The sequence below is a fragment of the Haliaeetus leucocephalus genome, unplaced genomic scaffold, assembly GCF_000737465.1.
Source record: "Haliaeetus leucocephalus isolate CR32 unplaced genomic scaffold, Haliaeetus_leucocephalus-4.0 Scaffold143, whole genome shotgun sequence".
Taxonomy (NCBI): domain Eukaryota; kingdom Metazoa; phylum Chordata; class Aves; order Accipitriformes; family Accipitridae; genus Haliaeetus; species Haliaeetus leucocephalus.
Genome location: NW_010972579.1, coordinates 1,317,658 through 1,387,737, shown reverse-complemented (window position 1 = coordinate 1,387,737; position 70,080 = coordinate 1,317,658). Strand labels below are relative to the sequence as shown.

Below are 70,080 nucleotides of genomic sequence, written 5' to 3'. Positions count from 1 at the left end.
GTTACCTGACAGGTCTCCCAGCAGCATATGTGGTGGGGGATATAAGCTGTATTTTCCCTCTCTGCCCTAATCAGAACTGTTCTGTGTGTGCCCTTCCTAAACAAGGAGCAGGGACCTGAGCATGAATTAGCAGATTAAATATCACTTTTTGGTGTTGTGGTGGGTTTTTTTTTTTTTTTTATGAAGCATCTTTTATAGCTATGCTGGGGTTAGGTTTCATATAACCCTTGTTTATTTTCTTTGCCAGATGGAGTTTATGGAGGAGGTAAGGGATGTTATATCAATAGGGGAGTGGCTATTGACACTTGCTGCTATGAAGTGCCTTTATGTGCTTTCAAATGGCAGGATTATGCTCTGGATGGCTCGGTGCCTGAATTGTCTCATGCTCTATTAACAGCCTAGATATGGAGGCGTGAACTGATCTTGGGGGTCTGACATGAAAGAGGACTGAGTATTGAATGTGCAAGTTGCACCCACTCTGGCTTTTTCTTTGCCTTTTTTTTTTTTTAATTGAAGAAACATACTTCTACAGATATTATGAAATTCAGCCCACTGGGATTCACATCTTTCTTCCAACATACCTGGGAAGGACTTGCACAGCACAGCAGACTGACGCATCCCTTGCTAAGAGTTAGGCTGCTTAATTCAGGAGGTTGGCATGAAAACATTGAGACTTGTTTTTAGCAGTTGTGTTATAATTTCTCATCATTGTCATTCAACTATTTCTCATTCAGCTCCCAGTGTCTAGACTTGAAAGGTGCACATGTCCAAGCTTCATGCCAAACCAGTCAAATGAGAAGCACACTTAAAAAAGAAGTAACGCCTCATTTCAGGTCAGTAAAGGATGTGATGTTTCAGAAATAACACTGATCTCGTGAGAGTCCTGTTTAAGTTTCCCATCTCGGGCAGCAGCTCTGATAAACACAGTCCTAAGGCAGGTTTTGTGCCAATGACTCTCAGCATCCAAGATTTGTGCCCAGCAGAAACTCAGTGTTTAGCCCTACTCCACCTGGTCCCTCTTTTCTGCCTGCCATCCTGCCAGCTGCTCATATTCTGAAGACAGTGGATGTCTTCTGTATATATCCATGGATTTTTGCCTTCCCCAACAAGTATGAACATGCTAAAGATCAAGTGAATGTGGTAGGCACTTCCTGTCAATAATTAGAAATGAAAGCAAGCACTAAACAAGTAAGTCTGAGTTATTCTCATGAAAAACTGAAACTCAAATAGGGATTTCAGAAACCAGCCTCCTGCCTTTAATTTCATATTTCGCCCTCTTTTTTCTTTTTTTTTTTTCTTTGAAAAAAGGAAAATATATGTCTAGTGTCTAGGACCTGGGAACCACTCCTACCCCACACTTCTCACTGTCGTTAATGTCTCTCCTCATGCCATGGTAATACCTGTGTCAGAAAGGGGCCGAATCTGGTGGAGAGTCTGGGCACTGGGGATCCTCCCCACCCTTTCTGCAGGAGCTGTACTCCTGCTCTGGGAAGGGAGGTTAACTGAGGAGGAGACGTTTCCCTGTAGGCCTCAAAATCTGCCTTTGAGCAGAGCTGGGTTTGTAGCCACAAACCAAAGGAAACCTCCCAAGCCGCAAAAACAAATGCAAGCATAAAGCCCAGACAATTTTAATGGTGGTGGTTATTAAAGGTTTTGCTGCACCTTGGACCTGTTAACTTGTACTGCTCAGGGGCAATGCAACATGCTTGGAATAACCAACCTTATGTGAGCAGATTGCTTCTTTTCACCTCTGGCCATCCGCTCCTACTCTGATGTTCCAGCATGTGTGTTCATAAAAGGATATAGTTAACAGCACTGCTGCAACTTTAAGCCTCTGCCAAAGCTGGAACCTGTGCTGGTCAGAGAAGAAGCAGACCCATATTGGTGCCTGCTATTGGTTCTGATTCTGCTCATTGAAGAAAATTAAGCAGAACCTCCTCCCCATAATGATGACCTGCTGTATGACATAGAGGCCATTCCCCATGGGACGAGGCATTGGAAGATTACTCACTACTTCACAGATATTTCCATGGAGTGGACATCATCAATAACCTTGTCATTATATGATTGTAAGAGACTGAATTTTTATCTTGAACCATTTGCCTCAAAGATTGTTAGGTGTGAGGGACTGGGCTGTCATCTCAAGGAACTGTGAACTGCTTATCTTGAGCCCTTTGTCTCTAAGATGGCCTGTTTAAGCAGGACACTCCTCTGTCCATAAGGATGATTACCAGACCACTGAGGCATCCAGGGGAGGAAATGGGGCTGGAGCTGATAAGATACAGGTTTCTGGTGTTGATCACGCAAAGGTCCTGTGATAGTCGAAACCTGCAGCGCATGACATCATCGAAATATGCCCTATAAAAACCCATAGAGACAAGCTGTGGTGCCCTTTTTCACCAATTGAAGATTGAGGACCAACGGGACACTGCTGGATCCGTGGTGGAGACCGTCCTTGCAACTCCCACCACTGACTGCTTGCCTGAGGACCAACGGGAGGCCTCTGGATCCGTGGTGGTGACTATGCTAGCAATCCTATCCCTACTGCTTGCTTAATTTCTACCTTTTCTTCCATTCTATCCTATCGCCACCATTTTCCACTTTTGATACTTTTGATAATAAAAGCTCTTTTGACTATATGGCATCTGACCTCATTTGTGTCTTAATCTCGCTCTTGGGATCATATTGAAACCTTCCCCAACATTGGATCAGGACAATGATTCACTGTCAGATCTTGGGGCCTGCATTTTAGCTGCTCCTTTGGCCAGAGTCATCATTCATTTACTCCTTGATAGAACAGCAGCAGATTTTCTTATTCCCATTGCCCCCTGTAGCCAGGACCCACTCGGCTAAGGAAAGTTGGAAATGGGGGAGCTTTAAGGTAATTCAGAAGCACACGATGTCTTTGCCCTACTTCTGCTGCAGATCGCAAAGTGAGAGGACAGTAACAGAGATCCTGTGTGCTACAGGCTTTCTTTGGTCTTGCCTTCGGTTGGATCCCTGTCCAAGAAAAGCCCATTTGAAGACTGGTGCCCCAAATCTTTCCCATCTCATCACGAGCATTGGTGACCTGGACTTCCCACTGTCCATCCCAGATGTGTCCTAGTGAGTCACAGCAGTGAGCAAGCCAATGCCACAGAGTCCTCCAGCTATTTCTGCTGGAGGGGAGATGAGCTGATGGGTTCTGCCTGTCCTTTCAAACTAGAGCCAGAGAGATGGAAGGGGAGGGAAACGGGAAAAAAGAGGAGGAAGCAGAGACACAAAGACCGATGGTTTGATAGAAAAGGAAAATAGTACTCCCCAGTCTAATATCTGCCCTTTATTCTGCATTACAATACATTGAGACTTCCAGACTGGTTGCCGGAATCAAGGCTGAAATTAGTTTTCAGCCATTAATTCATAACTGTTATGTTTAAAAAGAAAAAAAAAAAAGAGGGAGAGAGAAGGTGGAGGAAACAAAAGTAAATACAAAAAGAGAAATGTTAACATGTGTGGCGCAGAATGTATACAGCAGACAAAGCTCTGCTTGTTCTTCGACAATGGCTTTGAAAAGCAGGTGTCATAGCAGCTGTACAAGGTTAAAGCACAGGGACCATTATGTACAAAATGAGTGAGTCTTTATCCAGAGTCTGCTTCAGCTCTTAAGAATGTGCTTCCTATTGTGCCAGTGTTTGCTGGAAGGACTCCATCTATACAATGGAGAAATTTTTCATTCTCACCTTCCCCCAACCTCCATTCCACCATCCAAATCTACAGTTATGGATATAATACAGACCTCTGGCATTCAAGGTCCTCATTGCCCTATACTTCTGAAACAAAAGGTATTGTGCTGCACCATGAAAGCCTGCCTGCAGCAGAATAAAGCTGTTCAGCAGTGGACCCTGAGAGAGTATTTGTGAGGTGCTCTCCAAAGTTAAAATCCTGGTGAAAACAAAACACTTCCAATTAAAAATGTTCTCTCATTTTGTTTTGTGTTTTTGATTTCCTTTTCTCTCTCTCCCTCTCTTGGAGATGTTCAGAGAGATGCTCATATAAAAAGGCAAGTGACCTGTCCTTGCTTTCATTCTCAAAGGGAGAAGATGGAAAGAGAAGCAGGAATGCACAGCTTGGGAGACAAGCAGTATTATTAAAAAAAAAAAAAAAAAAAAAGTTAGAAACCAGGCTGGGAGGTATCTTCTTCCCAGTAGGCAGTGGGATAGGCTGATGTGCTCTGAAATACAAGATAAGAGGCTCAGCAGCTACTTTTTTTTTTTTTTTTTGTAATAACAAGCACAGGGTGTGATAGGAGAACTATCCCATTCCCAGCTTTTCCATACGCTCCCCCATAACACATCCAGTATGCCTCAGGTCTCTCCTAGAGGGATGAGGACAGACAGTCCCTATGTTAAGTAATTTGTCCCCTGGGCATGTCTTTTAGACGTAGCAGTGTAACAGGGTGTAGGGAAGGCATGGAGCTGGTAGCTGTTCCTATTGCCTGCCCTTAACTCAGACCAGCCTTGCTGAAAATGAGCCATCAGAATATGGGCAACCAAACACACACCGAAGCCACAAAAGAGGTCAGTGAGCACTTTTCTGTCACCACCAGGAGATGCTGCTGGGACAAACCCAAGCCCTTATTTCAAAAATATTGTCCCTCTTGAGCTATCAGTCCCTTCTTTCTGTGGAATGTGTTCTCATGCTTCTGGCATGGTCCTTACTGGCTTGCACACCTTTTCTGGGCACTGGAAGCATCAGTGTGTAGCTAAGGAGGCATTGCAAGGCTTGACTCTGCCATGTGTGTTTGAAATGAGTTAGACACTGAAAGGTTAACAAGCTGGCAGGGGAGTTGATTTCCCCAGGACGATTCTTCACCCACCTGCACCACACATACGGTGTGGTGAGGTGCTAGAGGTGGAAACTGCTTGATGTAAAGCAGAGGTGTGCGCAAGGGTTATTCAAAGGCCTAAGATCTGTATCCTTCATGGCTCAGATTGCCCAGGTTGATCAGTGTATGTTGTCTATGGGATTGGAAAGAGATAGTAAAATGGCGGGGGGGAACAGTTCGGGCTTGATTTTTTCCTGTGTCTGGCTATTTTCTGTATTGAGTTTTGCATTTAGTGGGTATCTGGTGGGGGTGTGGAGCCAGTTGAGGGAAACTTTGATTCAGTACTTGCTGCAACTCTGTGTAAGCAATGACTCTGTGTAAGCAATGTGTCTTTGAAATCACTGCCTAGCTTATTACTGATACCAGCATCTAGCAAGTCTTTGCATCCATATTGCAGCGATGGCTGAAGTGGAACCAAGTTTGATAAGGAGAAGGAATTAAGACACAGGATCCCAGTCCTTGGACTCCAGCAGATGACAAAGGCTGGAGTTGTTCTTCCATCCTTGGGCACTTGGGTGGTAGCTCAGATGCCAGCTGGGAGTCCCCAGGCAAGCATCTTCCTCTGGGCTTCTTTCCAGTGCACCCCCCCCCTCCCTGGTGACATCCCCTGCAGCAGGTATGTGTTATTCATCAGGACCAGCTCAAACTCTATGAGCTGTTCTCACTTCTGCTTTCAGTGCTGATTGGAGTGTGCATGATCAGGTGCAGGTGTTACACACTGGTTATTGAGCTTTGTGCATGTACAGTATTGGGTAGCATCTATCTGAATGTGAATTACTGTTATCTGCTATACTATATATGAGGGTCTGAAGCTATAAATTAAAGGCAACAAGGGAAAGGGCAATGAGATAGGGGAAGTGAGGGTGATTCACAAGTCAATGACAACTACTTTCTACAAGATCCCCAAAGTAATACACACAGTGTTTCTATATCCACCAGTGCAAGGCCCTGAGGATAAGAGCACTTGGGATGCCAGGGTAAAGACATCACCACAGCAGCCTCTAGGTGTGTAGGTGAGCAGTTACAGCACTGCAAGTCAAAGGCAAACATCAAAACTACATATGGGAGAGGCTTTGAGTGCTACACAGGTTACAGCACCCTGCACCACCTCCTGCCTTCTCTCACCTTCTTCTCCCTCTTACAGTGGGGAGGGGCTAAAGCCAGGTCTGTATCTCTGGATGTCTTATATCTGTGTCTCATCAGTAGCATATTGCTCTTTGGTCTGCATTTGCACAGCTATCCAACCTAGTGTTGTAACTTCTCAAAGTAGTGCCTGACTTTTGGCTTTATGCTGAATATGCTTCAGAGCTGATTTTAGCACAAATCAACTTGTCCCGATGCTTTTCCATGAAATGCATTAAAAAAAATAATCTAGTGAAAAGCCTTGTTTCCAAATTGTTAGAAGCACTTGAGCCTCTAGCTGTATGCTCCTGAATGCATTTTATTTATGCTGCACTGCAATCACCCGGGTGCTTATTAAATACTGCATTTAGGAAACAGTTGCTTTCACTGCACCTTTATGCCATGTCCTTCAGAATATCAGGTCTATTCCCAGTTTGATTTTCCTCTGGCACCAGTATTAGCATCACCCTTTGTAGGGCTGAGACAGGTCTCTCTGGGAGCTGCTCGCACTGTGATCCTTGAGGAGCTAATCCCAGCTGACACCTTGCAAATCACAGCTGGACCATTTCCCCACTGCTCTTGCTTCGCCCCAGAGCACAAGCCCAAGAATGAATTAACGGCAGGCATGGGAGGAGGATGGGCATCGTGGCTTGGCCCCAGACATGGAGGTCTTCTGAGTGTGAGAACCAACATTTTGGCAACCAAGATAGAGGGACAACAACTGCATTGTCAGCTCTTTCTTCAGGACACACTTCCCCCTCCCATCATTCCGCTTTTGAGGTGAATGAATGTCTTCCAGAACTAAACCATGGTGGCAAATGGCTCACAGTTTTTCTTCCTCTTGCAAAATAGCCGCTGGGCAGTATCACCTTTCTCATAAGAGACTTAGCGGATTACGCAGTTCTTGTGTGGCTTCAAGGCAAAGGGAGAAATGGAGCTACAAAAGCAAGCTGATGTAAAGAAATGAGCTAATGAAGTGAGATCACAAAGTGTGCAACCCCAGCCGGTTGTATCTTTCTCTCCAGTTACCTTGGTAACTGTGTAGTGATATGATGTTGCTTGGTTTTGTATCCTGCAAGTGAAAGAAGCTCAAAGTACCCACCACTGGCAAAAATATTAGTAAGATATCATATTCATCTACAAAACATAACAATTAAGTTACGGACTCACTAGATACTGTATTGAAGGGGGAAATGTATCTCCCCCAAAGCCTGGATAAAATTACTTCTATTTTTCTATGAGCCAGCAATTTAGTGCACCTTTTGATGGGATTTCTTAGGGCCAAATCAAAGGGATCACAACAGGACCACTTTTTTCAGTGACATGGTTAGCTGAATCTCTACATCCTTTCAGTCTTAGCTCTTTCTGCTGATGATAATGTTGGTTAAAGAGAGATATGGACTCCTGTTCAATAGAAACAGACTTCAACTATGTTTGGATGGGGATGGATTTTCTTAATGGGGAATTGAAAAAAACCACAAGCTCACAGTGGTGTAGAAACCTCTGTGACAGATGATAGATATTGATTCGCATCAATAGTAGTGAGTCTGGGCAGGTTTGGGTCCACCAGCTGCTTTTCATGCTGTTGGCAAGGGGCTGCTATGGACTTACTAGTGGGAGCTTTAGCGGTAGAAGGGGATGGCTGCCATGAGCTCTTTCTTTCCCCCAATTGTCATATATTGAGGCATTTCTTCTCTGTAAGGGTGACAGGGAGTGCTACTGTATCCCACTTACTTTCCCCACCACTCCTCCAGCTCTATGGCTATTCAACACCATTAGGTAAGATAGTTTAGGGTGGTCAGCGTGGGGGAACGGACCTTTATCTGGCCACCCTACCTGACCAGCCACCAGCTCTTGCTTCTATATCCCCCCTTTCCAACCTCATTTGTGGCCCCTGACCCTGAGGTCTGGGGTAATGGTGTCATACAGGCACAGTATCTCTAGGGCACGGTGCTGTTCATATGGCCTGGAGAAACCCAAGGTCTGCTTCAGGCTTCCTTGGTTTCCTTGGTCTCTTTACAAAACCTGCAGCAAACTATTAAAATGAAAGGCTCCAAGTACATCAAGGACTTGAACAGGAAAAGGAGATGGGAAAAACAGTTCAAAGGGAGACAATTCATCTGGAAGGAGAGGAAGAAGTACTCCTCCACTGAGGGGGGGAAAAATGCCTGGAAAATTTATTTAATACTGAATGTCATCTCCTTTCAAGCCTCTGCATCTGCAGGCATTGAAACAGCATGAGAAAAGTTAGGCTGGGAGTGTTGTCAGCTCTGGATGCAAAATCTTATTGGCCAGAATTTTGTAGGTAAACCCGGACCCTCTCTGGGGGAAATGTGAATTACATCTTTGCACTGGCCTGTTTTCCCATGTTGTTTTCTGTGCAGTTCTGTAAAGCCCTGGGAATGTGACCTGGACACTTGGATGCTCAGAGCTGGAGGGAGGTGGTTGGATTTAAGAGCAGATGTCTTGGAGAAGAGCAGGGCTGGACACAGAGCGTTGTCTCCTTGTGCATCCAGGTAAAGTGTCAGAGGCCCCAGCAGGGCTGGCGAAGGTCTTTAACCAAAAAGACCAAATCTGGCCTCAGAAAAAGCACATGGCTTGCCTTTGCCAATACTGTAAAACAGCTAAACTAGAAAGACATCAAATCAACTCTCTGGCTGGATATTAGTCTAGAGGCTGATAATGGGAGATCTGTATGTATGCATAATTTATGTCTTAGTTCACTGGCTGAACACTGACAGTCAATCAGGCTCACCAAAACATGGAAAATTTAAGAAAAAAAAAAAAAAAGGATTCCTGGGGCTACCAACCTTACTTGCCTGCATAAACATCTAGTATTTGCCTTTTAAAGGAAAAATTGTAACCATATTATTATGGAGACAACAGGTAGGAAGATTAGGGCAGAGGCAGTAGCACAGATCTGAAGTTTGCAAAGTCCCTCCACTCACTGCTCAGACCCAGCCATTCCTGCACGGTGAAGCACACAGAAAGGAGGAAATGCAGATCAGACATTGATAAGAGTGCTGTGGCCGAAAGCTGGTCCCTGCCTTCAAGAAGAGAGTCAGAGGATGACAGATGGATGGACAGGTAGGAAGAACGGGAGGGTGGTTTTCTTTTCCAGTGCCCCTGAGCAGGCTTGCAGGCGCCCGGCTGTGCGTTCAGGGCTGTACAGCCAACTGGCCGCTACTGACAGCGCAGCCCGACAAGTCAATAAAAAGGAGGGAAGATGAAGAAGAGCAACAACGCACCTGAAATGGGCTGGAAAGACTGAAAAGCCTAAGTATGTAAAGGTTGGCTAACCGGTGTCCTGGAGGCAGGGAGCAGCGAGGAGGAGGGAGGTGGACAAGGTGGATGAACAGCCCTTACATATGTATGTGTATATATATATATGTATATGTATATTTTTCACCTGTGTTCAGTGACTCTGCAATGTCTCAGATGAAGTAGCAGAGTTCTCTCATCAATTAACCCACCAGCCCTTCGCCCGATGCCCTCAAGGAGTGCCCGTGCCCCGCTGGGGGAAACCCGTGTGCTGGGGGGCACAGGACACGTGTGTGGGCACCGTTGTCCTCTATCTTTGTACCATCGGCTTGAAACACCAAAGCAGGTCTCTGGATAGAAAACTGCAGAAAATTCCTCCAGACAATAAAATGATTCAATTTACTGCCTATAATAGAGGAAGTCCATCATAGCAGGGAGAGAATTCAGGCCGGCACTGGATCGACGAGTTTCTGCTGCCATCCTGTGGCCACGGTCCGCATTACTCTGCCTGAGCCCGATGATACCTCTTCGAGAGCTTGATTTCTCGTTTGAGGAAGGTGGAAGCAGATGTCCCTCATGTACCCCCTGGGCAGCTGCCTGCACTTAGGGCAGTATGCGCTGGGGCTGCTCCTCTCCCCAGTGCTGCTGGCATCTCCCTGCCAGGTGCATGCAAACACTTGATGCTTTTCCCCTGCCAGCCTGACATTTTTTGCAAAAATATTTTGTTGTGAAAGTTTCCCCTGGGTTTAGATCTGCAGGGTTAATCTGTGCGTTCTTCTCCACCATAAAAAGTCCATTTTTTTCCAAGTTGAGTAGGTGCATTCCCATCACTCCTGCAACAGCAGAATCATGAAAACGCCAGAGACTGCACAACTCGCAACAAGACAAAGTAATTATAAATCTTTGTGTATTTAGGCCACAGCCTGCAGATTTCTTTTATTCATATCAATGGCCTATCAACACATTTAAAGCCAATACCAGCCAGGCACCCTATGCAGGGTCAGGGTACTCTCAGTGATGCAAGGACAAAGTGAGAGGCTCTGGTACATGCCACATGTTCAGGGTCTGCAGGTTCTCTTCCTGCAGCCTGTGCCTCATGGAGAAATTAGTCAAATGTTTGTGAGTTGCTTTGAGAACATAGAGCCCTGGAAATATCTTGATATGGCCAGTGACAATATTTATCGGCTTTTTTTCTTCAAAGTAATCCACGCACATTAAACTTTGTCATTGCTTTGGATGTGATCATTTTTAACAGTTTCACTACTTGCCACATCAGGAGGCAGCTTGAGAAGGTAATGTAGATGAAAAAGAGGACAAGGGGAGAAGCCCCCCCCACACTTAATAGGAACACCCAGGGGAGATTCTGGAGTTTTACCCTGGTTTCCCCAATGAAGAGGAAGAGATGGGAGAAAGGTAACTTGGAAGAGAGCAGGCTGGTGCTCTGCACGATACTTGAATTACCCGCCCAAGAGGGGAGGTTTGGCCAATACACGTGCAATAATTTGGCACTCCTATCTTTTTTCTGAAAAATCAACCCAGCACATGCATTAGACACCCCTATGACTCTGAAATTATGTGCTAGCTCCGTTTCAGTTCCTTTTCCAACAAAGTTTACCCAGAAAACTGAGTTGAAGAAGTTTTTAAAGAAAATATCAAGGCTTTTATTGCAAAAAAGAGAGTATCTGCTTTCCTTGAAAAAGCAAGAGACAGCAGCAAAGGATACAGACACGACAAGAGCGAGTAGAGAAAAAGTGTATTTTTCTAGAGTGAAAGTGCACTATTCTTTGTGACTTTCTTGTCTAGCTACATGTAACATCATATATCTGAATGCTTTTGAGTAGAAAAATTCATTAATTATGAATTTAAAATACAAATATACAACGCGAAGGATCTGCAGGCTCATCCCCCAATGGGCTGGAGGCTTCTTTTCCTTCCTTGCAAGGATGATCCCTTGTAGCACTGGTGCTTACCAGTGGCACAACCATGCCTTCAGAATTCCCAGACTGTGTAGAAAGCTGCCCTAGAGGGGGAAAATAAATCCTGGCTTTTAATAGCTATGCAGGCTATGGTGGAAGAGTTTATTTGTCACCCCTTGTCCCCAGTGGCCTATGCTGGAGCCTTGCAGGGACATCTGTCCTCATTCCTCACATGCTGCATCTTCCCTCTTTCATTCATCCTAAAACAAGAGACTCATGAAAACCCCTCCTTGTTTCTTTTGCTCTACTCAGAGCACTATAAAACAGGCTGAAAGGCACCTTGAAAGGTCTTCTGTCTGGTCCACACAGGCTTTCTTGGAAGCAAGAAGTAAATGCAAGAAAAAAAAATTTAAAAAGGATTATTTAGATGAGCATCCTAGGCATTTTCTGCCCACCAATGCAGAAGAGCACTGCTAAAGAAAATTTTGTCTTTCCAAAGAAACTGGAGAAAGACACAATTGTTCTCTTCAATGCCAGGTTTTAGGTCTTGAGAAAGCTGGGGCTGTATTATTTGCAAGCACAATTCCTGAATTTCCAGAGGGAATCTGTTGGTGTCAAAGCAATGAGAAGAAAACAAAGGCTTGGAGAAGAAAGACTTGAAATGGTGTTTGTGACAGATGCGCCTGAGCCTTTAGATTCTGGCCATAAAACCTGAAACAGGAATTTACCATCTGTTTGCGTTTTAGATGCTAAAAATCACCCTCCTCCCTCCCCCCAAAATTAATTGCTGCTGGTGGAATAGGTTTAATACCATTTTCCTATGTGTAAGAATGACGTGGTTGGCACACGCACTGATGGTATTTCAGTAAGTCACCCACTTGTGCCTGGGGGACCTAATGGCTGTGGCTGCAGCATCCTGGTGGGTGGGATGGAGCTGCAGGGCATCGTGCCTGCTCCCCTGCAATGCGACGTCAGAGCATACGAAGGTGATGCTTTTGGCTAAAAGGGAACACTGATCCGTGCTGGGGCTCTTGCAGATAGGCGAGAGAAGCTGGGTTGTGGTTATACTCACTCTGGTTTCCCTCCAGTTACCTTGGGTCACCTCCCAGGTAACCTCTCCACGCCTCCAGACATCTTGCTTTGGTGGACATCCAGGCTGCAAAGGGAGATTTGAGGATAGAGAGGATTTGCCGAGAAGGCTTACGATTGGGATTTGAGCCTGAGATACACAGATGGCTGGTGGGGGTGAAATGGAGCTTTTCTGGTGGTGATAATCAAGAGGGTGAAAAACACTGTGCTTTTGGCAAACTGCAGAGAAGCAGAACACCAGGACATAATGATGAGAACTGATACTACAAAACACTAAGTTGTGCCTTCTGCAAGCAGTGGAGAGAGCCGTTTTGCATCACTGAATGAGAGCATCATCCTTGCGATAATGTTCAGTGTTAGCTCTAACTCATGCTTTGGGTGTGGCAACTAGAACAAGCCCTTTCCAGTCTCCCTGCAGCCTCTGTGCAACCTGGTGCTTGCTCAGTTAAAGTGTGACATGGACTTCCAGAGTCAATTATGGAGACATCATTAATGACTTCTTAAATACATAGAAGCAAAAAAATTCATTGCTCTGTGGCCCAAAACAGTGTTTAAAGTTGTTCTGATTGGTCAGGTAAACGGAGTCTACCATTGCACATCAAATTTATATACTTTAATTTATGTAGTATGTAAATTATTCCTGTCTACCTCTCACAAGCAGAAAAAATTTTCATGGATTGCTTCCAGTATAGAAATAAATGAAGGTAGCAGGATTCAGTACACCATACTGCCTTGAAACGTGTGAGCAGCAGCATGTCATCACCTCTGAAGTCCTTATGCATGTCAAACATACTGACCTTTTAGGTAAGCACTCTTTAATTGAAGACTGTAGGGTCTGAGTGTGTCACAACATGCATATAAGATATAGCAGTTTTATTCTACTTTTAACCTCAGTTTCTGCCTTTCCTGGCTTTTAAGTACTTAAATATGCAACCTCAGCATTGTATCAGCACAAGAGAAAGGGTTGCGAGTTGTAAAAATAATAAAAAAAATTGATACACTGGAGAGGGCTGAAGTTGTGCAACAAACACAATACAAGATTAGAGAATATGATTCATCGAGTGAGATGAAGGGATAACTCCCATGCCACCTAGAAGAAAGATAACAAAAGTGGTACACATGATATTTGTATACAAATGCATGAGTGGAAACAGCACAAAGTGATCAAGAAATTATTTAAGGTGGGAAAAGAAGGCCTATTGATCCAAACCAGGAAAAGAATGGAAACCTAGGCTGGCTGTCAGCAAGAGCATTGATTTTTGGACAAGTACATTGTGAAAAGGCACTGTGTGCTCATAGGAGCTCGTCCCGGGGGGACCACTCCCACCTGCTTCATCGAGAATACCTGCACCGTTTGGTTCACACTGCTTTGCAGTACAAGTTTCTGTTATCACCCAAAGCCACCAAATCAAAGCTAAATACATCCATTAGTTTCAGCAGTACTCAGATTCTTCCTCGCAAAGCTCTGATCCAGGAGAATATCCACTGTTCAGGAATGTATTTAATTGCACAGTTAATTGCACATGTGCTTAGCTTGTATCAGTGCCAGTGAGACAAGACCTGCAGCCTAGTACTTGTTCTTCCTTGCTCACAGAAGTCTCTGCCTGAGGTCCCAGACTGAGTTCACTGGGTCATCTCCCTCCAGGGTCTTGATTTAAACAATGTGTTCCCAAACATCAATAAATCTAGAGAAGATGTATTGGCAAAGGCCCTGCCAGCTAGGTTCATAAAGGTGTCCAGATGCCAGTACAGGGTACTGCAGCCCCTGTAACAGGGGCTAATGTCATTCACTTTTCCTCTAGACCCACTCGAAGGTCCCAGCTCCTGTCCGCTGGTCTCGTCTCTCTGCTGCCTTTGACAATAACCTCGTGTGGGGACACTTCAATGAGGGTGAGTTTTAAGACTGAAAAGTCAATGGTAGAAAAAGCGAAGGCTGTAGAGGTAAGTTGAGGTTGGGTGGGAACAAGGGTTTCCTACATCTTCAAACACTACCTCTTGTGTTCCTGCTCCTTCAGGGTGTTTCCTTATCACAAAACAGGGAAACAACCAGCAATTAATTAGTTCTTCTGAACTCTTGAGTGGACAAAAGCTCTTCTGTCCATACATTTCCTCCTCTTCCTCCTGGGTACAGGCAAGATTGTAGTAGTGAAGTGGTTGTGTGAAGTTCACCCTTCCTGGGAAGCTCATCTTGCTTGAGCATGTACAAAGCAGTGTCATAGTTGAGCTAATGAGCTTGTGGAGGGAAAGTGTTCCTTGTTGCTCTTTGAAGACGCTGATAGTGTGAAGCCATGGCTGCTGCTCTGGCCTGCTGGGAAAAAAACCCCCACGCAGTGCAGCTCTGCTGTCTGTGCCCTCCCAGGCTACAAACCTTTTCTTATCCTGCTCCTCTGAGTCCCCTCCTCCAACGAACCCTCCCTGGCTAATTGCAAAATGTACTCTATATAAAGTTTCCTGGTGTGCCCAGCATTTCTGGGACAAATCTTACTATGCCATTCCATGTTAGAGGCCACCCAGTGATGGAGTGACTTCTTGGCGTGGCCTGGCTCTTTTGATAGTAGCTGCCTTTCTCACCTGATGACTAACACTACCGAGTCCAACTTGGCAATAAGTCATGGGCAAGTAACACCATTAGAGGTCTCTATCCTCATATAGGTAATGAAAAGCATAAATAATTTTTTTTGGCATGTGGCTAAAAAAAATCACAGAAAAATACATTTTAGTTGGACCAGTGTATTTCTGCTGAACCTCCTTTTTGCATCTTTTCCTTTCCTTTTCCTTTTCTCTTTTAAATCTGTTTATGTTCTTTTAAGTAAAGTTAGAAAGAGAAATGTCATTTTGAAATGAAAACTATAAAAAGTTTTCACTTTGCTAAATTTGCATAGGAAGTTCTTGGCTTCTGTCTCCCCAGACTAGTTTTTAAAACCAGACCTGGAAGAAACCTGTCCTGAGCTCATCTGCTGCCACAGTCACTCCAATTCTATGCTTTCCAGTGTGTTCACTCTTTGCAAAAATCCCAGACAAACCGAGTCTCCCCAGCTCCCCCACTCCAACACCCTTTCTATATAACACTTACAGTACTCCAGTGCCTAGCCCCGAAAATGGTTAACCCACCGTTTCACTTGGGCATACCTTGTTTCAGAGAAGCAGCTGAGGCCCATACCACTTTCTACTTTACCGCTTGTTTTTATTGACCTCTGGCAGGTACTGCAAGTGCTGTGCCTGGCAGTTTATCTCCTTCACCATGTAGGAGTTCAGTGAGGCTGGGAAGGAGGGATGCAAACCGAAGTGTTATTAGCACATTATTTGGCTCTTAAAGGGTAGAAAAGATGCAAGATTCTTTTGGCACAGTGGTACTTTTTTTTTTCCTCCAAAAAAAGGGGAGGAAAAAGGACTTTAATTGAAGCCTGCAATGTTGTATAAATGGAAGATCTAAGTTTTAATTGAAAAATAATTATAACCACTTAATCATTTTAAATGAGGGCTGTAATTGCAGTCAGTTCATAATAGCCAAATACAGACACTTAGATTCCCGCAATAAAGCAGGGATGGTACAGCTTGATTTGCTAATAGCTCTTCCACTTCTCTCCTCTTTTGTCTCAAAGATTAATTCAGGCAAGGGCTATTAGTGCCGTTAATTGGTTCTGCAATTTAGACCTTGTGCTTGTGAATGAGTGACTGATGCAGACCTATCAGCCAATAATGTGAACACTTTGTCAATGTGTTTCTCATTGTCCGGCTGCACATAACTCCCCCGGCAGTTCCTCTGCCACCCAACCCTGGCTCCCCAGAGGGATCAAGAAGAGTGGGTCTCCTCTGGGGTGAGGGATTCACTTAGCTTTAGATAGGTCACCTAGATGCCTTTGAAATTACGGCCGGCTTATGAATAAAATAATTAGGCAGTCAAGGCATCCTCCTTGGCAGGGACAAATCCCGTCTTCAGGAGAAATCTTCTCCACTGTGCTGGAAGAAGGAGGTTCAATGGGGTTGTGAAGTTGGTGAGGAGACATGTTAAATGGAGAGTGGGCATTGCTGGTGGGAAGGGGCTGCTGGCTCTGGGCAGGGTCCCGTGAGGGGTCCTCGTACTAGGGGCAGTAGTAATGACTTAAGTCAGTCTAAATCACCAAAGTCATAGAGAACACCACAAACTCTACTCTCAAGCAGGTATTATTTTTCACGGAAGAGGTCATGGCATTGGTGATGGGCAGTGGGAACAGCTGGTGGGCACAGCTGGTGGGACTTGGGCTAACAGGAGCAGCTGGTGGCATTCTGCCTGACGAGGCCCTCAGAAAAACACACAGAGAAGGCTTTGCCCTTGCCATATCTATTTTGTGGGACATAACTGCCTGACATGAGACTATGCTATTTAGGCTTTACCAGAAATAACTGTCATTTTGGGCCCAGCACGAGTGAAACTGCAGGTCTAAATTCATTGCTCTGTCTTCCTTTTCTGTTCTGTTTATTTTTAAACTGGTCTTCTCCCAGAGGTTTTTTTTCCAAGTTGTGTATAATTTATTGTTTCTTTCATTATATTAACTTATTGATATATTGCATTATACTAATGCAAAACTACAATATTTATGTACTCCACTATTTATTCATTTTTGAAGTTTATAATTTTTTCCATAGCTAATTTAAGGCCATTTCACAGAAAAAGCCAAACTCGCCACCACCACCATTTGCTGAAAATCCCACTTTGAGAGCAGCATTGGCAGATTAATTTTCTCCAGGGCTGTTTTATCAGCACAAGGAAGATTTCCTGGTTCTACTTCAGTCTGGAAGAAAGCAGAAGGAAGAAGCGGAGCCAGGCTGTTCCCTGGCCAGCATGGACGAGCAAAACCCAGCAAGTGATAGGTTGTCTCTTCCAAGGTCCGTCTAGGGGTATTATCCCCAAAAGAGGTAAGTTGGGGCTCTCTGTCTCTCCACATCTCTTAATGTGACACTTCACACAGCATAAAGGTCACTAACCCCTGTAGACAGGCAAACTCCAGGTCATCAGCCCATTATAACATCTTCCCCAACTTCAGCATCTCTTATCCTTCTTCCTAAGCTGTTTGGAAAATTCATGTGGGTTTGACACCCAGGGAGAGTATGAAAATGGGGTGTCCTGGGCTGACTGTTGCCTTACAGTCACCCCACTTCTGTCTGCAGGACCGCCAGATCTATTTGAGCTGGCGGGGAAAAAAGAAAAAAAATCAAACTGTTGCTAAGGTTTGGTGGTGCACACCAAGCACAAGAATGTTCATAGGCATGTATTTATGCTTTAATGGTATTTTGTAGCATCAGAAATACATTTACAACTATGCTTCTGTAGAGTTCAGCTCTGGTGGAGTTCTTTTTATCCCGGGAGGAGGTGCTGTGAGATCTTTGACCCTATGGAGATATTTTCAACTCCTGCTGATTTTTTCATACTGGAGGTGGAAGCTGTTCCAATGGGGTTTACACTGGCATTCTTTCCGTTTTTTAGAAATAAAAAAAAATTGGTTTTATAGCAGAAATTGAACAGACCTAGGGAAGAGGTTGGGATAAGCTTATTTTTTCTGTTTAAGATACTAAATTAAGTAACAAAAAATGAAGAAAAGCCACCTTTCACTCTCCTTTTTTTCCTTTTTTTTTTTCTTTTGGTTGTTTAAATCTGCTCACTTACAATGAACAAATCCTGCTGATTAAAAGCACCTGCATTTCATGCCAAACCTTATTCTGACACTGTTCACTGGAGGATGGACTAGTCCTTGCTCTGGGGAAAACCACTGTCTAGGAATAAGCTTTGACAGTAAACCTAAGTAGGGCAGGATGCATTTTATTTCAGTGCTGGGAAATCAAGGAGGAATTGCTCAGATGAGAGGTGCTGTGAAAGGTGGGCAGAGGAGAGGAAACAGCAAAGGCAAGAGCCCAAGATGGTGGTTGATCCTCCCAGGTGACCTGGGTGAGAGTCATGGATTGCACTTCAATGTGAGAAACAGTTGTTAAAGGTGCTGGTGAGTTTTTAACGAGGGAAATAAGTGGTACTCTCTTGTCAAGTTGGTAATTTTAGGTGGTTGAAGGAGTTCAGTCCTTGATTATTTTCACTGTGAAATGCTGTCAGTAGATAAAACTGTCCTTTTGGTTACAGTTATGAAATTTCTGTTTGTAAATGATACTACCCAGATACCAAGACTCTACTCTTCTGGCTGCTGTAAATTGGCACAGTCATTGAAATAAATGAAGTGATGGTTTGGCCAAGATCTGTTCCTTTGCATGTATATAGTGCTTCCCACCCCGGGATCGAGGTGTACCAAATGGAGATGCATTTTTCAAGCCTCCCAGGTTGAGTGGATGCAAGGCGAATTTATCCTTTTAGTTAACGTATTGAGAACAATCCCTGGTTGTCATGAGTCTTTCCTGTCACCAGGTGATCCCTGGTGTGAAAAACACAGGGAGTGTATTTGCACTCTAGTCTTAGGCTCTATATTTAGCTATGTGATACTGGGAAAGCTTTCTGTGATTAAGCTATGTTGACCGATACCAAAAGTAATTACAGCCTTGACATGCAGCAGGTGAGGTGTGTCACCAGAACTGGGTATTGTTATGTCCAAAAAAGGGTCTGGGAGAGAGAGTGAATTATGAAAGTGTACATGAATCACCAATACTGTTCTTTTGGGGAAAACAAGGAAAATGGGGTAATGTTATGTTTAAACCAGAGGACTGTTGGTGAGAGATATGGAGAGTTATCTTTTCCCTGTTTGGTGTTTACTTTCGGGCACTACTTTTCAGGAATGATGTGTAACAAACTTCAGTATTAGGCATAAAAATGTCAGAATTTATTTTTGAAACTCTGGGATAAATTATCTTGAGAGTGACATCTCCCTCATGGATGCTCTCTGATGGCAGGTCAGAGCTTTATGAGAAGGAGACTTGCTCTGCTGTGGGTATGGGAATGGACTGGATGACTTTCCAAAGTCCCTTTCAGCTTGCTCGGTTCTCTCAAAAAGATGCAGAAACAAAATAATCTGTAAGAGCCAACCACTTTGTTCACACAACAGGCTGGATCTTCCTCAGAAGCATCTTCACAGGGAAGTCTGTCTACACACAAGACCGAGCATCTGGGAGAGACCCAAAGGCCTTTGAGCAAGAGTGAATGTAGCCAAATGATAGCAGTCCACTTCTTCATGCTCCCTGATGACCTTCCACTTCCAACACCTAAACGTCACCCCACCGGGCTCCACTTCTGAAGGTCCCTTCCTGGACCCTTCACATCTTGTGTTTGAGTCTGGCAGTGCCGAAACAGGGTTCACCATCTCCTCCCTCCCATGGAGAGCAGGTCTCCAGCAGGATCCCCCTTTACTCTCCAACTGCAAACAGGTTGGCACCAGTGGAAAACTGGGCTAAAAAGGAAGTGGTGAGGGATGTAGCAGAACAAGCAAAAAGGACGTTACCCAACAAAGTGACTTTCTGCGGTAAGGTTAGGTCTCTTAGGTGCTCTTGTCTTACAGTAATACATAGCAACATGTCTGCCTTGCCCTCATTCTTTGTCCATCTAAACATGTCAAAATTCTTATTTGGATGAGGGGGATAAAGCAATAGTGAATGAGGATATACCTTCGCTTCTGTTTATTTTTTTTCCTTGGTCTGCCTGCCAGACTTGGTCCTCTCACAGCAAACTGCAGGTTCACACCATTCACTCTTCAGCAACTGCTGCCTTTCCTGTGGGCTCCCAGCCTGACTTTACCGAGCAGCAAGGTCCATCCAAACATCAGTGCACTGTCCTTTGCTATATGTTATCCTCTTTTATAAGCTACTTTTGCTTAAATTTTTTGGTTGAGCAAACATCCCTAGATAGAAGCATGCTAATAAATGCTTCTCCACTTGGCTCAAAAGCATCATCCCTGCCAGGAAAGGATTAGGCTGTCCATAATTTTTATCTGTTTCATCCAATTTCAGCATCTCTGTGCTTGGTCTCCTGGAGTACACAGTCATTTCTGCAGAAGATGTCCCCTAGCTGTTTCAGAGGGACCCGCTGGTACCTGTCTCCCTGCACCGGCTGCACCTCTGCCTGGAGGGAGAAGGTAAACAGGGAGCGAGGTGTTCACGCTGAGTGTAACAAACGGCTCTTGGTACCAAGCGAGGAAAATTATCTCACTGAAACAGATAAAGGGAAAGGCTAGGTTTGTATAACATGGACCAGACCTCTCCTGACTCCCGTCTGTGACGTAGGCTGTGCCTCCAGCTAAAAGTCCCTTCTGCCCTGGCTGCCTGCCCCAGACCCAGCTTGTGGAGGCTTGTGCGTGCCGAGGACCTGCCTACCGAGCTCTTGGTGCCATGTCTGTAACGATATGCCAGTCCATGGGCTTCGTGGTGTCCGCTTTAGGAATAGGAGGCATCATCGCGTCAACATGCATGGACCAGTGGAGCACCCAAGACCTGTACAATAACCCGGTGACGGCGGTGTTCAACTACCAGGGCCTCTGGCGCACATGTGTCCGGGAGAGCTCTGGCTTCACCGAATGCCGCGGCTACTTCACTATCCTGGGGCTGCCAGGTAGGGCTTGCTGGCTGCGAGAGCAAAGAGGTGGGAGGGCAGAGCCCCTGGCGCATGCCAGAAGCCGTGCATGAGTGGTGGTGATGGGTGATTTTCTGTGCAGAGTGGGGAACCCAAATTCTAGCCAAAAGGGACCTTGGGTGCTCACCCTGTTTGGATGACAGGTCCCTTGGAGGTATCTCAACCCAAAACCCCTCCCATGGCCAAGCTAAGGTTCAGCAAAACTCATTACAGCTGATTATGCATCAGGATCCTGTGGTGTTGCCCAGGCAATACACCTGGGGCAGTGGCCGCTCTGTGGGGTGATTAGTCCCCCGTGCCATTGGCAGCTTGGGTATACGCTCCTACCCCAGCTGCATGGCTGTGCGTGGCTTCCCACCAGAAACCACTAATATTCTTGGCATTGGAGAAGATCCTTTTCTAAGAGGATATGTCACAGTTCAGTTCACTGTATTTCTGTATGGGTTAACACCACCAGGCTGGATTTCTCCCTAATTCTCCTTTGGTTCCAGTTTTTTCTTCCACGGGTATCATTGCTGTCCTGTTTGTGCCCAGAGTATCTAGGGGTGCAAACAATTAGGTTACAACAGGATTATCTGGGTTTTCTTCTTGCCTTAATACAGTGAGAAAAAAGGCACTTAGACTATTATATCCATCTAGCCTCTGTGCTTTGACACAGCAAGAATAGAGGGAAGAAGCCAATTATATCAGCAAATCATTGCAGCACTTCTGCAAAATGGCATTTCCAAAACACACAGAAATAAGCATTGTGCACACAAAAAAACGCTTTCACAAGCAGCCTGTCTCTGTGCAAATCAAACCAGTATAACCCAATGCAGCTGTGGCCACAGACACCAGCAGGAGAGGTGTTTCATCCCCTGAGCTGTATTTCCATGTTGCTCATCCCTGGATCCTCATTCCCATCTGGCGTCTGATGTTAGTTGTGCTGCAGCATCCCTGTGCAGGTGCCAGCGATGCCTGTGAGCATCTTCCTCTTGCTGCAGCCGTGGCTTTGAATGCCCCTCTTTGTTCACACAGACTCTGGGGTGCAGACATGCATTTTCCTAGAAGGACATGGGCCTGATCCTGCCTGGGCATCCAGTTGTGCAGCCTCTAGCAAAAGCTGTGTGCTGGAGCAGGTACGAGTGAATGAAAGATGACATCCAAAGAAGGATGTTTGTGCAGGGCTTGTATTCACACACTGCTATTGAAGTCAGCAAAGCTGAGCAGTTTCACCAAAGGAAAATGTGTGCAGGACAGGTAGCAGGCTAATTGCTGATAGGTAAAGAGATTAAAGTTGCCATATGAGGAACAAATAGAGGTGTAAAAAGCAAATCTGCCCCAACCCCCCCCCCCCATATATCCATAAGACACTGCAGAACTTCTTCAGTTCTTCAGCTTTAAAAGCTTAAAATTACAGAAAATGTAACTCTACAGAAGAAGCAATTAAACTTTTCAAGTGTTCAGCTCTGGGAACTACTTTAATCTTTGAAGAAACCAGAATACTTGAGATTTGGGGTTTTTTGTTCTTTCAAAATACCTCCATCACTAATCTAAGCATTACAGCAAAAAACTAGCAAATTTTTTGCAATTCCCAAGCCTCTGGTCTGGTGTCTGTAGAGTGGGTATTAATTTCCTAAAATGGAAACACACAGCAATGTTGGGGGGGTGGCTCTCCTTCATTTAGGAGATGGGCTGTGGGAGATTGGTCTGTCCCTCCTCAGCTACATCTAGCAAGCTCTGTGGCTCCTTCCCAGTTACAGACAGAAACGAGCATCCTATCCTAAATGTCAGGGTTTCTAAGGAACTGGTCACCTGAGAGTGGGATTACCATGTGTGTTTGCTGGGTTTATTGCAGTTGCCTACAAAAAAAAAAGGATTAAAAAAAAAAGCCCAAAGAATAAAGCACAACCTTTAAAAAATAAAGGTGGGTGGGACCCTGAACCCACCAAAGTTGCCATCCTCATCCTCAGTGGTGTTGGAGAGTCAGTGCCTTCCCCCGCCAGCATGTAAGCATATGACTATGTACTTTTTGTCCTGACGAGATGCTTTTTGAGACTGGTGCCATCAGCGCTGCCCGACAAAGTGAGGTGGATTTTTTTTTTCCGTTCTTTTTAATGAACAGGGCTTGGACTTCTGAATTTACTCCCTTGCTCTCCCACCCTGTCCGCCCTCACTTTTCCCTCCTGTTATATTGTCTGCTTCCAGTCTCTGGAGAAGGTGGTGCAAAAACAAGTGCCCCACTGCTGTGCTTTATAGATTGGCTCCATCTCCTGAATTCATCTGCTCCTATGGGCATTTCTTCCTACCCACCACCAGCAAAAGGCAACTGTATCCCAGCCGGGGGGGGTGGGGTGGGGTGGGGAGTGGGGGGGGTTGAAAATGCTAAAAATCGAATTATCAATTTGCAAAGATATTATTTAAGTGGATCATGCCAGTGTTTATTTTAAGTGTGCTGCACCTTGATCTCCATTAAACCCCCCTTGCTAAACACACCGTAGTTAATGGTTTGTCAGCATTTCTATTATAAACCCCTATTTATTATTCTGACAATAGCAATTTATATTGGGAACAATAGTGCCGGAGTGAATAAAAATAATAAGACTCTAGCAAAGCAGCGAGGTGACCTGAGTACATCAATGAAGTTTTGGTTTCTGAGGATTTTTTTTTTCTCGATCCCTCGCTCCCATAGCAAAGATTAAACTTGTCTTGCCCATCATCTATCTTCAATTTAGTTGGGAATTTTAATTTCAAATAGATTGAGGAAAAATCAAGATAATAGATGAAAATAAGAAATAACACAGGTAGTTTATGGCTCTCACCCTCACTGCTCAGCTATAAACAGTCAGTCTCTGGTGAAATATGTCACTTGAGAACTAAGCCTGTTTGTTCTGATTTTGCTTTCCCTTATTATTTTTTGCTGCTTGCTTTGGTGTGTCAGCAGACCTTACTGTGATTGTCTGGAGGACACGATCTGAATTTGAACACACAAATAACAGACAAATAGCAATAGCTGGCAAGGCTGGTAGTTTCACCTAGTGCGGAAGTCACAAGGCTCTTTCTACTACAAGGAACATTTTTCAGTTGCTTACAAGTTTGCTAAACTACAATAACATGGGCAGTAATTTTCCTGTTGTCTGTCTTGGTCTTTTTTTTCCAGACCTCTTCAGCTAGACCAGTTCAGCCATTTTTGAAAGGACATTTTGTTCTCAAGTCAAAAACCTTTTTGACTGTTCCAGAAAGGCTGAGGCATCTCTCTGCTGTGGAACAAAAGGCTGGTGGCTGGAAATATAAGAATATTTTTGCTTTTCCAACATCAAACTTTGAAAGCCTGAGAGCACCCTGTTAAACTTCTCCGACTAGTAAAAGGGTATGTGTTGCTAGAGGGGTCAGAGTAAAAATAGCCCATGGGAGTGTAGTTGTGACTGGCCAGACTTCTACATAAAACAACTGCTTTCAGTATTGCTGGTGCGGGGTAGCAGAGATGTGTAGGTGTTCCCTGAGGAGAATTCATGTCTGGGAAGTCTTAATGTTGGCATCTCTGGACTTTCTTCTTTTATATCGATGTTCTGACAAGGTTTTCTTTTATTTCATACAACCAAGGCACATTTTGTGACATAACCCTTGTAAAACGCTTGCTCTAGGGATTTTGGAGACAGGGGATCCCACTGGCCAAGGAAACAAGATCTCTGCTCCATGCAACTGTTTTGTGCCCAAAGTTTGTAAGGATGGGGACTGCTAATTGCTGTGTCACAATCCTCCACTGGTGATGGCCACGGTAAAGTCTCTTCTAAGCTCTGCTTGCTACTTAAAATCCTTTAACCCAGTCAGTTCAGCTCCAAATTTTGAAATGTCTGCAGGTAACTGCTGTAACCTGCTTAAAGTCTTTTGACTGTTTCGTGCACAGAAGGCTTTAGGTGGCCCAGGTGGGCTGGAGACTTTATATAACCTACCAGGGGTACACATGAGGCAGTGGTGGGTTTGCACTCACCACAGGAGCTGAAGGAGGTGTGGGGATGGGGAAAAAGCTAATGTGAGACCCTTAGAGAGGTCTTGGGCACCCCAATCCCCTGTGACACTCAGGGCGTGGAGAGGTGGCAGAGAGCCCAGCCCAGATGTCAGGAAGCTAGATGCGTGCATCGCATCCTTGCTCCTGTCTTGTGCTTTTATGCCACAAAAAGATGAGACATGAAAAATAATTCTAAAGGATCTGGACTGAGGAGCAAGGCAGGAGAAATGGCAAAAGGCTGTGGAGATATGGAGCTGGGCTGCAGCTCATAGGCATGTAGGGAAGGATGCAGCTTCATGCACCCTGACTCTGCTGAGGGACCTGAAGACCAGTGGGGTAGAGTGGGTCTGAACTCGGATGGGGGTCTTCCATGAAGCCCTTTCCCCACTGAGTTTCAGAAAGGTCAGTCAGCCCTTCTATTGTTATGAGCTGGTGGACCACATGCTCCTGGAAGCTGTGGTCCTCTCAGCCATGGAGGGACAGAAAGAGAAGGGTGGGTTTGCTTTGTTTCGGTCTGAACAAGCTGGAATTGACTGGCAGGGTGTGAGCTATATTTGCAAATTTTAAAGTAAACATGAGCTGTAGGTGGCTTTTATGGGAGAGGCAGTGATAACATTCAGGAGTTGCAGTGGGCCCAGTGAACAGTTTTGAGATAATATAGAGTCAACGCCTGGATAGATAAAGCAAGTATGAGCTGAAATAAAGGTTGTAGAGGGGAGTGGCCACAAAGTACCCTTCCTTTTCCTAGTTTGGGTAAACTGCTGGAGATGTCCCGATAGTCGGAGTGGGAGCTCTGTTCTCTGCTCCTTGGTGAGGAAGCTTGGCCTTTGCAAGAGCTGCGTCCCCACCATGTCCCTTCCTTAGATACTGCTCAGCATCACCACGTGGCGTGGCAAGCCCTTTGGCCCAAGCATTCAACAATCTTGCTGGAGTCTGAGCAACAGGCATGTGCCTGGAGAGAGATCGCTGTCCTTCAACCACTCCTCGTTGTAGACTTCTCCTGGGATGGCTGGAGATGAGCATCAGGTTGTAGTAAAGATGCTTAGACGTACTCTACAGCTATCCTATCACCCAACCACTTTTCAGGTTGTGCTCTGAGCCAACAGTTCAGATAAAACTCCCAGGTGATCTTCTGTTATTGGGCTTGGTGCTGGGAAAATGGGGTGATGAGTTTTTTGCAAAGGGAAATATATTTTTCCCCTATCATGAGTGGCTCAGAAACAGCCATTAAAAATAAGCTTAAAATAAGAACCTTTCAGAAAGGCAGAGAAAATGGGCTAGGGGAAGGGCTGGGATGGAAACAAGTTTGTGTTTTTTCTCTAGAACTTTGCTTCAACCAACCACTGAGGAAAGTATTTGTGGGAGCTTTGAGTTCCCAGTGTTTACAAGTGTGATGCTAATCAGAGCATGAGAAATGGCAATCAGCTAATGCTGGGATGGCTGGATAGCACCTTAGGCAACATTCTTAGGGATGAGCAAATAGAACTCCCACCAAAACACAATAATCTTTCAAAGACAACAACATCTGGAGTGCTGAGCATGTTTGGGTGTGCGTTTGACTCTTAGCTAAGGACTGCAGCATGACCCTTGTTACTGAAGTTGGTTTCTCAGCTCCATTTTTGGAGGGAGGATGCATGAGATTTCAGGGGGGAATACATAACCCTCTGCTGGTTTATCCTCTTCAGAGACATGATTCAATCTGGCCCCCAAAATCAAAGACAGACTGGTTGACCCAAGGCTTTCTTGCCCGGAGACTGTTGATGATATTTTTTGATTGCTCCACTGTTGCTCTGGGGTTTCAATGCCCCTGAGTAAAACGGATGATGAGAAATGGTGTCCCCCATCAGCAGGAGAAAACTATAACCCCAAGGAAAGGTTAGCAAGGCAGCGCTGCCTGGGTGGCAGACTCCTGCTCAGGGCACAATTAGGGGCAATTCAGGGGATGGTCCTCTTTCCAATAAGTGTGTTGGGGTAACAACAGGGCTTGGGTGTGTGAAATGGTGGAGGGGGAGAGGCGGAGAAGAAAAGGTCCCTATTGGCTTGAAGACCTGCTCCAGCTGCATGCAGCCAAAACCAGCAGAAAGGATTAGAGGAAGGAGTGGTGGCTCCCCTCCCAGCAAAGCAAACACATGGGCATGGTGCATGGGAGGGCCATCTCCACTGGTATTCATGCAACCACTCAGATGCCCAATTTAGCAGAAAAAACCAGTAATTTAAAAAGTGGTAGAGGTTTTGGGGAAAAAAAATCTGGAAAAACATGCTTGGCTTTTGTTCCCCCCCTTGCCTCCTTTTCTTTATTTTTATTTTTATCTGTGACCAGTCCATGGGTCCATTTTTCTGTGCACCCCTTCAAGCCATTGCACACTAAAGATGCAGGGTGACACCGCCCTTGGGAATAGGGGTTATGTCCCAGAGGAATGTCTGTCCCTGGGACATGGTTTGAAGTGGTCTAGCCTGGAAAAAGTTATGTGGTCTTACCACTAGATGGCAAGAAGGCAGCAAGTCCTGGGCCACGAAGAAGGAGGGAGTCTTGGAGCGCTGCGGAGGAGCATCAGGGCTTGGGTGCAACCAGCTTTTCTGATTGGGACACAATTCTGCCTGTGGGGCAGTGAAGGATGGGATGAAGAGCTGGCCATATTACTTGCTTTAGCACTTATTGTCCTCCCAGCTTTGAGGTCCTTTCCAGCTCTGATTTATCATAAAGCATTATCCAAGATGAGGAATGTTAGTCAGCATGCCCTCTCCCCTCACTGAGGATAAGCAGCTCTTACCACCTCTGGCTCTTGAGGGCTCACTTCTGTTTTTTGTTCATGCTATTATTTTTGCTGGCAACTTTGACCTTCAGATATGTTGGAGCTAACCCTTCCTCTGATATAAACTTGCCAAAGTCACTGAAAATGACTAAATTTGAATAAAATTGCTGGAAGCAAAGACATCTTGTGCCTGACCCAGGAGGGCTTTGGTGGCTGTGATTTGTGGCTGCTAGACATGTGAATTGTGCTCTGGCTGCTACAGCAGAGACCAGTGCAAAAGCATCTCTGTCTGCTGCCCACTAGCTTGCTGCATAGCCCCAAAAGCAAAAGGGGTGTCCTGGGTGGTTGTTCTCCAGAACACAGAAACAACAGCCAACATGTAATAACCCCACTGTAACTTATCCACCCACAGAAATCAGCCTCTCCTCTCTTCCTGGTGGCTTTCACATGGCTTCACATCCAGGTGATGGTATAGACGGTGCCTGTGGCACAGAGTGGTATCAGTACTGGTTAAAGCGGGAATTTGTTTCTAGGTCAGGGCTGAAGTAAATCAGTCGGAGCAGGGTATTAGATGAGAATGGATGAGCGTGAAGTCTGGAAGGTCCTTGTAACTCACTGCACTCTGTTGGCAGAGTGGCATGGCAAATTTATTTTGCTCCCCTGAGCCCAGCACTTCTCCACGGTGCAAAGAGATTATTAATTTCCTAATTTTTATATCCCCCGCCCCTTTTTTCCAGAACCATTCCCTCAGCCAATACAGGCAAGAACCTGTAAAAAGGCATTTTCTAAAGGGTCCCTGCGCCCTCCCTCTCCTTCTCCCCACATGGGTTTCAGTGGGGCCATGTGACAGGTGATGGGGACGCGGGTGGGAGGAGAACAGGGCTGCAGGAGCTTTGCTGCATCAGTCTGGGCCTCTTGGCTCGGTGCCCTGGGTTGTGCCATGGTCAGCATCTGAGGCAACCTTGGTGATGCTCAAAGTGGCTGCGAGGAGTGGCCATGTCCCTGTTTGTTCCCTGGGTTGAGCTCGTGGCCCTGTATCCTCCCCCAGAGCTCAATGCTGGAGTCCCTATCTCTCACTGTGCCTCTTGTGCAGATGCCTGCATGCCTGGGTGTAGAGATGTCCCTATCTTGGTCTGATGGCAGATCTACTCCCCCTTTGTGTAAGCAGAGGGCCGGGGAGGCTGAGTTCACCTGGGAATATGGTCCTTCCCTCTACCCCTCTCAGCACATCTGCACCATGCCAAGCACGCGGGAGAAGCCAGATAGCAAAGGGTTTCGGTGGGGGGACGGCGCATGTTCCAAGTGGGTTGCCCAACACTCGATGGAGCGTGGCTGCTTAGCTGGGGAAGGACAAGCACTTCTAAAGGACAAAATCATATCTCTGGCCCTGCCAGCACAAACCTACCTAGCGAGAGTGAAACTGGACTATCTTGCAAAAACACTTTGAGCAAACACACTGCTCAATGGAAAGCATCTGATAAGAGCTGCTGCATTTCTGGTGGCTCAGTCAAGAGGACTTCAGTGCTCCCATTAGGTCTGCGGCTTCATCAGGTCTGTCTCACCTCCTCTGTCCAGGGGAGACATCATGTCCACGACCATCTGCCAGGTGATGGCGTTCATTGTTTCGTCGCTGGGTGTTGCGGGGTGCATCGTGTCCACTGCCATGGATATGTGGAGCACGCAGGACTTGTATGACAACCCGGTCACGGCTGTCTTCCAATATCAGGGACTGTGGAGGAGCTGCGTGCGGCAGAGCTCTGGCTTTACAGAATGCCGGCCGTATTTCACCATTCTTGGGCTGCCAGGTAGGGGCAAAAGATGCACCAGGTTTAACCCAGGAGCTCTCCTGTAGCTCCACACAGTTTTCATCCAAAAGCAGGAGCAGATACCTTAAAGCACTTTGCGAGGATTAAAACTTCCAGGCTACTCAGTGTATGAGCATAAAAATATGTGCATATTTTGTTACCAAAATAATACCTTTACTCGGTGGAGGTTACAACTTGGAGCATGTGTAGGTGATCTCTGGATGAGCATCATGGGTTCAGCCCCATTGCTGGCATAAATCAGCACAGCTCCGCTGATGTGAGGAGAGTGAGTATGTTTAACCCCACAGATATTATGTCCCTTTGAATTGAAATACAAGGAAAACAGCTGCATGTAATTTTGCATTGTTATCAGAATAATGGTTTCTACAGAAAACAATTGATTTTTTTTTTTTTCCCAAAGAGCAAAAAGGAACTGAAGAAATCTGTCTGTGAGCAGTGCATGTAGGAAGGGCAAGATGGGGAAAGGTGCACTTGGTCACTTCACGTTACGTGGGGAGTTTTAGTGGTTACAGAGGTAGATTGCAGAGGGGTATTACTTTCTCATTTGCTCGCTTACTTTACAAAAAGAGTATTTCAGTGCTCCAGAGCTAGCTGAGCCCATGGGTGGGGAGCAGCCAGCCTGGCTCAACATGCTTCCCTGTGACCTCTCATGCCTGTGCCCTGCCAGGTAGCAATAAATACAGCCCCAAGAGTGTTTTTCACTCTTGGTGCACAACTGCAATTAGGTACAAGCAAGCACTAGTGTCTTTTGCAACTGTTGACTGGTGTAGAAAAGAGCATGATGTGGGCTCTCAGCCCTGTATCCTCAGGGATGCCAGCCTTGCTTCTCTACCGTGAGGCAGGAGGGAGTGCTTTGCTGAAGACCAGTGTGTTGGCTGCAGTGTTTGCTTTTTGAGAAAAGCCCGTGACCGTCCCAGGGGGTGTCATGGAATAAATGTGTTTCTGTGTACCTAGCTTCAGGATTGTTAGGTGACTTTCTTTTCATTTGGAAGAGCAAAACTGATGTTTGGAGTCACTTTTCCTATGGGACCATTTGTTTTAAAGAATAAAAAATAGATTTATTAAACTATATATACAAATATTGTTCAAAATATGTACATATCCTTATAATGCTGTGTGTAGGTGATTGTGTTTTAAGAGAGCAATGAAGCAACGGTAACAATCATTTTGATGCCAATTTGTCATAATCAAGATTTTACTTTTTATGTAATACAGCAATAAGGAAATATGCAAAGCAGTCACAGGCATTTTCTGTTGTGTCTTAGAGATATTCTGTCAGGTTTGTTCTCTTTATGTGTCTGTTTAGTTGATGAGTACCCTAAAACATAAAGAAGGAATGTCCCTGCTTGAATTTGGTTAACTGAAAGAACTCATTTTTTCCCTAAACTTTCTATATTCCATTAATCATAACTAGTTATAGAGTTAGATTTCCACCTTTGTATTTTGTATGAGTAACAGAAATACACGTGATGTTAGTTTAGATGACTTGAAGTTGTTTTACTTCACTCACCTCTCACTACTCACAGCAACACTGGGGGGAAAGACAACTCTCCAGTTTCACTTACATCTGAAGAACCCAGTGATGCAAACTGTGGTTTCAGATCACTGACATTTATTTTGGCGAATAGGCTTGCATTTTTACTATTTTCTGTGCACACCATCCCTTCGTATGGAAATGATGTGTGCAAAATGAGCAATCATATGTGTGCAGGTATGAAGCAAAGTTATCATACCTCCTGCAAAATGTGTGTGCAAAATGGCAGGTAGTTTCTGTGCTTGACTTTAACTATAGGGCTGTTTGCTAACTAGTGCTCCCCATACAAATTTTTTTCCTTAGTCTCCTATTTTGTTTGTCTAAGCCCTTCCACTCCTTCTTTCTAGGGGAAGTCATTCACCTTTGGAAAGCAGCTCTATTCAGAGGACTTCTGATGGATGCCAAAATTCACTTGAAACTGCAGTGCTCTCTTTCCAAGTAGCTCTCGCTTTCAGTCCCATGAGACAAGTGAAGAGGCCTTCGTGCCACAGCAGGCCGGGGAGCACTTTCTTCTCCTTTCTGTCCCTTTGTGGAGATGGTGCATAAGTCACCTTCACAGAGGAAGGAATCACGGCTGATGGCTATTTTGCATTTTTTCTCTTGTGCCCTGCTGTGTTCCTCTCTCCTTTCCAACAGCTGCAGATTGCTCCTTTTCAACCACACTTGGACTTCAGTGCTCCAGCAGAACTGCAATGGCGCAGGAGCTGCTCGGCTTGGCCTGCCTGTTGTGTCCTGCCACGGGCACCCAAGGCACTGGGAACATCTCTTATGGGAATCCACAATATCTCTGTGAGGTCTTAGCTTAGGGTCACTTCTTGAAGGGTTGAGACAACCGCAGTGATGGCACCTAGGAGCCATAAGGTCCGTAGCAAGCATCTCAGGAATGAAGGACTGTCTTGGGGACGAGGACCTTCCATCATGATCTGTAGTGTCTTACACTGCCCTGGAGTATCAGCTTCTCCTGCCTGCCCTGAAACAAAAGCAGTTGCAAAGAAGCTTAAGTGACTGTAAAGACAAATAAGTATTGTGATGTTCTTCTCTTTCCAGCTTTCTGCTTTGCATCAGGTGCTGCGTGAACAACCTTTGAGGGCTGATAAGGCTTATTTGCCAGCTTCTTGTTCTCTGATGAATAATAACTAATGAGCTCACACCTGGGGCCTGATGAATGGGAGATTGAAAATCCCAGGCTCGTTAGCATTTGTTATCAGCTGATAAGGGCAAATTGAGTCATAAGAGCAGCAGCCCCAGTGGGACTGCCAGATGGGAGAAGGTGGTGTATTTCCAGCCTGTGGGATGGTAGACCACTGGCTTCCTTGTGTGTCATGGTGCTAGCACCAAGGAGACCCCCACGGGCACCACAGCACCCACCCTTGCCTTCCTGGGGAGGGTTTATAAATCCTTCTCCCAACCTGTGCAAGGCCAGCAGGGTCTTCTCCCTGCTCTCCAGCATCAGTGCCTCCTGCTCATAGTTGGGCCATATGGGACCCTTGTGCACTATGGCCATCCTGGTCAGCACAGCAAAAGAGGTGACAGGCAGGTTGAGTGAAGTCCCTGGGGCTGTAGGATATGTTGCCTGCCCTTCTCTGTCCATTATGAGCCCCCATCATCTTCCCTTGAAGAGGGACATTCATGTGTGGGGAGCATCAAAGCCAAACCCAGGGCTGCAGGAGCTCATGGGAGAGCAAGAAGAGGCTGCAAAATGTCCCAGCCAAATCACAACAACCCTTGAAATACTTTTGACCACCCCCTCTCAGTGCTCTGCCAGTGCTGCCACCTTCCTGTCTCTGCCAGGGACATGTGCACAGATGGGAAGGAGGAGTGTCTGGGGCCAGCACTGAACTTCACGCAAGATGGGATATGTGCTACCTTATTAGAAAATCGCCTTGGTATTCAAATGCATGGCCTTTGCCCTTCACTTCTCCATTTTAAAAGGTGCAAGTTTCCCTTTGCTTTTCCCTCTACTTTTCTATACCAGCCAAGAGGAGCCTGGGGGGTTTTTGCTACCTTCATCTGATTGACAGTAGCACTCGGCTCCCACAGGCATGACCCACCAGCATCACAGCCTGCCTCCAACCAAGCATTCCCACCTTGATGGCAAGCTGCTAAACAAATTCAGGCCTAGGGTATTTGTGTGTTGTATTAATGAACATGGACAGATTTATACAGGTCTGACATTACAAATAACCATGGAAAGGATATGCTGGGGGAGGTCATTGCTGAAGCTTTGTTGCTCTCTCTTGGTGTATGTGTAATGTTTGTCAAGGTGATTTTCCTCTTCTCTTACTGTAAAGCAGGAACACACAAGCCTCCATGTTGATTCACACAGTAGCTGGAAATACCACAGATAGCTGGGTGGAGCTGTCTGCTTTCATCGCTGCTTGGGGAGAAAAAAAAAGCTTTCTCAATTAATTTGGTTATGAAACAGTTCATGCTTATCCCTCCTGTACACAAACTCCTCTCCATGAATTCAGCTGAATAGATCATGACTGGTGCCAATGAACATTTACAAAAAATTATGTCTAAGCCATCAAACTCTTTGGGAAGCTGAGACAGCCACATTTCCAGAGGTGCCCCAGATAACGCTGAGAGTAGATCTGGTGCCTATTGTCCAAGGTTTTCTTCTTTAATACTTTTATTTTTAGACAGAAACAGTCTTCAAAAAACTCCCAGGCTCTAACGAATCTCACTTCAGTCACTCAGCGTGGCTCTTTTCAATTTGTTTTGCAGCAATGTTCCAGGCTGTGAGGGCCCTCATGATTGTGGGTATCGTCCTGGGCATCCTTGGCCTCCTTGTGTGCATTTTCGCTCTGAAATGCATCCGTATCGGCAACATGGAGGATTCTGCAAAAGCCAACATGACTCTGACCTCCGGCATCATGTTTATTGTTGCTGGTAAGTGGGTGGTGTCGTGTCCTTCATGTGCAAGGCATTGCAATTGCCTGAAATTGAGGACTGGGCAAGTCTTCATGCAATTCTGGTTACAGGTAGCAGATGCTCTGGAGCAACCCAAAGCATTGATGCTTGCATGAAGTTATTGGCATTTATCTTCCAGCCTGGCCTCCTGTGTGTCGTGGTTTAACCCCAGCCAGCAACTAAGCACCACGCGGCCGCTCACTCACTCCCCCCCCATCCAGTGGGATGGGGGAGAAAATCAGGAAAAGAAGTAAAACTCTTCGGTTGAGATAAGAACGGTTTAATAGAACAGAAAAGAAGAAACTAATAATGATAATGATAACACTAATAAAATGACAACAGTAGTAATAAAAGGATTGGAATGTACAAATGATGCGCAGGGCAATTGCTCACCACCCGCCGACCGACACCCAGCTAGTCCCCGAGCGGCGAATCCCTGCCCCCCCTTCCCAGTTCCTAAACTAGATGGGACGTCCCATGGTATGGAATACCCTGTTGGCCAGTTTGGGTCAGGTGCCCTGGCTGGGCATGAGAAGCTGAAAAATCCTTGACTATAGTCTAAACACTGCTGAGCAACAACTGAAAACATCAGTGTTATCAACATTCTTCACATACTGAACTCAAAACATAGCACTGTACCAGCTACTAGGAAGACAGTTAACTCTATCCCAGCTGAAACCAGGACACTGTGGTAAAGTGATTTCTACCTCTGCTTAGTAAAAGAAAACCAGATGTTTGTATGGGACAGAACATGGAAGGCTGAAAAAACAGCCCACAGATAAAAAAGAAAATATATATCTTAATTTGTTATATCTATACTGTTGTTATGTACTATTATATCCTTTATTTATGTGTAATAGTTTTTTGAAGAGTCTCAGGCTTTATACATAATAATTTTATTAAGACTCTCAGGGTTATGGTAGCCTAGCTCGTAATTTTTAAGTACCTTGCGTTATCAGGAAGGCTGCAGGAATGCCTAGTGTTGCCCAGCTACCTCAAAATTGCAAACGCTTAATACATCACTTACAGGTTTTCCCACAATTTTTTTGAGATGAATAATCAAATCAAATCCATATCTTAATGAAGGGAAGGAGAATGTCCCTATTTAAAATCCTTATAGTTGAACAGCACTTAACTTTTGTTGGGATATGAGACATACAACACAACTTAAAGATGTACAATAAGTACAAGGTGGAAAGAGGAAACCACCTTCTGCCACACAGCTTTAATTTTACATTTAAAATCTATCATTTTATGCATTTGAGTCAGTGGGTTGAGAATTTGACCAATGCAGATATTAGAAAAGCTCACTCATGGATTCCTGAAGAAAGGGTGTCTAAAATGATGACATGACTGACTCTTGGGATGGGACATCCCTTGGTTGAGTTCACTCATTTCAAAACAAGGTCCCTAGTCTCAGCTAGCTAAGGAGTTGGGTACCCATGTGCCATGGTGGACCTGGCCCTTGGTCACACCTCTGCAAGATGGAGGTAGTGTTTCTTCCTAAAATAAGGGCTGCTCTCAGGACAGAAGTGTTAAAGACTGTAACGCTGAAGTACCGTGATAGTGAAGGCTATATGGGGACCTGAGGCAGAAGCACCACTGATTGCTCAGACCATCCCCAGTGCTGTGAGTAATTGGGTTTCAGGGAAGACCCAGAGGTCTTGGTGGGTGTAGTGAGGGTAAATAGGACTTGGGATGCCCAGAAAAGCTGGAGTCCATATTTTTTGGCAACAAACACAGACATGACCTTTAGCTGTGTTTTGTACCTCCTTCCACAGTAGCGTACAGTACAATGATGACCTTCATTAGCATGAATGACTCTCCTAAGAGCAATAGTGAAATCTCAAATGATAGTGCCATTGCTGCCAGGCTCATCACAGCTGAGCATCACAGTGATCACCTGTGCAGATGAATGGAAGAAGTTTCTGCCTCTTGAGTCTGGTCTTCTGGGCTGCCAGCAGAGTCAGGCAGGCATCACTACCTGGTGATGAACAGGTTGTGAACCAAAATGTATCTCCTCTTCCACGTGACAGACAGTGTGTTTTCCCATTCAAAAAAATAATTTCTGATAGGGAACCTTTTGCCCATGTTTTTCACTGTAAAACAAATCTTTAAAAGTGAGCTACTAGATATTTTCAGCAGCTAAAATGATCTGTTTGTTAAACTCATTTTCTGTGAGAAAACACATCAGTAGAAAGATCCCTGCTGGTATGACTTGGGATTTTGTAGTGTGACATTGTATTCTTGCTGCTGGATTGTAAATGTGTGGTTCCCCACTGCTGCTCAAGGAACTTGCCAGGACACAAAGGCGTATCTCACCCACCTTTCCAGAGCTTTAAGGTGCTTCCCCAAAGCCAAAGGTGACTGCTTGTACTATGTGGGTCTCAGTCTGTCCTTCTGTCTGATCTCAGGCCTGTGTGCCATCACTGGAGTGTCTGTGTTTGCCAACATGCTGGTCACAAACTTCTGGATGTCCACAGCCAACATGTACCAGGGAATGCAGAACGTCCAGAACAGGTACGTGGTCAACTGGCTCAGGGTGCTCCACAGTGCAGATCTCCTTCAGGGCTAGGGTGTGCTGCAGCTGAAGGAAAGGCAAACTCTGGGTGCATATGAGTCTGGTCCCAGGACTTGGAAGATTTATTGAGTCTCTTTCTTATCTGCACTGGAGATAACTTGTCCAAGCAAATTGGCTGGGATGTCTCTGCTCACGCAGCTCAAGAAGGAGGTAGTGAGCCTGCAGGTAGCGCTCATGGGAACTTCTGCAAAGCCAGAAGGAGAATGACAATGTTCAGTGTGTTTCAGAAGCAGCAGGCTGGACCACTGTCACAGCACTAACCAGCCATGTTTCTGTGTTTTGTAGGTACACCTTTGGCTCAGCCCTCTTTGTTGGCTGGGTGGCAGGTGGCCTGGCCCTTGTAGGAGGCATCATGATGTGCCTTGCTTGCAGAGGGCTGATTCCAGAAGAATCCCGGTAAGCATATCTGTGGTAGACACAGGAAGGTATTGCATGAAACCTTGGGTGTCAGGATAGCATACGGACAGCACACCACAGGATATGCCTATGCATAATAACCCTGTTGCAAGAGTTATCATGATGATACATCTGTTTGCCCTGTATCATGGGTCAAAAGTGACCATTTCCCTTCCCTGACTACGTGACTTGAAAACAAATAGAGAGGGCAGGAGAGATCAGCCTTAAAATCTAAAATTTGCAATGTGCTGGCTAAGTCAGGCCCATTCATTGCAGCTTTGATTGCAAATTTCATAGCAGATCATCAGCAGGTGTAGACTGCATCAGCTGAGCTATGATTTACATCAGGTAGGGCTTTGTACGCCTATGTAGCTGGTTATTTTAGGTGGGTCCTTCACTGAACCAAGGATTTACTCATGGGTAAGAAACTATAAGTTTATGAAAAAACATGAATGAGACTTGCAGTCTGTCCATGGATAATTGGGTCTGAGCTTATTGATTGGCTCCAAGTGATGACACAGTACGAAGTTTCCGAAAATCCAACAGCAAACAGGAGCACAGGGTGCAACATTGCGTAGTCACAGACCCTCCAGTGGCTGATGCCATCTTTTGTGTCTCTTTCAGTTACAAAGCGGTGTCTTACAATGCATCGGGACGGAATATCTCCTACAGAACGGGGCCCTATAAGGTTGGTTCAGGGTACGAACCTGAAACAAAGACTAGGAAGAATGCAGGATATGAAGAAGCTGCTCGAAGTGAGGATGGAAGACGCTCATACCCTTCAAAATATGACTATGTCTAGCAGACTTTCTAGGCTTGAGTTGTACTATCTTTTATAAAATATTTTTAACTTCAAAAGCAAAAAGTATAGGCAAACAAAGCAGTCTGTAAATATGATTGTGTTTTCTATCATGTTTCCCTACTCTGAGGTTGTATTCTAGCTTGTTATGAACACCAGTTTTATTTGACTGCTTGTTAGTATGCCTAACCATAAGGAGGTCTGTAACAAAAGTGATCCCTTTTTATGCTCTCGGAGTAGCACGGTTTGCTCATATTTTACATATAAACTCTCATATCCAGGATCAGGATTGTGCCTTGTGCCCTTTTCTAATTCTTCTAATACATTAAAATTCCCATTGAATAATAGCCCAGATCTAAAAGCAATGCTACCTCATTGCTGTCTTCCCTTTGAGCAGGCTTTCATGCAATTAGGCAATGTCATCCCCTACTTTCTCAGAGTTTGGAGAGGTGAACAGTATCCTGTGACTTTGGTGTCCTCTGTTCACCAGAAAAAACAGTGTTTTGCTGAAATGATAGTGTATCTTTGCTCTGGTTTTGCCACCCAATAATTTTTTTTAGCAGATTGAAAAGCAAAAATTATAATCTAGTAGTCTCCTATATTATTTTGCTGTGTATTTTAAGTAAATTCTGTTGTGTCCCTTTGGCTGTGGCCACTGCATACAGACCCCATAGTCATGGCATTTTCCTCCCTGGTGACTGTTTCTACTCAGACACACCTTTGCTTTGCTGGTTGTACTACAATGCTGATCTGCTGTGATATTTAATCTGATTTATGTTACTTAGACATTTGCTATAACCTGTGATACCAAAGTGTATTTATTTCTTCTGATCTCTCCAGGGAATATGTATAATCCATTGTTATTCCTATGCTAGATATTTGCTGTAATAGCTGAAAACCTCTGTGTGTGACCGGTGTTCCCACAGATGTCATCTTTAATGAAGCCAGAAGAATTTCTCATTTAGAATTAATTAGAGTTACATTTGGAGCAGAAATCCCAGGGAGCATTAGATGTGTAACTCCATACTGACATCAGGACTTCCTTGTGTTAATTTTTCCCCCAATGATGTGAAGATTAACTCCTTAGTGGGACGTTGCCTCTTTTAGCCAATCCATCAGAGAGGAAGCTTATTTGAAGGGGTCAGAGGAAGACACACAAAAACTTACATGGGAGGGGAGAGCTGCGTGCCATTAGCAGGTCCTTCCACCCGGCTCCAGAGCACATCCTAGTGAAGTTCTGGGAAGTGCCTATGAGCAGAGCAAATGGTACTGAGGGACAAGTTAGAGAGAAAAAAGGGGTCCAAAACCTGCAAAGTAGCATTTTTGATAGATATCTGCAATAGGTTTTAGCCCCACTTGCAATGATTACAAGTTCTCTGCAGAGAACTGGCAAAATTGTATTGAAGTACTGATATTCCCTTGAGTGGTTTCATGTCCTGGAGGCACCAGAGGTAGAGCTGAACATTTCTCCAGAGCTGGACCTTTGGTAGGTCAAGCTACCAGTCTAGCTGGCATCTCTGGTGGCTTGCATGAATGGGGGGGCAGGCTGTTTCACTGAACAGTCGCGTTCCCAGTGAGCACACACTGCACTCACCAGCTCCCTACAACCATCACCTCTCCATAAGCATCAGCTCTCCACAACCACCAGCTCTCCACCACCACAGGAGACACATCTCCAGCACAGGTCCAGGAGATGTGGAAGAGGTTGCACTTCAGGCAGGTCAGCGAGAGGAGGAGGGGAAACGCCTGGCAGGGTACGGCTCCAGGGGCTGATGGTTGGAGGAGATGACCACCATGCAGAGAGGTGGGAAGAGCTTCCATCCAACAGAAGCTCTTGGTCCCATCTCAGGCTGGCCATTGGCCCCTGCTGCCACCTGGGATAAATCACTACCTCTGCCGGATGTCAGTGCTGACTCCCTTTCGTACTAGTGAAGGACTTGTTTTAAGGATCTGTTTTTAAAGGAGAACAATTCAGTTTCGCAGAGGTAAATCCTGTCATTTTTTAAAAATGTCAATATTCTTTACAATGGTTTTGTCTCCATCTCAGTACAGACTTAGCTTTTCTGCCTTTTTTTGCATGCTGGATTTAGTTTTTTGTTTGTTTGTTTTGTTGGTTAGGGTTTTTTTACATCAACATTAAAAAAGAAAAAGTCTTTAAGACCAAAATCACTGTTTTCACTTGTTCTTTCCTTGTCACGAACAGCAGCTACCAACTTTCCTGCTCAGCTAAACTCACCCCGGCTTTGGGTTCTGCAGGTTCTTGGGAGCAGTATGGAAAAATATGTGTGGTTGAGGGAAAAAATAAAAGATGAAGCTTTTTTTTTTCTCCTTTGTAAGACATAGTTAGTTATATGCTGAGACAAAATATCAGAAAAGCAGACGAATGAGCATCAGGGGACTCCAACTCACTGATGCAATGAAATCAGAGGTTCTTGCTGGCACCCTGGGCTTGCTGAGGAGTAGAGTTCGGCAAGTGCATGGCTCTTTTTGGCTTTGAGGCAACTTTGGTCAGGCCAGCATCTGCCTGACTTTCAAGGTAGCAATTAAACACTTCTAAATACTTCATTGTTCTTAGGAGGGCAGAAAAATTGCTGGTATGCTCTCACTTCTGTCAGCCTCCACTGGAAAGGGGCTGAAAAGCCCAGGAATGTTTAATTTAGATAGGAAGCGCGTAAGTGGTGGTTAGGTAAAGGTACACAGGATAATGAAAAATACAGAAAGACATGCAGAAATATTTGAAATACAAGTTTCCAACTGCATTATAACAAAAAAAGGTGCACACGTTAAAATCACAAGGAAGCACCTTTGAAAGTTACATTTTATTTTTATACAACACAAATACTTTGACAAACTCACCAATCTGGCTATGTCTCAGTTTCACTTTGATGTGTGCAAGTGTGTAGATTTCTAATCTTCCAACATCAGTTTTCATTTCCTTACCTCGGCCAAAAACTTGCGGTATGAAAAATCCTAATGCAGAGAACTTTACTGAAAAAAATCAAATTCTGAAGCAGAGAACCATTTATTTATGAGCCTGTTTGGGGTGTAACAACACCTAATATTACAGCTGCTCCCCTCTGTTTCTGGCCATAATGGACCTTGTCTTGTGGTGGGCACCGCTGTGAGCACTGTGCATCAGGGAGCTGTGGTTCCTGCTGCAGAAAGCACTTGGTGTTTCCCTGTCTTGGGAGACGGACCCAAATATCCCCTTTTCAGCTGAACTGATCTGTCTCCTGAAAGTCCTGCAGCTGAAATCACCTGCTTAGGGAAAGCTCTGGGTCTTTACTGAGAACAAAGTTCCCATTTCCAGGCTTTCCTCTGCAGCCCCGCAGGCCGAAAAAAATGAGGCTACCCTAATTATTTCTTGGACTTTGAGAAAAAAGTGAGATTCAAAAGCCCCCCCCAGGATGACCCAATGTTGTCTTAGTGGCAGCTCATTGTGTCCCAGTGCTGCTATGCCCCAATGCCCACATGCAAAGGACACAAACCCCTGTGCCACGTCCACAGCCCGCTGCATGGAGAAGGGGAACACGCGGTCCATATGCTGCCCGAGGAGCACCCTGGGGCCACCCACCCAAAACACAGCCTCTGCACCCCACGCTCTTCCTGGGTCCCCCAGCACTGCAGGGAGGCACTTTACCCCAAAGGGTGTGAATTTAGGCTCTGAAACTCAGCACCACATGCATAACTGAGATGCTGGAAGGAGCAACATGCTGCTCTCACCCAGTCACCCTGCAGGCAGAAACTCACAGAGGGTACGGGGCCGTACCGAGGCATGCAGAGCAAAGCCATGACCATCCTGCCTTGCTGCAGTCTGGGAGGAGCAGTTAAATATTTGCTGGGCTGAACTGGGCTTGCTGGTTTGACCAATTGCACAGCAACAAGGAGGTTTGTACCTCTAGAAATCTTTGGGTGAGTAAAGCCTAGAAATAATCAGAACCCAGATACTGCAGAACTCTTGGCCCCATGAATAAATCCAGCGTTTCCTCCTGCCATTGTTACTGGTGAGGGAGGGAAGACACACGCACACACCACCACCACCACCACCACCACCACCCAATTATTTTGCCTTTATTGACAATAAACTGCAGGGCAAAGGATGCATTTGGTAGCACTTGCAGATCCAAGGGAGATAAGTCAGGGAAATCGTGATTGGGGATGTGTGTGGGTACGTGTGCCCACACTTAGAAATGGTTTTGTTTCCATAAATTTGATCGTCCTCTGAAAAAATGCATATCCTGTTTCAGAGGAGCTAATTAAATGTAGGCTTGTCTAATAAAGCAAATGCTGAAAAGGCTGTGTGTATTATCTGCCAGAAGAGCTCTATATAGGTTCTTTCTGAGCTTCTGCAACATTTATAAGTATGTGAGAGCACGGCAGATTTGCATGGACTTTGACCAAGGGAAGCAAAGACGCATATCTGAAGCTACAAATTGGACTATGAGATAAGAACTCTCCTGAAATCTATATGCAATTAAAAGCCCAATCTTCCTTCCTATAGTGACAAGGTTATTGCTTTTATATAGCTGAACAGAGATGAATGAGTCTACGGATTAATAGCACTAAGATTTATGACACTGTGCTTGCCCCAAATATTATGGGAGAATAGCTCTCTGGGTGAGATATTCCAGCTGAATAAATTTGATAGGATTTTTCTTTTCCTTTTTTTTTTCAGCTTGGTATTATTTGGGAGAGATGCGCTGCATTCAGAGATTGTTAGTGCTGTGGTTTGAGTATATACTAATTGTCCCACGCATATTCATGCTTTAGAAAAGTATTACCAATAACTGGAGCCCCACAAAGACAACAAATGTCATTGAGAAAAACAAAACATATTATTTTGAAGCACACGAGACTCCAACAGCATTCAACTCAGCAAGGGCCTGACCAATGATTTCAGTGTAGCTGTGCTGCTTTGTCCCCATGGGAAGGGGGTCATGCCTATGCCCCAGGGATGTCCTAAATGGTATGGCTCTGTTACAGTACCTGCAAGTTGGAAGCTGGTTGTGCAGCCATCAGCTGGGATAGTGTTTTTAAAACCAACCCTTCAATTTGTCATGGCGGTACAAATGTCCCTTTTTTCAGAGAGAAACCCTAATTTGCATGGTTTCTCTTTCATTAAATTGGCTAGTTCTTTATATTGCTGGCTCGGATGTTGGTTTACTGTTCCCAGAGACTCCAGAGAGGATGAAACCAAAGAAGTCACGTCTGGTTGGAGAAATGAGGTGTCAGCAATTGGTGAAGACCATGGAAAACTCTCCATGCTGTGCTGAACTGAAGACAAGGCTGAAAAATTAGGAGGAAGAAAATAAAAACCTGTGAGAATTTAAGGGGAGCAGTTTGGGTATGGGAGGAATGGGGTTACATGCCCGGCTGGGGGACGCAGGTCAGGACAGAGGGGTGAGGATTGGGATGGTTACACTGGAGGAAAGGTAGAACCATGCCCAGGAAGAAGCACGGGTACTGGACAGGCCCTGCTCTCCAAATCATGTCATGATGCTAGGGTTGCATCTTCCATCATTTAACAAAACTTCAGGGCTTTGGTTGGGTTTTTTTTTTTTTAGCTTTTTAGGAGAAGCCTCTGGGTGTTAAGCAGCACAGACAGGCATGTGTGCTCCAGCCCATGGACCGAGCCTGCTCCACCACCCACTAGCAAGCAGCAGGCTGGCAGTGCACAGCCACAGCGTGCCGGTGGGCAGGATTTGACCCGAGGAGCAGGTGCAAAGGTTTGAGAAGGAGGGAATGCAGTGTCAGGCTCTGAGAAGTGCTGGCAGCATGAGGGCAGGATGCCTGTGGTTTGCATGGGCCACCTGCCTGCAGCAGCCTTCCCACAGCTTTTGCTGCTAACCAAAGTTGCATCATCTCGTGGCGTTGCAGCATCGCATCTTCACAGGGTGAGGGAAATGAATTTTGGAGGCAGCTCTTGTTCCATTGTTGTTGTCCTCTGGGAGAAGCTGAATTTGTTCCCTTAATGCAGTCACAAAGAAATCTTTGCACGAAGGAAATATCAGGACACCTGTCTGCTTATTTAACCTTGGCTGTGAGCAAAAGTCCCCATTTGCACTTCTGACTTTCTTTTCCATTGTGTGCTTTCTGCTGGCTTTGTTTTGTTTTGCTTTGTTTTGCATTCCCCTGGCTGCAGTGATCTGCCTGCTTGGGGACCTTCCCTGCTGCTCTCCGCTTGTTCGGCATCATGCAGCACGACAGTGGGCACAAGACTCATGCCAAGTACCCAGCAATGATGTGGCCCAATTTGGTGTCATCAAGAAAAGGATAGTACTCTAAAAAGTGGTACACAAGCAGTTGCTTTATTTGGGGAAGGAGTCCATAAACAACAGGGAGAAATAAATTACTAAATATCTTTTCTGGACAAGACACACTGATGGAGCTGATATTGTTGGAGTTGCTTCTCTTCTCTCTTCCCTTCTCTTCTCTTCTCTTCTCTTCTCTTCTCTTCTCTTCTCTCCAGCCAGAGCCCATCACCTGTGATAATCCAGGGTGAAGCTTCATGGCTTTTCCATGCCCACTGTGCATCCTCTGCCATGTGGCTCACTGCAGCTTGCAGCATGCAGAGATCAACTTTCCGTGGAACATGCTCAAAATGTCCAGTCCGAAATAAACCTGCTTTGTCTGTATCTGTATTTATGTATTTGTCACTGTATGAGTGTCACCCTTCTCTTAGCACAAGGCTGTCAGCTATTTTTGGAGTTTCCCAAACTTAGGGGAAGTTTTTTCCCCCACATTTCTGGCATCATCTGGACTTGGTGTTGAGTGCATGAAGCTCACTGCAATGGCTCAAAAGCACCTCAGGCATGAAAATTGCTAGTAAAACAAATGTAAGAGTGATTCCTGCACCTGTTGGCAGGTGAATACGTGCAGGAGCAGCAAGAGCAGCCAGACCTGGGGCTGGCAGGGTCTGGTCAGCAGCCGGTGGAATGGGTGTGATTCAGATCTTAGTACTGGGCAGGGCGCCTGCCTTGGCACTGAGCTTGTCACGTAGTCAAGGCGAAACAGTTTCTGCTTTCTGTCCTTTTCCTACCTGTTCGCTCTTTGGGGCAGAAAGTTATTTCCCCACTGGTTTTTGACTGTGCCAGCACCAGAGCCCAGCCCAGGGCTGCTGCATGGGCAGGGGTTTCCTCTCACCCCTCTCCCAGGAGCAAATGCTCCTTGCAACCTCCACCTGTAATTTTTTAGACGTAAAAAGCTCATTTCTTTTTCCCAGTTATGAATACTAGTCCTCTGAAAGGGGTGAAAACACCCCTCGTTTATTTAATTTGTTAAAAGCAGTGTTTGTTATGATTGACACTCACCAAAAAGAACAAGAGCTGTAAAAATTAAGCACGAAGTAACACATCTGGCCATAGCACTGTAAGCAATGAGTAACACAAGCCAGGTACAGTTCTTAAACTTGAATGATTAAAATGGAAAAAATCCTTTTCAAGGTAGGCAGCTACAGAGCCACGCCATAGGGGTGGGTATAAGCACACAGATGAACGTGCGCATACCAGGGGACATGGTGATTTGCAAAATACAGGGAGGGGTTCTGCATGTTTGTGAACAGTTATCTGGAAAGCACTTTTGCTGTTCAGTGAAATTAAATTAATTCACCCTGTTCTGGTCAGCCCTGGTTGGCCTGTCTGCTCCCTAGCATTAAAACTCACATGCAAATGTTAAAAATATGGAATGGTAGAAGTCTGAACCAGCAGTGGAGTGCGTTGGAGAAGAGAAACTGAGAAGTGTCAGTTTTTCCTGTTGTATTTTCCAAAATTTCATACTTTTAAGGGATCAAGATCATAAATGCACTGCCACAAATGTACAAAATACAGAGAGAATTAGGAAAATTAACTTAATTTACACAGATGAGCATTACCAGTGGAGGCAGGCTTATGTGGTCATGTTTACAGTGAAAAAAAAAAAAAAATCATCCTTTGGGTTGGAGGTTCCACCACTTCAAGAAGAAAAGGAGGAAGGAGAGAGCAACTGTGGCTTGTTACTCTGCCCGAGTGGATTCAAGCCAGGTTTCTCCTAGAGCAGAAAACAAGACATTTTCAATCATCCTTGGGAGCACTGGCAAAGAGAGACACAACAAGAAGGAAAGCTGCTTTCTCCCCTCCCTGATTGTTTTCTGGATTGCTTAAAGAATGAAAAAGCCACACACAAGTGCCAGGCTGTGGCCGGTGTAGAGAGCTGGCCCCAGCCTGTGGGATGCAAAGCCCAGGGAGAGCTGCTGGGCATCCAAAAGCTGATGGGACCTTCTGACACTGTGTTATTGCTCATGTGCATGATGAAGGGAGATCAGCAATCACTCCTTTTCAGACCCCGCAGCATTTCTCCTCCTTGGTGCAAACCCCAGCGGCTGGCCCGGGAGGACCCAACACCCCTGTGCTGTCTGGGAGAGCCCCAGTATTGGGGTCTTCCCAAAAGGGGGGGTCCCCAGAGCCCAGGAGCAGCCCTGGGGAGGCTGCAGACCGGCTGCTGCCCATTTCTGGTCTTGTGGCACCATCCAGTGGCTGCTGGCAGAGGACTATCACTTCCCTGTCACCACCATGGGTCTGTCCCCTTGCAGCCCAGCTCCCCGGGGCCCTGGGGACTGAGGTGGTCCCCTGAGCATCAGTGGTGGCTCAGCCAGGTCCTCCAGGGAGAAGGTCTCCATGTCACTGCTGTCGCCTGCAAACTGGAGACGAGCACAGAGAGGGTGAAGGGGAGCAGCATGGCTGGACCCACAACCCACATTTGCACTTTGTGCTCCCCTGCTACAAATCAACAGGGATTTCTTCCCCATCAGGCTGATGCAAAAATTAGAGCAAAGAGGGCCCAAACATGGTTGCATCAGGACACCACACAGGAGATCCTTCCTCTATTTCCATGGCTTGCAAGTTGTCCCATAAACCTCATGCTTAAATTTTTTTTTTCGCTTTTTTTTTTTTTCCTTTGCCAGATGACGCCAGATGGCCTAGAATTTCATTGTCATTGCAATAAGAAAAAAAAAAAAAAATCTTCCCACTATTTGTACCAGGCCTTCCTTAGGTAAAATCTTTTAAATTTTTTTTTCTAAAAAAGCAATTTGATTCTGACACTGCCACCGCTTTAATTACATCAGCTCTCCCCCATAAATTGAGGTTATGTTTAAGTCCCATTTTAGTAATTTAATAATTTTGCCATTGCATCACTCCAATTATCTCTGGATTTGTTCCAGAGACCTTTTCTCAATTTGATTCTCTGGTGCTTACTGTTTTGCTCCCAATTGCACGAATACTGATGTTTTTTTTTCCCCAAAGAGGATGAATGGACAAACATCAGGGGAAGGACAGATATCTGCAACTGGATGAAGGGGCCAAGTCTCTGTTGCTGTAAGTTTGACCTCCCTGTGCACAGACTGTGTCCTGAGGCAGTGCTGATAGGTAGGAGCTGAGAAGAGGGTATGACATGGTGTTTTTTTAAATGGAAATCATGTCAGAAAATATCCCTGTGGCTATTTGCACAAGATACCTGGAGCTTCTTGGTGGGCTGGCTGGTTTTGGGTGATGCCAAGCTCACAGCTGGGAAGAGTTTCACCCTGCCAGGTGGGCTCTGTGCCACCGCATCCAGGCATCTCTCCAAGAACCTCACTATCGTGGATGTGGCTGTCCCTGTGCGGGGCAGAGCAGGTTAAACAGGGAGCCCCAAGGCACAGTGATGGCACAGCTGGGTAAGAAGGGAGGGGACCACCAGCCACCCCAGTGTGAGTTGGTTTCTAAATAGCTTAAACTCACTAGCACTGTCTGGACCCATTCCAACAGAGCTGTTTCAGGAAGCAAATGATTTGTGCATAAGATAAACCATGGGGGTTTCTGTCCCCCTGCCCCGAGCAAGCACTGGGTGGGTAACGCTCCAGTGCATGCAAGGATGCTGGACCAAACCTCCACCCGCACACGCAGCCCGGGCTAGCCATGTGTGACACAGCACCGACAGCTCTTTTTTGGACTGGGACACACCACAGCCACATGCAAGGAGTACCTGCTGCTGTCTGCAGTTAATGCATAGGTGAGAGGTGCCTCCCACTGCCCCCCAACTCTCTGAGGGGCCATGGGGCAGTCCCCACATCATCCCGACACGTAGTTCACATTGGGTTTTACAGCATGTAGCCAACAGTCAAAACAAGCTTTACTCCTTGTGTTTGACAGCCCTTTGGGTCCTGTGGGGCTCCCTGCATCCTCTAGACAGTCTCGTTTCCCCCAACGCAAAGAAAGAGCTACAGGATCTATTGCTCCCTAGGAAAATACCCTGGCAGGGTTGGGCACACAAGTTGCCGATGGATAAAGCCACCAGTGCCCCATTGCCTGGCTGGATGTGGGGGATGGTGGGTTAAGACTTGTCACACTTCAGCGCCAGGAAGAAGGTGACACAGAGGCACTGATGGTGCTAACCAGGACTGTCCCCACCACCTTGCTGACCCACAGCGGTTGCTACACGAACAGGCGGTACCTGAACCAGCTGTTTCCTCCAGCAAGTCCTGGTCTGGCCTGTCGGAGTCAGTCTCATCCCCCAGCACCGTTGCAGGGAGAGCTGGCTCTTGCTTAGGGCTGAGTCTCACGGGGGACAGGGTGGGCTGCTTCCCCCCCAGCATCACTTCTGAGCTGGTGCACAGAGAAACGGGTCAGGCATGGGGTTTGCTGTGGCCTCCCCCTTCCCCACTCCCGAAGCAGATGCAAGGAAACCCTGTGATGCTCTGAGCCATGATCCAGCCCTGAGCAGGGCAGCCCATGGAGAAGCCCTGCATTCCCCATGGACAGGGACAGATCCATCACACCCACCAACTGCAAACACCTTGCTGCGAGCATCTCCAACAAATACTCACACCCATACCTTGCCTGTGTTCGGTATTGCTTTGCTCAAGTTTAAAACCTAGATCTGGCTTCCTCTTGCTCCCGGAGCAAAGAAGTAACTCCTTTTCCTCACCTGCTCTTGGTCACAGGTGAGCTCCTCTTCCTCTCTGCTGCCATTTCATACCCCCTCTGCCTTGCTTCTTCTCTTCATGGTCTGCACAGTTTCTCCAAGCTTTTGTTTTACATCTTTACTACTTTTGCTCCAAACCCCCAAGAGAACTCCTTCATCCCTTTGCAAAGGTGCTGGGAGGGGAAGAGGGAGCCAAACACCAGTGGGAAATGCCCCATATTTGTCTCCAGCACCACATGGCGGGCACAGGCCCTCAGGTCTGACTTTGCTGAGTTGTTTGAGTTAGCCCATATGGGCAGGGAGACCCCGGGAAACTCCTTTTCTAAACAAACCCCTCTGGGTGCCACAATATCCACCACTCGGCAATTTCCAAAGGTGCTGGTGTTTGGGCAGCACTCAGTATACTTGGGGCCACGTTGTGCCTGAGGGTCTTGGGCACTGCCCACCTGCCTGGAGACCGAAAAGAGGCGATGGGACTCACCTCCGCCATGGGACAAGTCCTTGGTGGGGGCTGCCGGCTTTGGAGGTCCGCAGGGTGCCCCAGAGAGTCCTCGGGGTGCTGTGGGTGGAGCACGCTCTGCTCCAAGGAGCAGGCTGGGGGATCACCAAGGCTTCAGGCTCTGCTGTAGCTGGTATCGCCATGGGCTGTGACCCACAAAGGGACCTGGGGGTCTTCCGGCTTTGAGCTGGAAGGCAATATTGAGAGCAAGGAGAATCACCACCCACTCCTGGTGGTCCCATGGGCTGCCCTTGGGGATGCCACACAGCCCATCTGACATGGGATTATGTAGAAAAAAGGGGAAAAGGGGATTTGCAAGCACTGCCAAACTTGTATTTCACTCTGCTGGGGCTTTTGGGGACAGCTGATTTTTTTTTCCTGAATATGTCAGGCCAACCCATGTGAGGTCAATATGCAGAGAGCACTTGCAGATACGTGCAACACTCTAAATGCCCTTTCCTGCCCTTCTCTGTCTTGTTGCCCCACTGGGAGAGGGGACAGCATCCCGTGGCTGCAAGTGGGTGGCCACAGGTCCCTGCAGTTGGTATCTAGAGAGGACAGGGGGTCACTTCACCTGGGATGACAGAGAGCTGTCGAGGCAAAGCACTGCTGAGCTTCTTGCATCGCCTGACTTTCCCCATCACTGCTCGGACCAACTCGTCCCTCAGGTGGAGGAGACCAGGAAATTTCTCAGCCTTCTGTTGCTGCTGAAGCCTGACCAGAGCCTCGAGGCTTTTGTAGGTCTGAGTGGAGATTCCCTTCACAACCTAAAGTAGAGGGCAGCTGAGGAGCCTGATATTGTCCTCCCGCAGCACCAGCTGGTGAAACAAGCCCTCGACAGCATTACCCATATCTCAAGAGCATCCTGCAAGCTCCAAGCCCTGTCCAAACCCCAAGGAAGCTGACACCAGCCCTGACATCCATCGTTTCCCCAGCACAATGTATCCCATGCAAACAGCCCACATTTGCAAAGCCCTCATCTGCTTTGGTAAATGACTGCTGAAGAGTAAATCTCAGCTGTTTGGGGCATTTTCTAGGCTACAGGGTAAGCGCAGCATTTTCTCTTGGGAGGTATTTACAGCTCGAGGAGGTTTTGTGACCATGAATATCCTGGGCTTGTAGCAATGTAATATTATGAGAAGGGAAGGGTGAAGGGGGGTGTACACCTGTGGGTCCAGCTTTGGGCACCTCTACTGCTTTTGACACCACCTCAGTGTTCCCGAATAACATGCCGGGAAAAGGGGGGACATGCCAGGGCTCCAGCCTATGTGAACTGAATCCAGGAGTGCTCCTTTTCTCTTTGTGCTTTCAGGACCCAAAATGGAAATGCTGCCTTGCTCAGAAATGCCGGCTGCCTGCCTGCTCACTGCCCTTGCACCAGCTCTGCAAGGTGCTAGGTGGTGGTGTTGCATTGCCGGGAGCTCGGGAAGACTTGGAGGAGGTACTGTTTAACATGCTTGTCATGAAAAGGACTCGGACAGTGAAAGTCCCCTTGAAATCCCCGTGACAGGGGCTGCTGTGCCCTCAAACACCCTCCTTCCCTAGAAGAAAGGGAGCCCTGGGTAATTTAGCATATGAAAGGCTGCTTGTGAGAAAGATTTGCTGGAGAGATACTAACAACCCTCAGAGATGGGAGCATGGCAGTTTATTCCCTGTGCTGTGTGATTCTGCCTCCACCTTCCCATTTACCTCTGAGTGTGATTGCTCCAGATGGGGATTTTTTTTATTTTTTTTTCACTGCCTGTTAGTGTTTTGGTTGCTCCCTCCCAAAAAAGAATCAGTTCAGAGCAGTCTTTTTGTCCCTGCACACACTCAGCACTGGCATTGCAAATCCTGGCACTGAAAGGACAGACTTACCCTCTTGACCCCCATGCTCTCCAGCTTTTTCTCCAGCACTTCCTCCAGGATGGGGCGAAACTGCTTCAGGAGGTTTGGGTTTCTCCGCAGGGCTTCCAGCAGCCTCTGCTTCCCGCCCAGGGCAGCCTCCTCCCTGTCTGGAGTAAAGGTGTGTGCTGGTACCAGTGCAGCGATGCATGGGCTGTGTCCTGGGGAGGGGGCTGGTGGGACCCTTCTCCTCTTTGAGGACATGGGTCCCACCAGTCCCAGAGCAAGCAACTGGTTGCTCTCAGCAGACTACATCCCTCTATGAAGGGGCAACTTCCTCTGATTTGATTATCTCCTGCCCACAACTACTCCAAAATCCCACCCACAGACCAGCAGCTGCCTGGGACAGCTTTCCTGGGTGAAGGGTTGGCAGCAGGGCTGGTCATGGTGCTGTCACGCTCTGCACAGCCGAGTGGGGCCAGCGAGCTCAGCCCCTCTGCCCCCAGCCTACCACCTCATCAACTGCCAGCTTTGCCCAGCACCCCCTCGTCCTCACCACACAACACCCCAAGCCAAACGCCAGCTTCATCCTGGTGCTCTCGGGACAGGGATGCTCCCAACACCGGTACCTACCTGATGACTCTTCATCAGCCACCACTTTGGTCACCTCCCGGGTCACTGCAGGGAAGAAAGAGCCTGTGAGGGTCAAAGAGGAGATGAGGCCCCAGTGCAAAAGCAAGTGCTGATCACCACCGGGTTTCCCTATATGGAAAGTATGGAAATGGACACACCGGTCCCTCTGGGGATCCAAGGCTGGCCCAGCTCTGGCACCAGCCCTTGGAGAACATCCCCAAGGGAAACCCCGGGGCGCTTGCCCGCCAAGGCCACCAGCTGGAGGGTGTCAGTGGGAAAACATCTGCTGCCCCTCAGGGCTGGGGTCAACAATGTACCCCTTGGGTATTTGCTAATAGCCATCCCTGTTTTATGGCCTTTTTTGTTTTCTGAACAGCAGCACCTGGCTGGGTCTGCGGCTGTGCTGCAGGCATTAGGGAGCTGAGAAACCCCCACTTTCTTTCCCTGGCACCTGATTATAGAAAACCCAGACTGTAAAGAAGAAACCACAGTGTGCCTTAGCTCCTTATTTTTATGCAAATAACCACTGGCATCATTTTGGAGGACGCAAGTTCATCCATTTGCTGATTGAAATCTCATTCCTTTGGGGTATGGCTACAATGCAAAACCCACCCAAGAGACAAGTTAGTTTTGTGCCAGCTACCAGAGCTGTTGCAGCAGATAGTAAGGGACTGCAAGGTGTCCACTCCACGGCCTCGTGTGAGAGGACATATAGCCAGCTCCCTGGAGAGGACTCCATGGCACACTTTTGTAGAGGGACACGGAGAAGACATTGTGGTCTGAAGGGCTTTTAGCTATGAAAAATTTATCTAGACCCAAACTGATTCACTTTAAAAATGCAATCACTACCTTCAGGTTTGCTTGTAGAGAGCAGCTTGATCTGTAAAGAAATAGACTGGGCATCATTCAAAGATCATTTCTTTGTCTGTAATTTTGGGTAAATTTTCCTCTCTCTGCAGAGTGTTATTATTAAATGCATTCAAAAAAGGAGCAGAAAATAGCAAGAGCCTAAAGTGGGCACATACACTCTGCAAGAGCTATTTCCCTTATGCAGACCATACCTGTAAGGGGTCAGCTTAGGGGCTTTCCTTTCCATAACATGATCACTAGCACATCGGATGACATCCTGTTATACCCCACATGCTATTCATGGATCTAGGCAACAAGTAAAAGATGCTCCAAATTGTAATGCAAAGTGTTGCTCTGGTGATCTACACCCCAGTGGGCATGGTTCATGCCAACAATATTCATGTAATGCTTCTTGTTTAATGAGTGCAAATAAAGAGCTGAATGTAGCAAAGCATTATAGAATGGGCTTGAAATTAGGCTTAGTCTTAACTCAGCACAAATTTTAAGGCTGCTTAGAGTTAAACATCTGCTTAAACCCTCTTGATGAACCGAGGCCTCTTTTCTTTTTTATTTCACTTGCCGCCTTCTCCTGGCAGTTTGTGACCTTGGGCTGCTCCCCAAGACGGGTGCTGAGGGCATCCATCTGCTGAGGGGCACGGTCCATAACTGCCCCCTGGTCCTGGGATGGGGTGGTACGGAGTGTCTTGTTGTCTTTCTTCAACTGAAAGGGGAAAAAAAGGAACAAGACGACTTGAACATGGTAAAAATGGGTTTTGTGCCACCTCTTCCCTTCACCAGCAAGGGCAGCTCTCTGGATTTTTATTCATCATTGACACATCCTCCAAAGGGCAGATCTGGCCTTGCAGAAGATGTACGGCCAGCATCAAAGTATGCTGGCGGCAAGCTCATGTCTTCTCATAGGCTGTGGTAGGACACAGCTTTGGTCACTGCATTTCCTTTATTTTTTCCCCTTGATAATATAATAGCTATACTCTGTTGCCCTGGGCTTTGAAATCCAGCCACAGCTCATTTAAAGTGTAGCCCTGCTCCTTCCACCTACCACTTGCTGGACAGAGAGGTCATCCCTGGTTCTTCTGAAGAGACCTAACATCTCTGGGCTTTGAACCATAAAGGAAACAAGGCCTTTTCTGAGCAAGGTGCCTGGGAGCTGCCAAGGACATCTGGCACCTACCTGGACCTCCTGTGCCCAGTTCTCCCTCCACAGGTCCTTCAGCACCTGCCTCTGCTCTGCCCTCTGCCATATTAAACACACAGGCATTGCCCTCCTCAGTTTGCAGGTTGGGGGCTTCTTGTGGGCATGGGCACCTGATTGCATCTGTGCTCAGAGAAATTCAGCTTCCCTTTGGGTCCCAAAGGACAGATGGCACTGTAACGGCAGTGCCGTTCCCAACTCACTCCATGCTCAGAGGTACCATGCATGGTAAAGCCTTCTTCAGATGTTTTTAGATGTTGAGAAGGAGGCTGATGCACAGGTAAATAACTTTTGTTTAGTTAAGTGTTTTTCCATATGGTGACCTTATGCAGTGCTCCGGTGAAGATGGGTTTCCCTGCAGCAAGCAGGGCTGACCTGGGACTGTGACATGCCCTCTGCACCCTCCAGGTCCCACTTCTGGACTCAGACTGTCAGTGCTCTATACCAGCAGGAGCCCATTGCTACCTGAACCTGAGCTGAGATCAGACATCCACAAAGCAGATGCACACAGAGATGCATGGATCTGGGTCCATGTCCATCCAAATGCACCTCTTGGGATGCACAGTAGGAGTAAGGACATGGCTACCACAATGCTCACCTGCACTGCCATCCTCTCCCGCTCACCCCACAGCTCTGCCCGGCTTGGTGCCTGCCACTGTGCCTCCTTGGTGTCATCGTCCCGCAGGGTGCCCAGGTTGGACATCATCGCCTTTCTGGCCTGAAGCTCCTGCAGTATCTGCAGTGGGGAGAGGAAGGAGCTGTGTGTCCCACAGGAGGCTCCGCTTTCCTCCTGGGGAGCCCAACCTTGGCCAGCCACTTCTGCCAACCCCAAAAAGTTTGCATGCCCCAGGAGCAAAGAAATAAGGCCTCTTTGGGCTGTGAACCTGTGACGCCACCTGGACCAGGTGAAGCAGCAGGCTTGGATGTCCCCTCGCCTGCTTTGAGGAGCATGCTGGGTGCTTGCTCACCCCCTCCATGGCAATGGTCCTGCTGGACACATCCTTGAACGCTGCAAGGAAGAGCTGCCTCAGGCCATCTATCTTTTCATGCAGCTTCATCCTCTCCTCCTCTTTCCACCTTTCCAAATCTCTCCTACCCTCCTCTTCTCGCTGGCGAGCTCTCTCCATTTCCTAAAGGGAATGGAAAAATCGGGGCAGGAGATGTCTTGGCTGCAGAGCAGAAGAACGAAGGCTTCTGCCCTGGCACCAGTGGGATGAGCACCAACACTCTCATTACACCCATTGCTGCTCAGAGCCTGCCTGCGCACCATGGGGATGTCAAGGCAGCACACCCGCCTGGGCAGGCACACTTACACAGTCCTTATTTCCACATGACATTTCCCATGGGAATTTTCTGGGGCAAAGTTTCCAAAGAAATAAACACAAGACCCACCATAAAATATTTTTCAGTGCCTTTTTCACCTGTGCTTTAAAAACACCCTGTGTTTCATCACTTCTCCTCCCCCATTTTTTCCAAAAGGGCAGCAGTGCCCTCCTCCTGTACCTGCTCCCTGTGCAGCTTCTCCGCTTCCCTCTCCGCTTTCAGCTGCTGCTGTGTCTCCTGCAGTTTCGCCTTCAGCTCCTCCACCTCTGCCTCCATTTGCTCCACCTGCTTCATCTTCTGCCTCTCTGCAAAGCTCAGGGAAACAGAGGCACTGTGAGCAAGGGAGCGATCTGCCAGCTCCTACCAGGATTTTAATTTGGGCGGGGTGGAGAATCCTACTAAAGCATCGAGCAAAAACTCTGTAGGGTTTCAGGGCGGAGAAGCAGGTAGCTGAGCTGCAGGAAAAACCATGACAAAGGTGGCCATGTGGCCCCTGATTTTTTTTTTATTCTTTTATTTTTTATTTTTGTAAACTTGGAGAGATTAGTGGCTTGTGGAGCAGAGTGGCTTTGCACTGGGCTTGCTCTCTCCAGGAGCCAAAGTGCCCTGCTTGGACATTTCAGGCTGCACCAGGCAAGGTGTCTCTGGAGCAAAGCTCAAACTGTTGCATTGCATCAGCCCCGGGCTGGGGTTTCCACCCGCTGGCAAACAACAAAAGCAGCTTTTTTACCTGCCAGATTCAAGTGCACAGTGTAGGTGAAGCTGTAACGAGGCTCCACAGCTCTGACACAGCATGTTACACCTGCAGCTTTCAAAGCATTTTGCAAAGGAGCATCAATTCCTTGCCAAAAAAGAGGCATGGAAAAGGTGAACCCCTCTCCCACTCTAGCAAAACACCCTCCCAAACTCCCCAGTGTAGCTCCATCCCCAAGGTCCCATGGAATCTTTGGATGGAGAAGATTCTTAGGGGAACTGAGGCACAGAGACAAGCTGTAAATGCATATGCGGTCTTGTATTCGACTGCATGTCCTACCTGTGCTTGAGGGAAAGGCAGCAAGCAGAAAGCATTCAGTCAATATTCACAGAAATGCAGAAGAAGAAAGAAGTTACAAGAAGTTGGTTTTAACCTCCTATGGTCATTCTGGTTTCCAGCATCTACATCCAATGGGAGAAAAACCTGTCTAGGAAAGCAAAGGAAGAAACTATCCCAGTGCTCACCCGCCTCAGTGGCCTCCGCGTGCCGGCGCTGCACGTGGGCTTGCAAGAAGGTGTCCTTCATGAAGGCTTTATCGCAGAGGTGGCACTGGAGAGGGAGGAAAAGTCAGCAGAGGGACTGGGATCTCCAGAAAGGGGCACTCCCCATGTCCCCTGCAAGGCAGACAAAGTTTTGCTGCTTCAGAGCAAAAGGGGAGACCTCAAGAGATGTAGGTGTTGTGTTGGAGGTATGTAGATGGAGGGTATTAGGAGTTTCTTCTGTCTGAAGCCAAAGGAAAACCCCTTTAGAGGTAAGGAGAAGGCAGAAGCCAAGATGGTGCAGGGATGCCGCTTGGGGAAAAAAAATTCTGCTTTCCCCAACAAAGCAGTGCAGTAAGGTGGCGAAAGCATCAGTGAGGTCCTGGTCTGGCTGTGGAGGAAAGGAGAGCTGCGCTTGCAGTGATGACTGAGCTGTATGAACCCAAATCATCTGGTCTGGGTGGCTTTCATTCTCCAGGAGTATGCCAGAGGGTTGATTTGGCAATGGGGAAGAAGCAGGGAAAAAGGCACAGCCAGCAGGCTTCCTGCTGAAAGGGTGGGAAAAACCTCGGGGGGGGGGGCGGAAATCACCACCAGATCCAGGAGGCTCCAGAAATCTTTCACTGGTCTGGAGGATGCTTAAAGTCTCCCTGGCACGAGATATCCCCCTGGACACAGGAATCTCATGAGATCTCCTCTGACAGCCCTCTACAGCACCCTCTCCCACATTCCGTGCAGCTCTGACTACCTGCAGTTGGCACCTCCCCAAAAAAAGGAGCTTCCCTCTGGGCTGGCAAGGACTTTGCCATATCCATGAAGGTGACAAACCAGTGCCAGGGAAAGCAGCAGGGCTGGCCAGCATATTTTCTGGGCCCAAGGTATAACGACGGGCTACAAAGGCAGGATCCAGCAAAGAGCATCCTGCACGGGGATGCGCTTTACACCCCTTACACCTTTCCACCACGCACCTTGCAGCAGGTGTTGGGGCCAGCTTGCAGGAGGAGCTGCTGCATGGCAATCAGCTTCTTCCACCTCCTGCTTTCCTCCTTTGCGCCCCGGAGCTGGGTCGCCTGTTCTGCAGCCTGCTGCTGAGTGCAAGCCAGCTTGGCATGGGCAACTTGCAGGCACTGGGCGTGCATGGCCAGGCTGGTCCCCAGGCACTCCTGGCAGTGCAGCAGGTACTCGATGCTCAGCTGGGCCATCCTAAGCACCTTCAGCAGGACGGGGTCTGCCGGCTGCCTGCAGTGGGGGCACTGCTCCCCATCCAGGTTGCAGAAGGTGACACCGGCGATGTGCTCCTGGAGCGCAGCCACGTCCACCTCCCGGGCCACCCGGTCCACATCGATGGCACTTAAGTGACGCCAGTCCACGCTGACCCGGCGGGGCTGGAAGTGGAAGGGGGGGACGTCCACTGGGATGGTGAGTCCTGGGGATGCCCCTGGCATCCCCGGAGCCCTGGGCATTGGCTGGTGCAGTGTGTGGTAAAAGTCTGCAGAAAAGTGCTGGAAGGCAAAAGGAATGTGTTAGGGCTCATCCTGCAGCCATCCTCTGACTCCACTGCAGCCCCCACCAGCCTGCACACACTGCAGGCATCAGGGAGTGGGTCAGAGCTTCTTATGTGGAAGCAAACAAAAAGACCCCTTCCTTTTCCTTCCCCATCCAGAACTGCTATCTACTGCTTTGCCAAATCCTGCAAAAAAAATTCTGCCAGTTTGTTCACCATCTGCTCCTGGTAAGGGAGATTTCTAAAAGTATCGCATTGGAACTCTCTACAATCACTCATTTTGAATGAACTTACAAATCCCTCCTGAGTGTACCTGTTTTAGGGAAACAGAATTAGCCTGTTTTGAAAACAGTACACACTAAACACTGGACACACTTTAATACCACAACAGTCTGCTGCCTTCCGTGGTGCCCTGCTCTGACCTAAACCTAGATCACTTCCAGAAGCAGTGTTTGCTCATTTTCCTAACTGTGTCCTAAACAATAATTAAACAAAGATAGTTAAAATACATAGTTTTAAATCTGTGAAAGACCTATATTGTTCTTAGTCTCTAGCTAGGGATTTGCTGCTGCCCCACATTACAATTTTCCTTTTGCTATACCCACCTGCCACTTCTAAGATACTTCACTTTTTAAAAATGCTCTTTGCTGAAAGGCCACTTACCATAGTTTTGGATGCAGATGCGACTCCCCACACAGGCTGAGCACCCCAGGACGCGGAGCAGAGCAGCCAGAGCGGTGTTGGCGTGTTGCTGGGTGTGCTGTGTACAGTGGTAACAGGAGGCCCAGCCAGCCCGCTGCCCTGCACACGCCTGTGCCTCCTGCCCACTGCCTGCAGCTACTTCTGTGCTCACCACACGAGGCCAAACAGGGTCAGGAAACCCAGGGAGACACTGATTAACTACATGCATGGTGCAAGAAAGCCAAGCTTTCCTAGGTTCTCCTCTGCTAACTCAGAGGAAGAGGGGGCAATGGTTATCACTGCCTCTTTGCAGCAGAAAGAGTGCCAAAATCAGCTTTTTTGCCCTAATTTCCATCCCCAAAATGTTGTTTGCAAGTGGGAGGCTCCAAGGCCCCACTTGCATTTCTCCAAGGCTCAGTCCCACCAAGCACACCGGGTGATGGTGGCATGAGCAGGGCAGAGCGAGGGCAAGGGGCTGCCAGGCTGAGCCAGCCCTGTATGCAGGGTTTTCCAACTGAGAGCCTAGCAGAGACACTTTTCGTGGTGCCTGCACATGTCCTGGGATAACATGATCCTGTTCTTATCTTTTTTTTTATGCTACAGCAATCACAGGGTTTCCCAGGAGTTATATGAGGTTGCACAGGGTGGAGCCAGTCAATGCTGATACTGCAGCCAGTGACGTCTGCAAGCTGGTTAGCATTTTCCATCCACTGGGACTGTTCTTCCACACCTAGCCCAGGGTCTCTGTTACCTTCACTGCCAGAGTTGCTTCATCTGCATGGTGCTTCTTGTGTCCTTGCAAGGCTGGTTTGCTCTGCATCCAGCTCAGCAGCATTCAAATCTATTGCAAACTCCAAAGCCCTCTCTTGCTCTCAGAGTCAGAGAGTCTCCTCCTGCCCTGTATAAGCCCCTTCACATGTCTATCTCTGCCTTTCTCTAGCCTGCTTAGTCAGCTTGTCAGGCACCTAAATACCTTTTTGCCTGTAGTCCCAACTCCCACCTGGGCCTCTCCCTGTTGCATGTAAATACTAGAGGTCAACAACTGCTCTGAACCAGTCTGGGTTGACCTGAATGGCTCTTTTAAGCACTTTTTAGCTCTACACCAGTTTTACCTGACCCTTTCTTCTTTCTCACCCTTCTCTCTCTCACTCCACTGCCTCCATATGGCAGGAGACGGGAAAGCCTTGATTCAGGGCTGCAGCTAACCTAGGAAGAGGTCACACACTGGTGCAGACAAGGCATGAAAGTCTCTGGGAACGGCTGTGGATCAGTGTGACGTTGTTAACCGTAGTTTTCTTCTAGGTTGCTCATTTTTTTAATTTTTTTTGGTGCCTATGTAAAAACACCAGATCAGCAAGCCCCTTCCCTTCCAGGCTTATATGGCCAGCAAAGATCATTATTGTTAATGCTGTGATACATATACTGTTAGCAGCACTGCAGTGTCAAACAACCCAATTCATTGCATCAGACAAAGTGAAGTTTACATATATAGATACATGCATACATACATATATGTACATATGTGTATATACAGGTGTAAATATAGCCCTGACTCACAGCTGCGTGTTACATAGACCTGTAGGGTAATGGTTCATAGTCCCCACAGGCAAAGTTTTGTTGCATGAATTAACCACTGCTAAAGACGAGGGCTTTGCAGGGACCACTAATTAAAAATCCTCTAATGATCTACTGCATACCCCAGGGGTAGGCTGTGTTGCACAATGTCGTTAATATTAACAAGGTCTTCAGGCAACAAAGCCAGCCGTGTTTCACCTGGCCATCAATGCTGACCTGCTGTTTAGCAGCATGGCTGCGATTGCCCCATCGCCTGCTTCAGGCATGCTTGTGGGTACTGGAGTCTGCTGGGTTTTCCCCTCCATTTCTTACAAAAGCTATAGATAAGGTCTCAGACAGTGCAACCATGGCTTCAGCGGGATGTTGGTACAGTAAAACCACCACATTAGGCAACCAGGGAACCCAGCTCTGAAGATTTATTTCTTCTCTTCAGTTCTTACTTGCATTTGCCTAGGAGGGGTCCTCAGCTGGTGTAAAGCAGTGAAAGTATTTTGACTTCCATGCTGCAATGTAATGCAACATCAGCTGATGCAATGGGAGCTGCTGGCAAAAGCCATCTTTATCATCTACAAGGGAAATGGTGGTATTCCTTCACTAGGACTGAGATTTTGCCCACTGGGTGATGAGGACATCGGCCTCGAGGGGTGCAAATCCATCGCAGAGGTAGCAGCTAGCACCACCCAGCAGAGCACAGAGCTGAAGGTGGTCACCAGCACTGTTTCCACTCCACTGTGCAAAAACCAGCTCTGCCAAAGTGCTGGTAGAGCCAGGTCTCAGAAAGCATGATCAGACTTTCATTTTCCAGGCTGGCAGACGGTGTGTTAGCTGTCCCAGCTCACAGTTGCTGGGTCAGGCTGTTGCACAGTCCTTTCCTCTGCAATCCTCAGCCTTTGGCAGGGAAACCTGTCTTCATTTCCTTCTCCTCCACCCTTCACCACTGCCACCCTGAGGCCCTCCTCACCTTCCTGAACTCCTCAAGGCTTCTTCACTCCCTGCAAAGTCTAAGGGTGCTCCAGGTGCCAGCATCCTTCTGCTCCCCTGCCGACCCAGGAGCCTGCAAACTTCGGGAGATGCCTTACCATGAAGCAGAGAGGTGTCAGGAGTCCCAGACTCTGCTCATGACCTGCTCAAGCAGCATCCCCACCTTCTCCGGACCCTTCCCAAAAGCAGCCATCACCTCCCTCCCTTTCTCAGCTTCTCGTCTAGCCAAAATGTGATGTCCTGGGATTCATGCCAAGCAGCAGTGGCTTGCTCAGGCGGCTGCAGGAGAAAGCCCTCATGCAGGATCTTTGTTGAAGTCAGCTGTGCTTGCTGCCATCAGCCCTGCTTTGCTAAAAGTCCTGCCAGTAAACAACAGGCAGGAGAGCAAAGCAGGGGTTGGACCTCATCTGCAGAGGAGCCGCTACCTAACACAGCAGAGCCTTGGAAATTTTTCGTGCCTGAGCTCATCTGCAAAGGGAGCTCGAGTGGGACAAGTCTCTGCCTGTCCCCCAGCCCCGTTCCTCCCTTCCGCGGACAGAGCCATTTCCCGGAGAGGCAAGCCTGGAAAGTTGAGCCACAGAGCAGAAAAAGGCAAATACTCACTTGTTGCCAGAGACAGAGAGAGAAACTGAAGAGAGGGGACAGGAGCGGAGCGATGAACAATGCACGATGGATGCGGGCAGTGAGAGGTGGCTGGGAGCAGCCGGGGGCTGTCTGAAGCTGTGTGGGAAACAGGGAGGACTTCCTGAGCTGTGACTCTACACTGCTCCCCTACATCCCCTCAGCCCAGGAAAGTCAAACTCATGGAGGAAAAGACCCTCCTGACACCGTCGGCAGGCAAACCCCACTGTAATGGAGCAGGGAGCAAAGCTGGGAGGGCACCAGGGCGTGAAACTCATGGCCCCAGGCTGAGCCATGATAGTTTCACCCTGGGAAAGGGAACGGCAAAATATTCCCCCACGTCACGTTGCTGCTCTCACAACCTGAAGCGCTTGGCTCGGCACCGCCCGCCCTTATACTGGTGCAGCTCGACTGACTTTAGCAGTTACTGGGCAGGGAAACATGGGGCTGGAAGGAGACTCGAGCCCCGTGTCCAAACGCAGCATGAAGCACACGTAAACTCTGTGTGCAGAGGGCTTTCTTCTCCAGATTAATCCTGCTGTGATTTCTAGCTGCAGAAACTGGGCTGGTTATTGCAGCATGTTCATTAGCTGCTGTGTTTACAGAAGATAGCATTGTGCAGATGGCAAACATTCGATGAATGGGTGACCGATCCGCCCCTGCCTTTCCGCTTCCAAGTTAAAAACAGATGTTCGGACAGACTCAGAAGAGATTTGCAAGCTGGGCTTCTTTTCAGGGGGTTGGGTGGATTGGCATTACCCTGGGGAAAAAAGTAAATGCAAGGGGATGCATTGCTCGCTGGCAGAAAAAAAAAGTCATTGGGTGCCCTGTTGGGGTTAAATGGGGATTTTCACACAAATGGACAAGGGTGACCAGAGCTGCTGCACCTCATTTCCAGGGTAGTTGAACTCCACTTATTTCAAAGGGATTTGGGAGCCTTGGAGGGCCATCCCTATCCTTTCTTGGTGGCTCAGCGTCTCCTTTCCAGGGGGAGATGTGACTCTGCAGCCAGAACTGACTGCAGTGCAGCCCCTTCCTGGAAGGAGCCAAAGTAAAAGTGCAGGAGGGCAAACATTTGAAAAATGGGACTCGTTATCCAGGGGGGTGCAGGGGAAAGCAAGCTTAGAGGAGTGGGCATTTATTAACCATTTTATTTTCACTTGCACCAGTAAGGTCCCTCTCAAAAACGTAGGGTGTAAAGTTCATGTGAGAAAAACACAGATTAATGAAAAGACAGTGGTTTAGGCTTCTCTTCATTAGCAATTACTGTCATCCATCCTCTGCCATACACTTGCATTACACTTGCTTCAGCCCAGTCCAAAGCCTGTCGTGTTTGCAACTTTTCTGACATGGGTAGCTGCCAATAGTGTCAAGAGCTGCAGAGACGAAATTTCTCCCAGGAGGCTATGCACCTCTTTAGGAACTTTTCCCTTGGAAAAGCTCACTAGTAAGGCCTGTAAGTCCATTCAATTCAGGAAGGTTTAGTTCATGAGCATCTATACGGAAACAGAACTGAGACAAAGGTGTCCTTAGTGTCACTGGAGGCTACGTCTGATGGATACCCACCACCATTCTGCATATGCTCCTTAGCATCCCAAGGGAGTAGGGATGGTGGTTATGAAAAGGTCTGTCTTTCTCCTACAAAGCCAGCTACTGACACCAGTGGTGACTGTCTTTTGGCCCCAGGACGGGGAGGGCCGGAAGGATCACCCCCTTCCTCCTTACACCACGTCATGCAGCATTCCCAGAGGGTGTGAAATCCCTCAGCTCCGCATTTTGGATCAGGTCCTTGTACGTGGTGGGGCAGTAGGCTTTGTACAGTTTTTCAGCCAGTGTGTTGCTGCCCGCAACCACAGCTTTCCGGTTGTGGTTCATGAAGTTCCACAAGTGCAGCGCGTAGGAGTGGTTGAAATTGGGGTTTTTCTCCCAGACCTCATAGTACTGGCCCCAGGCTGGGTACGGTATGGGGTAGAAACGCTGGGGATTGAGGAAGGAGATGTTCTGGCAGCTGTGGTCCTCGGTGCCTTTGAAATCTGTGAGATTGCAGATGGCTTTGAGCATCCTTGTCATTAAAAAGGGCCCCTGGTTCCCCCAGATGTTCCCATTGTACTTGAGAACAAAGTTCTCCATGCAGTCCCAAATAAATTTGTGGTGGGCAGGGAAGCCAAAGATCCCATTGCTGGAGAACTGTGACTTCTGTGCTGCTAGGAAGCTTTCCTCAGGGATGGGCCTGATGGAGATGACATCTGTGTCCATGTAGATGCCCCCATACTTCCAAATGAGCGCCAGTCTGCTGGCATCAGAACTGACATGGACCCAGTTCTTCTCCCGCTCGGGGACCACCTGCAGAGTTTGAAAAGCAAGACAGTGATGCCACCAGCAGAGAATGGACTACATCCATCCATTGGATGCAAATGGCACCATAAAACTGCACCTGCACGCCTGCAAATGTCACTGACCACCTTTTCCTCCTCCATCTATTGAATTTTATTGGAATAAAATAAGGGGGCAAGTGCAGAGCAAAGCTTTGTTAATATAAATTAACAGGAACATTTCACAGGTGTTTTGATGGAACCTACAATGTTAAATCAATGATACCACGAACCATTGCCTGCTATTTCAGTGGGACACAACCCACTTAACACACTCCCTGATCACTCCCAGCACTTGGGAACAGGCTGGAGGGTTTTCATTGGCACTGTTGGTATTTGGAGTAATTTTTTCTCAGGAGAAGGAAGAATTTGGAGGAAATATGCCTGCCCTGCACAGAGATGGAGCCAAACAAATTTGACAAAAGGTACTTGCAAGCAGTTTTCCAGGAATTTATTTCCAGGGTGGGGCTCACAAGACCCCACCTTGGTTTTGCATATTGCTATTACAAAAACTGAAATCTCTCCCGCATCTTATCTGCTGCGAGCTCTGTCAGTGTGTGGCAGCATTAACAAGTGCTCAGATGACTCAGGCAGCACATTTTGTTCAACCAGCTTCTGTTGAGAAAGATTATTAAGCGATGTTTTATCAAAACATGTATGCAATCTATTTTTACTAACGTTTTGTTTGCCAAAAAATCTGATTCTCCAGATAGGGGGGGGGAATGCTGATCATGTGTTCAATAAACAGATAGATGAATACACTGCAAAACATAGCAAAAATGAATCTATTCTGAACAAAAAATAAAATAAAATAAAAAAAAAATCACTAATTTCACACAGCCAGTCCTGCATTCCTCCATTCATTTTAAGCCTACTTCAGATCATTTTTTCCCCCTACTTATAACTGTTTTCCTATTTCCCTATTTTCCCCTTATCATATTGCTCACCTTGTTGTACCACTGGAGCAGAGGGGTCTCCTGGAAGACAGTTTCCATCTGGAGAGGAAAAATGAAGACATTCTTCATAGAAGACAAAAGTGAGAAGGCTGTATAGCTGGAGTTCAAGTCCAACACCCTGTCATTCTTAAGTCCCTTCATGAGGAGGATGATGGGCCGGTCCTGGTAAATCCTGGCGGCAGACTCCACGGAGCACGACACCAGCGGAGGTGGCTCTAGGCGCTCCGTTGTCTCCAGAAAGATGATGCTTTTGCCGAGGTTCAAGACCTGCTCAGGTGTCAGGAAGTGCTTAGACATAGGCATATAGGAGAAGAAGCAGCCGGACAGCAGGGAGATCTCGTATAAAATGCCCACGACAAAGAAGCAGCAGAGACATATATGGATTTTCTTCAACATTCTTGCTTTCCCTAGGCCTTTGGGGTCATGCCTCAGACATGGATGCTAAAGAGAGACAAGGAACAGCAAAAATATATGCCAGTGTTATTACTTAGCAGGACTGAGAAAAGGTAGGACTTGGCTTTGGACAGCATAGCATGAAGGCATTTTGGTGAAGCTCATGCCTTCACCCCACCGTATAAAGGCAGTTTGGTGAAGCTCATGCCTTTTCCCCAGAACAAGCCTGGAGAGATGGTCTGATGGTCCAGAGGGCTCTGCCCTGTGGGGTGAAGTGCTGGGGTCCCACATCCTCACCCCCAGCCAGGCAGGGGGGACCAGGAGAGGTCTTGGAGAAGGGACATGCTGCTATGTCTCATGGCACAGCTACACAGTTCATTGGGTTGACAGAGAGGGAAGGACCAAGGGAGAAAGCAGGGAGAGCAAGGTGAGAAGGATCACCTCGCCCCATGCCAGGAGAAGGACGCCCAAGCCCATCCCTGGGGCAGGCTGGTGTAGCAAACTGTTCCCAAGCACTGCAGCATCATGCCAACACATGCTTGTCCCCAAGCAGGAGATGTCTAGGGGATCTCAGGAGCAAAATGTGCTGGTGGAATTAAGTGGCCAAGGGGGCTGTGAATGCCAGTGAGGGCAAGGTCATGATTACAGTTTGGGTTGTGTCAGCCATATCTACAATATTAGCATGTAGGCCTTTTTCCCAGTCTGGCCCTTCTGCTGACACTTCAACCCTGAAGGCCACGAGGGACTCAGGTCCTGCAGGGATGGGGGCTGCAGAAGGACCAGAGAGAGGCAGATGTAAGGATAGAAAGCAGATGGTTTTGTACAAGCAAGGAACTAGGACCTACCTGGATTATAGTTCTGACAAATCCACATTTCCAGCTTGTTTTTTTGCCATCACGGTGGCAACCAGGCTCCCTTAAAGCCCAGCTCCCTGGTGAAGACACCCAAGCTGTCTGGAGCATGCAAAGGGATTTCTGAAGGCAGGAGAAGATGCACAGAGGAAAACTGGCTCTGCTGCAGGCTGAATCTCAGTCCCAGAAATGGTTTGGAGCCAATAGGACCCACCTAAAAGGACAAAGAAGGGACAGGTTTTAGGTGAGACCCATCTCATGCCTACATCAGCCTGGCCCAGCGCCTCATTCCCAATTTCACCACAACACAAGCTTGTACAGCATCAGGGAGTTCCTGCTGGTAAGAGGCAGGACTGAATCTTATCTGCATTGCACTGTTTGACAGGCTCATGACGTAAGGAAATTCCCTCCTGAAATGCCACCTGATTACATCTGAGCAACCCACATTTGCTTTGCAGAGATCATGATCTAGGGTCCAACAGAGGGGAGACACTTTCAATGACAACCCAATGTCCAAGTGACCCCTGGAAGTATTTAAAGCTTGATTAATTAAAGGGAATGGGAGGAAACACAGCTCTGTGTGCTCAGATAATTAATGAGACACATTACCATGTCAGCCAGCCAGAATATAGATAAGTCTGCAGCATAGCAAACTCCGTGGAAATTCCCCTGCAAGCGCTGAGCACACGCTTGAAGCTGTGGCAGCTCCTGATCCATTTCTCAGAGCTAGATCTCATCAAATTAAATATTAAAGCAATGACTGTTCCCATCAGTACAGCTTTCCATGCTGCATAGCAGATTTTGTTGTTTTCTGTTGCCACTGCACAGAGTCTCTCATTACACCCCAGGTTCCCACGACTGCATGAGAGAAGATGCCAGGGATGAAGTGGGTGACAACATCAGGCACCAATGTGGCTGTGGGTACGATCTGCTGGAGAAAGCCTGCAGAGGACGGAATGCTGCTTTTTTAATTATTATTTTTCCCATTGTTTTCCCACTTTCTCTTATTGCCACAGCTCTCTGCAGAGGAGCCCCTGCTGTGAGAGGCAGCACCCCATACCCAGGACCTCCCTGCAGATATCGAATTTGAACAGAACACAGGGAATGGAGAGCAAATACAAGCAGTTTGGAAACAAGTTGTTCCCAAGCCTGCAGATAAAGCAGCCTGTGCTGTAGAGCACCACAGGCCCAGCAATGTTCAGGTGCAGCATGAACATCCACTGCTGAGCCCAGCACGAGACGGCGCAGGAAACACCAGCATAAGCCAGAATAAAATAAACTACATTACTTGAACTACAAAATTTCCCTCCACGTTCCCCTTCTGCCTCTTTCTCAGACACATGCTTCTGACTTACTCCAGCCATTTGAAAATAAAACAGAAAGAAAAAGTTGCCCTCTAGCAGTTCCCTCACCCATCTCAGCTTGGCTAGATTTTCAGGCTTTTTTTTTTTTCTTCTCCCCAGTCCCAGCTCTGAGCTAAACCATGCCTGCTGCTGTTCCCGTGCTGCTCCTCCAGTGCAGTCCAGGGACTGGAGCTCCCTACTTCTGTTCCTTGCAATTTTTAAATCTTGATGCCACTCTCTAGGCAATGTTTGCTTGAAGCAGAAAACCCAGGCTTTACTTTGATTAGAAATGGGGCCATTAGGACATTCCCGTTACCAGATTAATATTTCTTCTTTGACAGCCTAAAGATCCGATGTCTCAGGTCTTTATGAGCAGCCTAGCAAAGCTGTGCTTGCAATAGTTGTTCAAATTTAAAATAGTCCAGGAGGCATTTTATTTGCAAATTGCAGGGAGAGAATAAGTAGACACTCCAGCAGATACCAGCTCTGTGTACAACATTGTGAAGAGAAATGTGAATCTTCATCGTCTCATTCTGGGAAATTGTTTTGCTTGGTTGCTTTTCGAAAACCCCTATGTGGCAAGTTATGAATTCTCATCACATTTGACCTGGAGGCTGCTGTTATCAAAATGTTCACTTCCCTGCTCAAGTTAAAAGGACTGCAGAACCAAATGTTAAAAATAAATCCCAGCCATTGAATAGATTACCCTGCTGAGTGGGTTGCTTTTCTGGATGCAGCAGACAGCATGCTGGCTTGATGGCCCATCTTGTAAAGATATTTCTTTTCTCGGGGCAATTTCAGTATTTCAAGTGTAGGATGAAAACAGGTGGGAGACTACAAGAGAGATTACTACGAATGCCAGTGCACTACAGCACTGTTGCTGCTGCATGATAATTCCTCCAAGGTGTCCATGAGACACGTGCTGTGGGAAGGTACAGCGGGATTTTTCAGTAAACGCCACCAAAGGGAGTAAATCAGCCTGCTGGGGGGCTGGCAGCCACACACCCCCCCTGCACATCACAGCCTGACTGGACAAACGGTGGGGTCCTGGTCCTTTGGTCCAGGCTAGTGGCCGCCTGGCCCAAGGAGTCCCCTCCCAGGGCAGCCCATGGGGCACAACCAGCCCCGCAGGGACTCGGGACATGGGCTCAGTTTGCACGGGGACCAAGTCTTCCCCTCATTTGCCAAAAGGTTTTTTTTAGAATAAAAAAAAAAAAGAACAGCACCTGCAGCTTTCAGTTGGCACAGCCCTTTAGTTCAAATCTGATTTGAGTTTTAGACTGTCTGAAGCGAGTCACCTGCATTACAAATTACAATTTATGCACTGCAGGTAAATAATATACATATCACAGTCCTCCGGCAATGCCAAACTCTGCTGTCATTGAATCCACATTCCTATGGCTCCTGGGCATCCCACGGGATTAAAAAGAGAGAATCCCATCCTCTTGTCTATCCCTAACGCTGTGGCTTTCCTCTGAGAACCAGTAGGTTTTGCATTTGGGTCTGCACCCATCCAACTGGGTGACTGTCCTTATTTCTCCCAGCAGGGAATAACCCTGAGGCAGTCACTGTTGGTAACACACACAGCATAGCTTGAGCCTACACTGGTTTATTTTCATGTCTTTACAGAATCTGCTCGAGTAAATTACAGCTACAATCAAGTCAGCGCACGTGTGTACACTTCAAAGCCAACTTCCTTACAGATTTAACACCAGGCACATTTGGAAACCTCTTTCCAATGGAAAACCTGTAGAAGAATATATCATATTTATTGCAGACTGTAATTAATGCAGCCGTTCCGACCTCCAGCAATGCATGCAAACGAAGGGGCTTCTTACCACATGGCTTCTCACCTGCTTTCTGATTCTACAACCTGACATGTTTAGAGATAAAGCAAAACTCACCTCTTGGCTGCAAAAAGCAGCAAAGCATGCAGTCTGTTGGGAAGCAAAGCCAAGCTGAACCACACTGGAAGGTATCCACAGCCAGTGGAGAGCCCTTTGCCTGTGCCAGAGGAGCTGCCCTGCCTCTCCACTATCTTCTGTCCTGCCAGGGCTTGGAGCAATCTCATGGCTTACTCTCCACGAGCTCTGGTGTTTGCATTCCTGGTGTGCTGAGATAAGGCCGAATAAGTTGCTAGGGCTGTATTTTCAAAGGTGCAGGCCCACGGGAGTTTGCAGTGCAAGGTCCTTCAGGCAGCCAAATGTGAGCCCCACTGCTCTGTGAGGGTCCCAAGAGATGGGTGGGACTGAGCAAAGCGGGTGCCAAAAGGCAGACAGTTTACACCTTTTGGGGGTGGTCTGCAGCATATTAAGCCTTTTCCCTCTGAATCTAGAACTGTGCTTATGGAGGCTACTTTACTGTTCTTTGGCCTATAGCAAAGAACTACTTTGCTGGAGTGGCATTGACGCTCTGAATACTTTCAAGGAAGGCAGCAACAGGGCCTCCTACACAAACACAGCCCAGATAACACCCCACATCTTGAACGGGCTGCCTGACAAGTTCAGATGCCTGCCTAGCTCCCCATTAGAGATCAAGCAGGCAGGGAGATTTGCTGATCCATCAGAGCCTCTGCTTGTCCCTACAACCTGTCCCCAGGAGGATGCCTTGAGGGGTACAGGAGCACCGTCAGGTGCCCCCAGGATTGGGATGACCCACCTCAGGTTGGAAGGATCCCCCAGAGCTTTCCTGGCCCTGGGGCCTAAGAGGTATGAAC

At 47.1% G+C, this 70,080-nt stretch overlaps 3 protein-coding genes across 4 annotated transcripts; 1 reads left to right on the top strand and 2 right to left on the bottom strand.

The window, feature by feature from the left end:
• The first annotated feature begins 20,547 nt into the window (after positions 1–20,547).
• On the top strand, positions 20,548–37,581 carry CLDN18 (claudin 18). 2 transcript variants are annotated; one of them, XM_010561173.1, is made up of 5 exons: positions 20,548–20,767; positions 33,617–33,781; positions 36,217–36,322; positions 36,669–36,779; positions 37,404–37,581. In XM_010561173.1, the coding sequence occupies exons 1-5, from the start codon at positions 20,548–20,550 to the stop codon at positions 37,579–37,581; spliced, it is 780 nt and encodes a 259-aa protein (XP_010559475.1). The 2 variants fall into 2 exon arrangements, with proteins under 2 accessions (XP_010559475.1, XP_010559474.1); XM_010561172.1 differs by lacking the exon at positions 20,548–20,767 and adding an exon at positions 29,115–29,334.
• An 8,524-nt stretch (positions 37,582–46,105) lies between these two features.
• On the bottom strand, positions 46,106–57,532 carry DZIP1L (DAZ interacting zinc finger protein 1-like). The gene is made up of 14 exons (XM_010561280.1): positions 57,056–57,532; positions 56,073–56,157; positions 55,035–55,159; positions 54,500–54,661; positions 54,130–54,267; positions 53,511–53,573; positions 52,895–53,039; positions 51,470–51,532; positions 50,870–51,006; positions 49,587–49,779; positions 48,995–49,199; positions 48,043–48,194; positions 47,068–47,207; positions 46,106–46,252 (listed from the first exon to the last, which is right to left on the bottom strand). The coding sequence occupies exons 1-14, from the start codon at positions 57,530–57,532 to the stop codon at positions 46,106–46,108; spliced, it is 2,232 nt and encodes a 743-aa protein (XP_010559582.1).
• A 5,648-nt stretch (positions 57,533–63,180) lies between these two features.
• On the bottom strand, positions 63,181–66,132 carry A4GNT (alpha-1,4-N-acetylglucosaminyltransferase). The gene is made up of 3 exons (XM_010561279.1): positions 66,016–66,132; positions 64,769–65,218; positions 63,181–63,792 (listed from the first exon to the last, which is right to left on the bottom strand). The coding sequence occupies exons 1-3, from the start codon at positions 66,130–66,132 to the stop codon at positions 63,181–63,183; spliced, it is 1,179 nt and encodes a 392-aa protein (XP_010559581.1).
• Between the last annotated feature and the right edge of the window lie 3,948 nt (positions 66,133–70,080).

Coding starts and splice junctions, on each gene's coding strand:
- CLDN18 (XM_010561173.1), top strand. CDS start 20,548: ATGTCTGTAACGATATGCCAGTCCATGGGCTTCGTGGTGTCCGCTTTA. Junction 20,768..33,616: donor CACTATCCTGGGGCTGCCAG/GTAGGGCTTGCT, acceptor TTTGTTTTGCAG/CAATGTTCCAGGCTGTGAGG. Junction 36,780..37,403: donor CTGATTCCAGAAGAATCCCG/GTAAGCATATCT, acceptor TGTCTCTTTCAG/TTACAAAGCGGTGTCTTACA.
- A4GNT (XM_010561279.1), bottom strand. CDS start 66,132: ATGCTCCAGACAGCTTGGGTGTCTTCACCAGGGAGCTGGGCTTTAAGG. Junction 65,219..66,015: donor TTGTCAGAACTATAATCCAG/GTAGGTCCTAGT, acceptor GTCTCTCTTTAG/CATCCATGTCTGAGGCATGA. Junction 63,793..64,768: donor TGCTCCAGTGGTACAACAAG/GTGAGCAATATG, acceptor CAAACTCTGCAG/GTGGTCCCCGAGCGGGAGAA.
- DZIP1L (XM_010561280.1), bottom strand. CDS start 57,532: ATGCCAGGGGCATCCCCAGGACTCACCATCCCAGTGGACGTCCCCCCC. Junction 53,574..54,129: donor GGGAGAGGATGGCAGTGCAG/GTGAGCATTGTG, acceptor TTAATATGGCAG/AGGGCAGAGCAGAGGCAGGT. Junction 49,780..50,869: donor AGAGCATGGGGGTCAAGAGG/GTAAGTCTGTCC, acceptor CCTCTACTTTAG/GTTGTGAAGGGAATCTCCAC.